At 39.7% G+C, this 72089-nt stretch overlaps 1 protein-coding gene across 3 annotated transcripts; it reads left to right on the forward strand.

Moving 5' to 3' along the window:
• The first annotated feature begins 24063 nt into the window (after positions 1 to 24063).
• On the forward strand, positions 24064 to 36172 carry LOC148018682 (GDSL esterase/lipase At4g01130-like). Of its 3 annotated transcripts, none has more exons than XM_087701374.1 (5): positions 24072 to 24484; positions 32524 to 32742; positions 32946 to 33106; positions 33804 to 33962; positions 35883 to 36172. In XM_087701374.1, exons 1-5 carry the CDS (start codon positions 24157 to 24159, stop codon positions 35937 to 35939), a joined length of 924 nt encoding a protein of 307 aa, XP_087557500.1. In that variant the 5' UTR covers positions 24072 to 24156; the 3' UTR covers positions 35940 to 36172. The 3 variants fall into 3 exon arrangements, with proteins under 3 accessions (XP_087557501.1, XP_087557500.1, XP_087557499.1); XM_087701373.1 differs by having other exon boundaries at positions 24075 to 24484; positions 33689 to 33962; XM_087701375.1 differs by lacking the exon at positions 33804 to 33962 and having other exon boundaries at positions 24064 to 24484.
• The last annotated feature ends 35917 nt before the right edge of the window (positions 36173 to 72089 follow it).

A 72089-nucleotide genomic window follows, 5' to 3' on the forward strand; every position in this document is an offset into this window, starting at 1 on the left:
CAATGGTAATTATGGATCTAAACAATTCAATTCCAATTTTAGAAGATTTACCAGGTCGTTTCTCTTCATCATCTTTCCGCAAGAATTGGGCAAAACCACCTGCATTACCATCCAATCTCAATCAAAATTCCAAGTCTATTCCACAGCCAAATCCAAATGTACCTAGACTTCCCGCCATTGCAAATAATGTAACCAAAGCCAAGCCAATAGTATACTATAAATGTCACCAGCCTGGACATCTAGCAGCAAATTATCATTCAAAGAAGCCACCAGCTCATATCAACTACCTTGGAGCAATGGACGAAGACGAACATGAAGAAATGCCTGATTTCACTGAAGATGAGGACGACACTACTACTACTTCAGATACTTTACCAAGTATGCCTACTCCACATTCATTATTGACTATGAAATGTTTGGTGCATGGAAAGGAAAAGACTATTTTGCATGATGACGGTAGTACTCATGATTTTATTTCAGCAAAATTGATAAAAGAACTGAAATTACACACTGTACCTATGCATTATCGCATCAAAGCTGCATTCTTAGGCACTAGGTATAATGGTACACAAGAAGTGCAAGACTTAGAGATTCAAATTGGTCAATACACTGAAAGAAGAAATTTCTTAGTTGTTCCATTACAGTCGAGTGACATTATTTTAGGTATGCCTTGGCGACACCAGCATAATCCAGATATAGACTATTCCACACACACAATGAATATTAATATTCAAGGAAAATCTATTACATTATATGGTATGCATCCATCTAATGTTTTTCCACTGCTTTCACATACTCAAGCTAAACGTGCATTACGCAAGAGTAGTAAATCCTATATTATTTGGGTGAATGAATTGCAAGTAAAAGAAAGTCATATGCACCCTAGGCATAAAGAATTTCTTGCATATTTTAAGGACTGTTTTGTAGAAGACCTACCACCTGGTTTACCTCCTTCACGTCCAGAAGACCATAAGATAGATTTGATCCTTGGCACACAACCACCTTGCAAAGCACCATATAGGCATAACCAGATAGAGCAAAAAGAAATCCAGAGTCAAGTTGAGGAATTACTAAATAGAGGATTGATTCGACCTAGCAGTTCTCCATTCGGTGCACATGTTCTGTTAGTCAAGAAAAAGAATAATACCTATCGTATGTGCATTGACTATCGAGCTTTAAATAAAATCACTGTAAAGAATAGGTATTCTATTCCTAGAGTTGATGACCTTATGGACAAACTGCAAGGATCTGCTATATTTAGTAAAATCGACCTTAAGTCTGGTTATCATCAGGTGAGACTAGATAAGTCTGACATATTCAAGACTGCATTTAGAACACAGTTTGGTCATTATGAATTTTTAGTCATGCCATTTGGATTGACTAATGCACCTGCTACGTTTAGTAGAATGAGGAACCGTATATTTCTAAAATATCAGTATTGTGATTGGTTTTTCAGTTATTGAAAGAAAATCAACTGTATGCAAATCCTGAAAAGAGTGAATTCTTTAAAACAAAAATTGAGTATTTAGGTCATATTGTATCATCTGATGGAATTAAAGTTGATCCTAAGAAAATTGATGCAATATTGAATTGGCCTGTACCTAAAAACGTGCATGAGTTACGCTCATTCCTTGGTCTTGCTAGTTTCTATAGGAAGTTTGTACGTAATTTTTCATTACTTGCATTACCATTAACCAAACTTCTGAAGAATGGAATTGTTTATCATTGGACCGAAAATCAACAGAAATCCTTTGACTTACTGAAACATGCATTAACCCATGCCCCTGTTCTACAGTTGCCTGACTTTAATAGACCATTCTTTCTAGTAGTGACAGATGCTAGTGGATCAAGAATAGGAGCTGTACTTATGCAAGACAATCATCCTATAGCCTATTCTAGTTGTAAGTTGAAACCTTCTAAGCTGAAATATTCTACATATGACAAAGAACTATTAGCAGTTGTACAAGCATTAAGACAATGGAAACACTACTTAATGGGTTCAGAATTTATGATTAAGACCGATCAGCAAAGTATTAGACATTTACTTAGCCAACCCCAAATCTCTGACCGTCATATCAAATGGGCCTCCTTTATTCAAAGTTTTCATCCTATCATTCAATACCAACCCGGAAAAGAAAATGTAGTGGCTGATGCATTGAGTAGAAGACCTGCCATTCATAATATTTCTGTCATATGTTTTGATTCTTTGATTGCTATGAAAGATACATATCATCACGATATTACTTTTCATAATGATTGGAATAAATTAGTTCAAAATAATTTTATTCCTATTGATTCATTGTCATATAATGATGGATTTATGTTTTATGAAAAGAGATTGTGTGTTACAATTCCATTCCGATCTTTTGTTTTGAATGAAATTCATTGTCCCCCATATCAAGGTCATAGAGGTATCATATCTACCTTACGTATGTTAACTGAAGATTTTTATTGGCCGCATATGGATGCTGACGTATCTAACTTTGTTTCTGAATGTTTGATTTGTCAAAGAGTTAAGAGACATCATGGTAAACAGTATGGATTACTTATGCCTTTGTCTATTCCATCTAAACCTTGGGAACAAATTTCTATGGATTTCATTACTGGTTTACCTAATACTAAATCTAACCATGATATGATTTGGACAGTTGTAGATAGATTTAGTAAACAAGCATATTTCATTCCATGTAAGAAAACTTTAACAGCATCACAAGCAGCATAATTATTTTTGAAAACTGTTTTTACTAACCATGGATTGCCAAAAGTTATTATTTCAGATTGTGATTCTAGATTTTGTAACAACTTTTGGATTACTCTGTTTGCTAACCTAGGCACAAAGATTGATTTCTCATCTGCATTTCATCCAGAAACTAATGGACAAACAGAAGCCACTAACAGCACAATTCTAGATATTTTATGTGCATATACTATCTCTAAACCTCAGACATGGGACACACATTTACATTTATTACAGTTTGCATATAACAATACATCACACACATCTATTTGAAGTCATTTATGGATATAGATTATCTACACCTGTTGCATCTTTGTCTAATAGAATTCAGAGTGTTGATGATATAGCTAGTATGCATAACATTATTTTTGATGGGGTTAAAGATATGATTGCTAAAGCCCAGCAATCATATACCAAACAAGCCAACAAAAAAAGACAAGCAATGAATTTCAAAGTTGATGATTATGTTTGGCTGAGAATAGAAAAACGTAGACTGCAAAGTGTAGATAGACACCTAGCCCCCATATTCTATGGACCATTTAGGATCATTCATAAAATTAATGACAATGCATTCAAGTTAGAATTACCACCTCATTGGAAAATTCGTAACACATTTCACATTAGTTTATTGAGACCATTTAGAGGCCAATTACCTGTACACCGTGTTTATGAAAACCCACCATTATTAGAGGAAGAGACTGAAATACTTGAACCAGAAGCTATTATAGACACTGACTTTATGACCACTAGAACTGGCCGAAGATATTCTAGATATCTAGTTAAATTTAAGAACCATCCTGTAGAGGAAGCACAATGGATGCACGCTAGAGACTTAACTACTTTCCCCACTCTGTTAGCTCCACATTGAGCTAATAGCAATTGAGGTCAATTGCTATCCCACCCCGGGGGTATGATGCCAGGAGGCATATTTCACGGTGGATTCCGTGCCACGGTGGATTCTGTGAGGTTTTACGGTGGATTCCGTAAACTTTGATGACCGGGGCTCATACACAAAGTGGATTCTTTGTGCGAGAAGTTGATGGGGACACCTGTCATTTTCGGGCGTTTCATTAATTTAGTGTGTACATGGGTGATTCCATAGCGGGTGATTCCGCAAAATGCATATTAAATTAATAAACGTTTATGAGTTTAGAATGCGCACTCGTAATAAATTAAGGTTAGGATTTATTTCTAACCAGTTGATTTATTTATGTAGCTGAAGACTGCTAGGTATTCACTTTTGTCGGTTTAATTGTATTATTTTACTAATGATTGTGAATGCTTTAGTTGATGTGTAGAGATAGCAGCAGTGGCGGAGGAAAGCATTGGAGGATAGCGAGTATTCGATCTATGGATTATATTTTGATAGGTGCCACGCCTATATTTTGTCATGTCTATTGAGGCATCGATTATTTATTATTATTTTGTATGCGCCCATACGCACGGTTATGTTATTTCTATTTGGACATTGTATTGGGCGTGCCAGACTCTATGGGCACCGTCCATTAGCTTTATTCCTATTTTTGTAAAAGCAAACTCAAAAGCTAAAAGCTTGATATATTTTTGTAAATTGGGCTATTATTGAGCATGAAGATGAAATATACATAAAATACATGCTTTATGAAGCGCTCACACAAGGCATGGGGGGAGATTGCACCCAATTGGTCTATTGCTCTTGTCATTCATGCTTTTTACCTTGTAACTTGTGCAAAAAGTAGAGTTCATTGTTCTTGGGGACCTTCCGGCATTCACTACGCGAGTATACAACGTCCGATCTACGCACCAGAAAGAAGATAGAGTGAGGGGGAGGGTTAATTTAACATTTGAGACAAGTCTTAAAAGCCTCTTTTTATTAAAAAAAGCTAATCCTTTATAGCTATGCCATTGACTAAGGATAGTGGAACTATGCAAGTATTTGAGTTGCACTCGATGGCATTAATCTTGCAAAGGATGTAATTTTGTCATGTTTTATTAAGTGTTTGAGCTTCAAGCTCTCTCATCATGCCTTGGATTAATCCCTTATTTCTCTTCTCTGTCTATTTGATACAACCCCTCTACCTATCAAACAAGCAAGCCCCGTGCTCAATTCACAAGCTACCCATGTGCTTATGGGCACAAGCAAGCTCGTAGTTCAAGCAAGCCCCGAGCTTAAGCTGCAATCACACTTCCAATATAAACACGTCTCAAATTGACACAAGAAGCAAACCAAACCATTACTGTCATTCATGATTTCAAACCTTTAATGGCTTCTCAAATGTATTCAAAGTGTACAATAGAATCCCAAATCCAAGCTCCAATAGCTCTTGCAATCCATATGCCTATTTTGAGTTGATTAGATAAGGATTTCTATCTAATTTAATAGTAGAAAACAAGATTGAATCCAATATGGACCTTGATTCATCATGCTCCTCAATTCAATTCTTGACTCTTGCATGCTTTTGCTCTAATACCAACTGAAAGGATTTGATTTGATGTGCAGGAAGCGAGATTGCACAAGATATGGAGGCTCAATCCTTCTTCTTATTCTTCTTCTTCTTCTTCTCCTCATCTCTCAGTACACACCCACTGAGTATCTCCCACAATGGATAAATACTTTGACTTTAGGACACTTTACATACAACCTCTTTTTTCTATTTCATATAGTCATAGGATTGACTTAACCCATTTTATATTTCTCAACACCATTGATTAGACCTCATGAGAGAGATTGTACCCTCAAACAATGAATTATAGCATGCATTGATGCCATAGATCTTGGCTACTTGTGTGACTCTCTTGGCATAGAGTTTACTACAAGATCTATGGCTACTTGTGTGACTATCTTGGCATAAAGTTTACTACAATTGAGGGGGGTATTGTTTTGTAACACTATAAGTACATTGGGGAGATCCTTCAACATTTTTAGATGTGATGCTAGGAGGCATATTCCACGGTGGATTCCGTGAGGTTTTATGGTGGATTCCGTAAACTTTGTTGACCGAGGCTCATACACAAAGTGGATTCTTTGTGCGAGAAGTTGATGGGGATGCTTATCCTTTTCGGGCGTTTCATTAATTTAGTGTGTACATGGGTGATTCCATAGCGGGTGATTCCACAAAATACATATTAAATTAGTAAACGTTTATGAGTTTAGAGTGTGCACTTGTGATAAATTAAGGTTAGGATTGATTTCTAACCAGTTGATTTATTTATGTAGCTGAAGACTGCTAGGTATTCACTTTTGTCGGTTTAATTGTATTATTTTACTAACGATTGTGAATGCTTCAGTTGATGTATAGAGATAGCAGCAGTGGTGGAGGAAAGCATTGGAGGATAGCATGTATTCGAGTTATCACTTATATTTTGATGGGCGCATACCTTAGGCATGGAGCCTATATTTTGTCATGCCTATTTATTAAGGCGTTGGATATTTATTTATTATTTTGTATGCACGTGGGCGCATGATTATGATATTTGTATTTGGACATTGTATTGGATATGCCTGACTCTTTGGGCGTTCGCTCATTAGCTTTATTTCTATTTTGTGCTAAAGCAAACTCAAAAGCCAAAAGCGTGCTATTTTGTAATTTGGGCTATTATTTGAGCTTGAAGATGATTAATACATAAAAAATACATGTTTTGTGGAGCGCTCACACAAGGCATGGGGGGAGATTGCACCCAATTGGTCTCTTGTTCATGTCGTGTATGCTTTCTACCTTGAGTTTTGTGCAAAAAGTAGAGTTATTTTGTTCTTGGGGACCTTCCGGCATTCACTACGTGAGCATACAGCATCCGATCTGTGCACCAGTGGTATCAGAGTGAAGCTGAGATCGAGAGCTTCCAATCGCTACCCATCTTGCGCGAAGGCGGAGCTCCTAGAACAATCGAGCTCTACAGTCAGCCTCATCGCGAACAGTCGATACGAGTGGATTCCTGGCGGTCAAGAACCTCTGTCTACAGCCTCTGATCCGCGAAGGACCGGCCTGAGGAAGCGGAGGACCACTCCTACATCTCTTCTATCAAGTTGTTTTTTTTCCACAGTTACAGATAAGCTTCCATAATCATCAAGGTTTAAGCTTAAGATAAAAGCTTAAGTAAGCTTAAAAGGCTTACTTAAGCCCATAAATTCAACGATTTTGAAGGCGACAGCATCCCGAATTTTACGGCGCTGAAAAACGGCCCCTCCTCTCTAAAAATTCGTTGTGCTCAGTACATTAAGCTCCAAGCTTAATCCCATAAGTCTCAAGTCACAATAAATCTTCAAAGTTTGACAAGTTCATTGAGTTTTGCAACTCTTCAAGTTCTGCAAGTCAGCAGAGGTCAAAACTAACTTATGCTAAAAACTCCCATAAGGACTGTTCCTACGCAGAAGCACTGAATTGCAAAGTTGTTCCCTGGAAGACTCTATTCGCATACGCAGACTTGCTGAACCAGTTTCAGCACACGCAGAAGGTCATACACAAATTTTACGAAGATTTCAAATCCCGCAACCACAAAAGTCGAAGACCATGGAAGCCAAACAAAAATCTATAAGCCTTGTACACCTAACTTTGAGCTACGCTCATCCCGCTAATTGGATTTTGAGAGTGTGAGGTCTTTTGAATTTTTACAGGATGACGGAACAAAATATGGATGATTTAATGGCTGAAGGCGATCTTCCTGAACCTACCATGGAACAAAAATTGGATTTAATTATGATGCAGTTGGACGAAGAACGAAGAGCCCAGCAAGCCTTGCAAGTTCAATTGGCCAATTTACAAAGATCGACTACTGACAAAGATGGACCACAACTCGAAGATCTTATCCGACAAACCATTGATGCGACTCTCGAAGCTCAATCCATCCGCAAAGAAACAAAGATAAGTAAAAGAAATTTCAAATTCTGTACTTTCAATGGCACTCGAGATGGAAAGATTGTTCTTGCATTCATCAAGTCAGTTTGATGATTACTTTCATAAAGAGACATACACTGAAAAAGATAAAATCAAGTGTGTCACTATCATTTAGTGGATAGAGCATCTCTTTGGTGGACTGTGGTTCATAAGAGCATAGATTGTCCCACTATCTGGGAGAGTTTCAAAAAGAATTTTATGTAGAATTTCCTTCCTCCACAATTCCATGAAAAAGCATAAAGCAATGGGACCTTCTTCAGCAAAGAGATTGTGAGCCTATTTCTCAGTACACCGAATGCTTTTGGAATGCCTTACTCCAACCACGCATGCTTGAAGACGTACCCGAAGCGACTCACAAGCGCAAGTATATGTCTGGATTACTTGGGCATTACTACGCTGAAGTCAATATGTTCAAGCCTGCAACTCTTGAAGATGCAATTTCTTTAGCTCATGACATTGAAGATAAGCTTCGAGGAAGAGACAAGCTTCCACAACAATTTCAAGCAAATGGTAACTATGGTTCTAAGCAATTCAATTCAAATTTTAGAAGATTCAATCAAAGTTGATTTCCTTCATTATCTTTCCGTAAGTCTTGGACAAAACCATCTGCTTTGCCATCAAATACAATCAAAACCCTAAGCCATATTCATAGCCAAATCCTAATATTCCTAGACTTCCTGCCATTGCAAACAATGTATCTAAAGCCAAACCTATAGTGTGTTACAAATGCCATCAACCTGGACATCTAACAGCCAATTGCCAATTGAAGAAGCCACCTGTCCATATCAACTATCTTGGAGCAATGGAAGATGAAGAACATGAGGAAATGCCTAACTTTACGGAAGATGAGGATGATGTTACTACTCCTTCGGATACTTTACCAGGTATGCCAACTCCACATTCTTTGTTGACAATGAAATGTTTAGTGCATGGAAAAGAAAAGATTATTTTGCATGATGATGGTAGTACACATGATTTTATTTCTACAAAGTTAGTCAAAGAATTGAAATTACAAACTGTTCCTACGCATTATCGCATTAAAGCAGCATTCTTAGGCACAAGGTATAATGCAACACAAGAGGTGCATGATTTAGAAATTCAAATTGGTGATGAATACACTGAAAGAAGGAATTTTCTAGTTGTACGATTACAGTCTAGTGATATTATCCTAGGTATGCCTTGGTGTCATTAGCATAATCCTGACATAGATTATTCCACGCATTCAATGCACACATCCAATAATTTTCCACTGCTTACTCATACTCAAGCTAAACGTGCATTACACAAAAGTAGTAAATCTTATCTAATTTGGGTGAATGAACTTTAAGCTGAAGAAAAACATATGCACCCTAGGCATAAAGAATTCCTTGCACAATTTAAAGATTGTTTTGCTGAGGACTTACCACCTAGACTACCTCCTTCACGTCCTGAAGACCACAAAATAGACTTAATTCCTGGTACACAACCACCCTGTAAAGCACCATGTAGGCATAACCAGATTGAACAGAAAGAAATTCAAAATCAAGTTGAGGAATTATTAAACAAAGGATTAATTAGACCTAGTAGTTCTCCATTTGGCACACCTATTTTGTTGGTAAAGAAGAAGAATAATACCTATCGCATGTGCATTGATTATCGTGCCCTAAATAAGATTACTGTAAAGAACAGATATCCAATTCCTAGGTAGATGATCTTATGGATAAACTACAAAGTTCTGCCATATTTAGTAAAATAGATCTTAAATCTGGTTATCATCAGGTGAGATTAGATAAATCTGATATATTTAAGACTGCATTTAGAACACAATTTGGTCATAATGAATTTCTAGTGATGCCTTTTGGATTGACTAACGCACCTGCTATATTTAGTAGAATGATGAATCGCATATTTTTGAAATATCAGCATTGTGTTATAGTATTCTTTAATGATATCTTGGTATTCGGTCAAAATGAGAAAGAGCATTATGAACATCTGTCTTTGGTTTTCAAGTTGTTGAAAGATAATCAATTGTATGCTAATCCAGAAAAGAGTGAGTTCTTTCAAACAGAAATTGAATATCTAGGTCATATTGTGTCATCAGAAGGTATTAAGGTTGCTCCTAAGAAGAAAAAGCAACATTGAATTGGACTATACCCAAAAATGTGCATGAGTTACGTTCTCTTCTAAGTCTTGCTAGTTTTTACAGGAAGTTTGTGCAAAATTTTTCATTACTTGCTTTGCCATTAACTAAAATTTTAAAGAAAGGTATTGTTTATCATTGGTCTGATAATCAACAGAAATCTTTTGATTTATTGAAACATGCATTAACCCATGCTCCTGTATTACAACTACCTGATTTTAATAGACCATTCTTTTTGGTAGTTACTGATGCTAGCGGATCTGGAATAGGAGCCGTACTTATGCAAGATAATCATCCCATAGCCTATTCTAGCTGTAAACTGAAACCATCCGAACTTAAATATTCCACATATGATAAAGAATTGTTAGCTATGGTACAAGCTTTAAGACAATGGAAACATTACTTAATGGATTCTGAGTTTATGATTAAGACTGACCAACAAAGTATTAGACATCTCCTTAGTCAACCCCAAATATTTAACCAATATATCAAATGGGCAGCTTTTATTCATAGTTTTCATCCCCTTATTCAATTCAATATCAACCAGGTAAAGAAAATGTAGTAGCTGATGCTTTAAGTAGAAGACCTACCATTCATAATATCTCTATCATATCATTTGATTCTCTAACCCCTATGAAAGATACTTATCATCTGGACATTACTTTTCATGCTGACTAGAATAAATTAGTTGGAAATAACTGGATTCCTATTGATTCACTGTCTTATAATGATGGATTCATGTTTTATGAAAAGAGATTATGTGTTACGGTTCCATTTAGATTTTTTGTTTTGAATGAGATTCATTGTCCTCCATATCAAGGTCATAGAGGTATTATATCTACTTTACGTATATTGACTGAAGATTTTTATTGGCCACATATGGAAACTGATGTATCTAACTTTGTTTCTGAATGTTTGGTTTGTCAAAGAGTTAAGAGACATCATGGTAAACAGTATGGTTTACTTATGCCTTTATCTATTCCATCAAGACCATGGGAACAGATTTCTATGGATTTTATTACTGGTTTACCTAATACTAAAGCTAACCATGATATGATTTGGACTATTGTAGACAGGTTTAGTAAACAAGCATATTTCATTCTATGTAAGAAAACTTTAACAGCATCGCAGGTAGCAACAATTGTTTTTGAAAACTGTTTTCACTAATCATGGATTACCAAAAGTTATTATTTTTGGCCGTGATTCTAGATTTTGTAATAACTTTTGGATTACTTCGTTTGCTAACCTAGGAACAAACATTGATTTCTCATCTGCATTTCATCCTGAAACTAATGGACAAACAAAAGCCATTAACAGTACTATTTTAGATCTTTTACGTGCTTACACTATCTCTAAACCACAAATATGGGACACACATTTGCATTTACTGCAATTTGCATATAACAATACACCACACACAACTACAAAGAAAGCACCGTTTGAAGTGATTTATGGTTATAGATTGTCTACACTTGTTGCATCTTTATCAAATAGAATTCATAGTGCTGATGATATTGCTAACATGCACGCTACTATTTTTGATGAGGTTAAAGACATGATTGCCAAAGCCCAGCAATCATATACAAAACAAGCCAATAAGAAAAGACATGCCATGAATTTCAAAGTTGATGACTATGTTTGGTTAAGAATAGAAAAACGTAGATTACAAAGTGTAGATAAACACCCAGTTGTGAAATTAGCACCTAGATTCTATGGACCATTTAAGATCATTCACAAAATCAATGTGATGCCAGGAGGCATATTTCACGGTGGATTCTGTGCCACGATGGATTCCGTGAGGTTTTACGGTGGATTCCATAAACTTTGTTGACCGGGGCTCATACACAAAGTGGATTCTTTGTGCGAGAAGTTGATGGGGATGCCTATCCTTTTCGGGCGTTTCATTAATTTAGTGTGTACGTGGGTGATTCCACAGCGGGTGATTCCGCAAAATACATATTAAATTAATAAACATTTATGAGTTTAGAGTGCGCACTCGTAATAAATTAAGGTTAGGATTGATTTCTAACCAGTTGATTTATTTATGTAGCTGAAGACTGCTAGGTATTCACTTTTGTCGGTTTAATTGTATTATTTTACTAACGATTGTGAATGCTTCAGTTGATGTGTAGAGATAGCAGCAGTGGCGGGGAAAGCATTGGAGGTTAGCGAGTATTCGAGTTATCACTTATATTTTGATGGGCGCATACCTTAGGCATGGCGCCTATATTTTGTCGCACATATTTATTGAGGCGTTGGATATTTGTTTATTATTTTGTATGCGCATGGGCGCACGATTATGATATTTATATTTGGACATTGTATTGGGTACGCCTGACTCTTTGGGCGCCGCCCATTAGCTTTATTTCTATTTTGTGCTAAAGCAAACTCAAAAGCCAAAAGCGTGCTATTTTGTAATTTGGGCTATTATTTGAGCTTGAAGATGATTAATACAAAAAAATACATGCTTTGTGGAGCACTCACACAAGGCATAGGGGGAGATTGCACCCAATTGGTCTCTTGTTCATGTCGTGCATGCTTTTTACCTTGAGTTTTGTGCAAAAAGTAGAGTTATTTTGTTCTTGGGGACCTTCCGGCATTCACTACGCGAGCACATAGCATCCGATCTGCACACCAGTGGTATCAGAGCGAAGCTGAGATCGAGAGCTTCCAATCGCTACCCACCTTGTGCGAAGGCGGAGCTTCTAGAACGATCGAGCTCTACGGTCAGTCTCATTGCGAATGGTCGATACAGGTGGATTCATGGTGGTCAAGAACCTCTGTTTCCAATCTTTGATCGCGAAGGACCAGCCTGCAACGGTGGAGGACCACTCCTACATCCTCTTCTCCAAGTTGTCAACACACAGAGAAAAGAGTAACTTCCATATCTTTCCTTAATCTTCAAAGCTTAAGTTTTAAAGTTATAAAGCTTGGCTAGAAGCTTTAAAAAGCTTCAAGCAACAAATCGTTAATCGACGGCAAGAGGACGTGCTGGGCGGCGAAAATTCCGTCGAGGACATGAATATGTCCTAAAAATCGACGACTAGCTGAGAAGCTTAAAGCTTCTTAGTAATCTAAGTTTACTATGGTTCTCCAACTCCTCAAGTTCAAATTTACCTATCCTGCAAGTTCTGTAAGTCATCAGTCACGTAAATCTACCAAGTTGATCAAGTTTCGTAAGTCTGCAACTCTGCAAGTCTAGCAAGTAACTTGAAGTCAAAACTGACTTGTGTTCAAAACTCCTATAAGGACTGTTCCTGCACAGAAGTACCGAACTGCAAAGTTGTTCCCTGGAAGGTTCTGTTCGCATACGCAGACTTGCTGAACCAGTTTTAGCACACGCAGAAGGATAAAACACAGATTTTTCAAAGATTACAAATCCCGCAATAGCCAAAGACGAAGATTGTGAAAGCCACCCACAAAAATATATAAGCCTTGTATACCCAATCTTGAGCTACGCTCATCCCGCTAATTGGATTTTGAGAGTGTGAGGTCTTTTGAAGTTTTGGAGGATGACGGAACAAAATATGGATGATTTGATGGTTGAAGGCGAACTTCCTGAACCTACGATGGAGCAAAAGTTGGATTTCATTATGATGCAGTTGGACGAAGAACGAAGAGCCCGGCAAGCATTGCACGTTCAATTGGCCAATTTACAAAGATTGACTACCGACAAAAAGGAACCACAATCTGAAGATCTTATCCAACGTACCATCGACACGACTCTCGAAGCTCAATCCATCCGCAAAGACACAAAGATAAGTAAAAGAAATTTCAAATTCCGTGCTTTCAATGGCACCCGAGATGGAAAAACTGTTCTTGCATTCATCAGTCAGTTTGATGATTATTTTCATGAGGAAACATACGCTGAAAAAGATAAAATCAAGTGTGTCACTAATCATTTAGTGGATAGAGCATCTCTTTGGCAGACCGTGGTTCGTAAGAGCATAGATTGTCCCACTACCTAGGAGAGTTTCAAGAAGAAGTTTATGTAGAATTTCCTTCCTCCACAATTCCATGAAAAAGCCATAAAGCAATGGGACCTTCTTCAGCAAAGCGATCGTGAGCCTATTCCTCAGTACACCGAACGCTTTTGGAATGCATTACTCCAGTTACGCATGCTTGAAGACGTATCTGAAGCGACTCATAAGCGCAAGTATATGTCTGGATTACTTGGGCATTAATACGCTGAAGTCAATATGTTCAAGCCTGCAACTCTTGAAGACGCAATTTCTTTAGCTCATGACACTGAAGACAAGCTTCCACAACAATTTCAAGCCAATGGTAACTATGGATCTAAGCAATTCATTTCAAATTTTAGAAGATTTAATCAAGGTCGTTTTCCTTCATCATCTTTCCGTAAAACTTGGGCAAAACCACCTGCTTTACCATCCAATATCAATCAAAACCCCAAGCCAACTTCGCAGCCAAATCCTAATATTCCTAGACTTCCTGCCATTGCAAACAATGTATCTCAAGCCAAACCTATAGTGTGTTACAAATGCCACCAACATGGACATCTAGTAGCCAATTGCCAATCGAAGAAGCCACCTGTCCATATCAACTATCTTGGAGCAATGGAAGATGAAGAACATGAAGAAATGCCTAATTTCACGGAAGATGAAGACGACATTACTACTCCTTCAGATACTTTACCAGGTATGCCAACTCCACATTCTTTGTTGACAATGAAATGTTTAGTGCATGGAAAAGAAAAGATTATTTTGCATGATAATGGTAGTACTCATGATTTTATTTCTGCAAAGTTAGTGAAAGAATTGAAATTACAAACTGTTCCTATGCATTATCGCATTAAAGCAGCATTCTTAGGCACAAGGTATAATGGAATACAAGAAGTGCATGATTTAGAAATTCAAATTGGTGAATACACTGAAAGAAGGAATTTTCTAGTTGTACCATTACAGTCAAGTGATATTATTTTAGGTATGCCTTGGCATCATCAGCATAACCCTGATATAGATTATTCCACACATTCAATTAATATTCATTTTCAAGGAAAACATATTACATTGTATGGTATGCCTGCATCTAATGTTTTTCCACTGCTTTCGCATACTCAAGCTAAACGTGCATTATGCAAAAGTAGTAAATCTTATCTAATTTGGGTGAATGAACTGCAAGTTAAAGAAAAATATATGCACCCTAGGCATAAAGAATTTATTGCACAATTTAAAGATTGTTTTGCAGAAGATCTACCACCTGGTTTACCTCCTTCACGTCCAGAAGACCACAAAATAGATTTAATTCCTGGTACACAACCACCTTGCAAAGCACCATATAGGCATAACTAGATAGAGCAAAAAGAAATTCAAAATCAAGTTGAGGAATTATTAAACAGAGGATTAATTAGACCTAGTAGTTCTCCATTTGGTGCACCTGTTTTGTTAGTAAAGAAGAATAATAATACTTATCGTATGTGCATTGACTATCGAGCTTTAAATAAGATCATAGTAAAGAATAGATATCCAATTCCTAGAGTCGATGACCTTATGGATAAACTACAAGGTTTTGCCATATTTAGTAAAATAGACCTTAAATCTGGTTATCATCAGGTGAGATTAGATAAATCTGATATATTCAAGACTGCATTTAGAACACAATTTGGTCATTATGAATTTTTAATGATGCCTTTTGGATTGACTAATGCACCTGCTACATTTAGTAGAATGATGAATCGTATATTTTTGAAATATCAGCATTGTGTTATTGTATTCTTTGATGATATCTTGGTGTTTTGTCAAAATGAGAAAGAACATTATGAACATCTATCCTTGGTTTTCAAGTTGTTGAAAGATAATCAACTGTATACTAATCCGGAAAAGAGTGAGTTCTTTAAAACAGAAATTGAATATTTAGGTCATATTGTATCATCAGATGGTATTAAAGTTGACCCTAAGAAAATAGAAGCAATATTGAACTGGCCTATACCTAAAAATGTGCATGAGTTACGATCTTTTCTAGGTCTTGCTAGTTTTGACAGGAAATTCGTGTGAAATTTTTCATTACTTGCTTTGCCTTTGACTAAAATTTTAAAGAAATGTATTGTTTATCATTGGTCTGATAATCAATAGAAATCTTTTGACTTATTGAAACATGTATTAACCCATGCTCCTGTATTACAATAGACCATTCTTTTTGGTAGTTACTGATGCTAGTGGATCTGGAATAGGAGCCGTACTTATGCAAGATAATCATCCCATAGCCTATTCTAGCTGTAAACTAAAACCATCCGAACTTAAATATTCCACATATGATAAAGAATTGTTAGCTGTGGTATAAGCTTTAAGACAATGGAAACATCACTTAATGGGTTCTGAGTTTATGATTAAGACTGACCAACAAAGTATTAGACATATCCTTAGTCAACCCCAAATATTTAACCGACATATCAAATGGGCAGCTTTTATTCATAGTTTTCATCCCCTTATTCAATATCAACCAGGTAAAGAAAATGTAGTAGTTGATGCTTTAAGTAGAAGACCTACCATTCATAATATCTCTGTCATATCATTTGATTCTCTAACCCCTATGAAAGATACTTATCATCAGGACATTACTTTTCTAGGTCTTGCTAGTTTCTATAGGAAATTTGTGCGAAATTTTTCATTACTTGCTTTGCCTTTGACTAAACTTTTAAAGAAAGGTATTGTTTATCATTGGTCTGATAATCAACAGAAATCTTTTGACTTATTGAAACATGCATTAACCCATGCTCCTGTATTACAACTGCCTAATTTTAATAGACCATTCTTTTTTGTAGTTATTGATGCTAGCGGATCTGGAATAGGAGCCGTACTTATGCAAGATAATCATCCTATAGCCTATTCTAGTTGTAAACTGAAACCCTCCGAACTTAAATATTCCACATATGATAAAGAATTATTAGCTGTAGTACAAGCTTTAAGACAATGGAAACACTACTTAATGGGTTCTGAGTTTATGATTAAGACTGATCAACAAAGTATTAGACATTTACTTAGCCAACCCCAAATATCTGACCGACATATCAAATGGGCAGCCTTCATTCAGAGTTTTCATCAGATTATCCAATATCAACCAGGTAAAGAAAATGTAGTGGCCGATGCATTAAGTAGAAGACCCACCATTCATAATATTTCTGTTATATCATTTGATTCTCTAACTCCTATGAAAGATACTTATCATCAGGACATTACTTTTCATGCTGATTGGAATAAATTAGTTGAAAATAACTGGATTCCTATTGATTCACTGTCTTATAATGATGGATTCATGTTTTATGAAAATAGATTATGTGTTACAATTCCATTTAGATCTTTTGTTTTGAATGAGATTCATTGTCCTCCATATCAAGGTCATAGAGGTATCATATCTACTTTACGTACATTAAACTGAAGATTTTTATTGGCCACATATGGACACTGATGTATCTAACTTTGTTTCGGAATGTTTGATTTGTCAAAGAGTTAAGAGACATCATGGTAAACAGTATGGATTACTTATGCCTTTATCTATTTTATCAAGACCATGGGAACAAATTTCTATGGATTTTATTACTGGTTTACCTAATACTAAAGCTAACCATGATATGATTTGGACTGTAGTAGATAGGTTTAGTAAACAAGCATATTTCATTCCATGTAAGAAAACTTTAACAGCATCTCACGCAGCACAATTGTTTTTGAAAACTGTTTTCACTAATTATGGATTACCAAAAGTTATTATTTCTGATCATGATTCTAGATTTTGTAACAACTTTTGGATTACTTTGTTTGCTAACCTAGGCACAAAAATTGATTTCTCATCTGCATTTCATCTTGAAACTAATGGACAAACAGAAGCCACTAGCAGTACTATTCTAGATCTTTTACGTGCTTACACTATTTCTAAACCACAGACATGGGACACACATTTGCATTTATTATAGTTTGCATATAACAATACACCACACACATCTACAAAGAAAGCACCGTTTGAAGTGATTTATGGTTATAGATTGTCTACACCTGTTGCATCTTTATCAAATAGAATTTAGAGTGGTACTGATGATATTGCTACTATGCACGCTATTATTTTTGATCAGGTTAAAGACATGATTACCAAAGCCCAGCAATTATATACCAAACAAGCCAATAAGAAAAGGCAAGCAATGAATTTCAAAGTTGATGACTATGTTTGGTTGAGAATAGAAAAACATAGATTACAAAGTGTAGATAAACACCCAGTTGTGAAATTAGCCCCTAGATTCTATGGACCATTTAAGATTATTCACAAAATTAATGACAATGCATTCAAGTTAGAATTACCACCTCACTGGAAAATTCACAACACATTTCACATTAGTTTATTATAACCCTTTAGAGACCAATTACCTGTATACCCTGTTTATGAAAAACCCACCTTTGTTAGAGGAAGAGACTGAAATACTTGAATCTGAAGCTATTATAGATACTGACTTTATGACCACTAGAATTGGCCGAAGATATTCTAGATATCTAGTAAAATTTAAGAACCATCCTATAGAGGAAGCCCGATGGATGCACGCTAGAGACTTAAATGCTTTCCCCACTCTGTTAGCTCCACATTGAGCTAATAGCAATTGAGGTCAATTGCTATCCCACCCCGGGGGTATGATGCCAGGAGGCATATTTCACGGTGGATTCCGTGCCACGATGGATTCCGTAAACTTTGTTGACCGGGACTCATACACAAAGTGGATTCTTTGTGCGAGAAGTTGATGGGGACGCCTATCCTTTTCGGGCGTTCCATTAATTTATTGTGTACATGGGTGATTCCATAGCGGGTGATTCCGCAAAATACATATTAAATTAATAAACATTTATGAGTTTAGAGTGCACACTCGTAATAAATTAAGGTTAGGATTGATTTCTAACCAGTTGATTCATTTATGTAGCTGAAGATTGCTAGGTATTCACTTTTGTCGGTTTAATTGTATTATTTTACTAACGATTGTGAATGCTTCAGTTGATGTGTAAAGATAGCAGCAGTGGCGAAGGAAAGCATTGGAGGATAGCGAGTATTCGAGTTATCACTTATATTTTGATGGGCGCATACCTTAGGCATGGCACCTATATTTTGTCGCGCCTATTTATTGAGGCGTTGGATATTTGTTTATTATTTTGTATGCGCATGGGCACACGATTATGATATTTGTATTTGAACATTGTATTGGGTATGCCTGACTCTTTGGGCGCCGCCCATTAGCTTTATTTCTATTTTGTGCTAAAGCAAACTCAAAAGTCAAAAGCGTGCTATTTTGTAATTTGGGCTATTATTTGAGCTTGAAGATTATTAATACAAAAAAATACATGCTTTGTGGAGCGCTCACACAAGGCATGGGGGGAGATTGCACCCAATTGGTCTCTTATTCATGTCGTGCATGCTTTTTACCTTGAGTTTTGTGCAAAAAGTAGAGTTATTCTGTTCTTGGGGACTTTCCGGCATTCACTACGCGAGCATACAGCATCTGATCTGCGCACCACAATGACAATGCATTCAAGTTAGAACTACCACCTCACTGGAAAATTCACAACACCTTTCACATTAGTTTATTACGACCCTTTAGAGGCCAATTACCTGTACACCCTGTTTATGAAAACCCACCTTTGTTAGATAAAGATACTGAAATACTTGAACCTGAAGCTATCATAGATACTGACTTTATGACCACTAGAACTGGCCGTAGATATTCTAGATACTTGGTCAAGTTTAAAAACCATCCTATTGAAGAGGCCCAATGGATGCACGCTAGAGACTTAAATGCTTTCTCCACTCTGTTAGCTCCACATTGAGCTAATAGCAATTGAGGACAATTGCTATCCCACTCCAGGGATATGATGCCAGGAGGCATATTCCACAATGGATTCCGTGAGGTTTTACGGTGGATTTCGTAAACTTTGTTGACCGGGGCTCATACACAAAGTGGATTCTTTGTGCGAGAAGTTGATGGGGATGCCTATCCTTTTTGGGTGTTTCATTAATTTAGTGTGTATATGGGTGATTCCATAGCGGGTGATTCTGCAAAATACATATTAAATTAATAAATGTTTATGAGTTTAAAGTGCACACTCGTGATAAAGTAAGGTTAGGATTGATTTCTAACCAGTTGATTTATTTATGTAGCTGAAGACTGCTAGGTATTCACTTTTGTCGGTTTAATTGTATTATTTTACTAACGATTGTGAATGCTTCAGTTGATGTGTAGAGATAGCAGCAGTGGCGGAGGAAAGCATTGGAGGATAGCGAGTATTCGAGTTATCACTTATATTTTGATGGGCGCATACCTTAGGCATGGCGCCTATATTTTGTCACGCCTATTTATTAAGGCGTTGGATATTTATTTATTATTTTGTATGCGCATGGGCGCACGATTATGATATTTGTATTTGGACATTGTATTGGGTATGCCTGACTCTTTGGGCGTCCGCCCATTAGCTTTATTTCTATTTTGTGCTAAAGCAAACTCAAAAGCCAAAAGCGTGCTATTTTGTAATTTGGGCTATTATTTGAGCTTGAAGATGATTAATACATAAAAAATACATGCTTTGTGGAGCGCTCACACAAGGCATGGGGGAGATTGCACCCAATTGGTCTCTTGTTCATGTCGTGCATGCTTTCTACCTTGAGTTTTGTGCAAAATGTAGAGTTTTTTTGTTCTTGGGGACCTTCCGGCATTCACTACACGAGTATACATCATCCGATCTGTGCACCAAGATGCTAGTCTAGAAGCACATTTGTACTCAAGTTGAGATAGGGTAGAGGTTTACAATTAAACATGTAGGAGATCCATTTGATGCTTTTCTTTATTAGCAGGTTATTGGATCTCCATTGTATTTGTATAAGATATGGACATGTATTCGATTTGGTGTCTCAAGGCAATTGACTCATAAATAGCCTAAGAAGAAAGTCCTTACCTGATTAAATTGAAGCCATGTTCTTTTTAAAAGAGATAGTCTTACCTCCTTAGCTCACAGGAAATGGCATAAATTTCAAGGAAGGGGAGTACTACTCTCTTTGATAGGAACCCGCTTGCAAGAATATGAAAACTCCTAGGAAATTTGAAGGAAGAGAAGTCTTAATCAATAGACTAATGGACAAGAGCTTGGACCAATAGTCAAAAACACACTTTTTAATACCAATGATGATGATGCTCTTCATGCATGGGATGAAGACTTGGTTGAAAACATCTGCTACTCTAGTCAAACCAATGCTCTAATACCAATATTTAGATCTCTTACCATAGCTTAGAACATGAATATATAAAATTTAGTAGAAATTAGAAGAAAGAATGAAGCATACAAAATGCAAAATGCAAGAGAGAGTGCATACATAAGATTAGGTACAATCTCCCCTTTGATTGAGAGAGCTCTCCTCAATGAATGTATGAAGTAATTTGATCGATCTTTTGCCCAAAAGTAGCCCTCTTTACAAATCTACAACAAGCTATTTGCTTGTTTAATCACAATGAGGTTGTTGATCGTTTCTGGGGGAGGGGGGGTATCAAATAGATAATCTAACGTTAAGCCTAAATACTGGTCTAATCCTAATAGTGTTACAGCTCATAAATAATAGACATGAATAAAATAGACAACACAGCAAAAATAAATGCATCAATCTATATGCATCTAATAAATAGAGCTCATAAAACCAATAAACAAATATAAAATACTTCAAATTTGATATAATACTCAGCCTAGCTTTGCAAATGTATCCTCGTCTGTCTCTACACATGAATGGAGTCTTAGATTAAATAAATAAAGTCAATGTGTGAATTAGTATGAATAAATCATTTTTCAAAGTACAAAAAATATAAATGATTAAGCATTGGTTATTGCTAGAAAAAAGAGGTTAGAGGATAAAGCACGCTTCACTAATAAAAAGAGTGATGTGATGATGACTCTTTACACATACAAATGCTAACATTGGACAATGTGTATATTATATAATCACCAATGGAAATCGCTCGTGTACACATGAGTAATCTCATGCTTAAAAATGATAGACATATTAGTCAAATTTTCACTTAGCAGAGAGCCTTTTTTCCCTTTAGAACATACCTTGGTGCATAGACGAGAACCCTCTAGCTAATAAATATCTCATATGGGCTACCTCACATTAGCTAGTAAATACCTCTTAGCAACATAGGTTCACACAAAAGTCTTACTATGGGCTTCAATGACACATATATTTCTATTACAAGGCAAGACATGTATTTGCTTTGAGCAATTATTAAGATTTCATCCAATTGCATAAGCTATCTCTACCACTTGCATAGCCATAACAATACTTCTTCATAAATAATGCTTATATATTCTCTTAAATGTGCATGCATGTGCACACATACATGTGTATACATGTGCACATATATACATGCCTCTATCAAACATATAAAGAATCTTTTATACGCACACATTCTTTTATTCTAAGTAGCAAGGTTTCTTTGAGACTATGATTTTAGAGGCCTTGGTCATCTATGTATGCTCAAGTCACCCTTAACATCATATGATTGGTAATATCACACTGTATAACCTAATATAGTATGGAAATGTGAATTATTAGAATAGGATGGCAATAAAGCTAGATCTATTCCTTTTCTATTCTAACATCTAGGGTGAGCTATATGTAATTAATATGGGTTCAAATGGTCAAGGTATGGAACCTCTCAATCATCAATAATGACAATTCATTTTTTTATATTTTTTGTCATCAATCAATGTGGTTGTTTCTATGTTGAAATAAAACACGTAATAAATTATTTTCTTCAAATGTTGTATGGGTTAGGGGATATTTTCTTCATACGAGAGAGAGAGAGAGAGAGAGAGAGAGAGAGAGAGAGAGAGAGAGAGAGAGAGAGAGAGAGAGAGAGAGAGAGAGAGAGAGAGAGAGAGAGAGAGAGAGAGAGAGAGGAATGTTTAATAAGGGGTTTCTTACCACTTACACTTCTTGATTAGAAAATTATGAAACACGAACTAATGAAAAATTGGTCTTAGAATTGTCACTTTTCATATAAGAAAGCAAAGCAATGAAATATTCTTTTGTGACGTAACTAATGCCTTGCAAGGATAAGCAAATAGGTTGGCATGTGCATAGGATCATCTCATTATTGTACATTCAGTATTTTATACATTCAATGAATACAATTTTGGAAATATATTCATATGATTAATTGTTATAGCAATAGAAAAATAGTTTGATAGAAGGAAAAAGCCACCTCCTACATTAAATAGTAAGAGCCTCATCTTCTTGGGTGCAAATGGATTTAGCCACGTGGTAATTTCAGCATGGAGGGTAATGGTTATGGATTGGCAAATTAATAAGTATTCATGGCAAACCCAAATGTGCAATTAATTGGTCATCTTTGATGGAGATATCATGGACTTTGTTTTGGCAAGCCCCTTTCTTTCCATTACCAACTACCTATATGAGTGCACACATTTTCAATGGTTGTAATAAAAAATTTCCATGTAAGGGCTATGGAAATCCTATAAGAGCCTATATGTACTTACTAGTGTGGCGATGTGCTAATGCAGTTTGACCCAATGTCCAAACCCCACTAGGAGCTAGTAATGAAACATGGCTCTATCTAGCATCCTACACAAACATGTTTCATGAGAAATTTCCACACTTGCTACAACATTGACATCTTCACATGTTTTAATGTGTGTGAAGGGAAACGGGTCAAGCTAGTTAAGTCATTAGTAAATGTATTAGAAATTGCATACCATGAGACATTGAAAAAACACATAGCATTATTTTTTCTTTATTATACTAAAGTTGACATTTCATGGTTGGAGACTCTTAGCCTTATTCACTAGAAATGTAGTAGAGTACATGTATCTAAAGTTGCTAAGAACAAGTTGAAAATCATGGAGAATTTACACATGAGTTTGAGGATTGAAATTCAATCTCCACCATTGAGGACAAATTTCTTGTTATTGCATCTTGTTCTTGATTTCCAATAGCGTTGCGACAACATGGGATATACTACCAGACAAGGGTTAGGCTTTTTAGAACGAAAGCCTCCTTTGTCTAGCTATAAGCTTTCTCTTTTACCACCTAATACATACTTTAATGTTTCCCAAAAAAGATAGAAAGTATTGCAAACTTTTTCTTTCTTTTACACTATGATACATGCTTAAACATTTTCAATCTAATATGTACTTAAACTTTCCCGAAAAAGAGTCATTGGTTTGTTAATGCAGAGAAGAAACAATAGCGAATGAGATCGCAAAAAGCAAATGTTATATGAGGGATCTCATGTGAAGATGCTCTTAATAGGTGAGAGAGAACCAAGTTCCAACGTAGCAAGTAGGTTGGATTATGGACATGCATGTGACTAAAGGATTTGCTAAGTGCTTGCATATAAACCTGCTGGGCATAGGCAAGATGCGGGAAAGGCCACCTAGAGGATGATGGCTAACTACCCAAGTTGCCCCCTCCTCCTCCTTCTTCTTCATCTCTCTCTCGTGCATCTCCTTTGTGGTCGTACTGTTGCCTCTTCTTCTTCCTCGGCCTCGCCCTCTTCTTCTTCTTCCGCTGCTGCATCCGCATCGTCGTCCCATTCCTCATCATGCAGGCCCCCCCTCGTGGTGTTTGGAGCGTCCATGGTGGACGTCGGAGAGAACGCCGAGGCCATGCCCTTGCGCTCCATCGCCGAGTTCCCGCCCTACGGCCTCGATTACTTCCGCAAACCTGCAGCTCGTTACAGTAATGGCCGCCTCATCATCGACTTCATCTGTGAGTCATCGCCTCCTCCCAGCTACTGCTGCGCCTGCCGTAAGATTCTGAAAATCGATCAGTAATTTCTGCAGTCCTTCTTCAACCGCTACGCGAGTCCTTCTCACAGGGAATGTCATGATCGTTGGAACGGACATTGTCTTCACGAATTGTGCAGCCTGTTGAATACTTGCACAGTCCTTATCCGCCATTTTCTTCATGAAGTTTCATGTCTGCTGCATTCTCGCACAGTCCTTATTATATAGGTTGACCTAGCATGCATGGTGAGGCATTTTTGCACCCCTTCTGCAGTTTTACCATGGGACATTCTGGCTCCTGTCAATCACTTTAATACATACAATTAATAATCACGATCTGCCACAAGGATCGCATGTTAAGAAGCCTTGTTCCTGCCTCGCACCGGTACCATCCGTGCTCAACAGTTGTCAAATCTGGCATTGTTAGTGACCCTGGAGGGATTGTGAAACCGATCATAAGGGCTAATTAGTTGTGAACAACAGCACTTTACAGAGCAGCCGATAAAGCATTTGCGTCTGTTAAGGAAAAGGCAGGTTAAATTCCCAGGGATGAAGTTGTGGATTTGTGGCATTCAGAGCAGCATCTGACATGGTATTTGTGTGAGAAGCTGGTTCAATTTCCAGGGATGAACTGGTGGATCTGTGGCATTTACAGCACAGCTGATACGGCGTATGTGTGTGTTACATGAGAAGCCAGGTCCGATTTCCAGGGGTGAACTGGTAAATTTGTGGCTCTACCCATATCGGGCGATATGACTTCCAAATAAACTGTCAGAAACTGTCTTACAATTATCCTTTCTGAAAGAGAGAGAAGCAAACCATGCTTGCCCAAACAAGTCTTTAACTTTCTGGATTTTTTTTTTGCAAGTAAAATGTGGCTGATTATATTACTCAAAAAAACTGATTACAATGGAGTGCTCATGCTCAACAGACTAGCTGGAGCTGATGCAAAGTTACAAGTACATCATGTATACAAGACTCTCAAGGCAGTCGGGGGGCAAGAAGCCATGGAGGGGAGGGGGGTATATCGCCATCTGGGGCTACTTGCCTGCATCCCGAAAAATAGGTCCTGGCCGTCCCAAGTGCGCATTAAATGACAACAGAGCTCTTGACGAGCCCTGGACTCGCCCTACATCTGTTAGCCACGGAGGGAGTGGATGATGGAGGTCCATAGCTTTGCTAAGGTCGCTTGTCCTGAAAGTCTCTCTCTGTCGAAAGCCTCCTGACACCGCGCCTTCCAGATATGCCATCTAGTAAGACTCTCTATGATCTCCCATACCTTAGAGCGCTCTGCTGTGGGCTCTAGTACTTGGCGGATGGGTAGAGCCTTCAAACTGACCACTGCGCATGACCCTGCCTCAATAATGAATATCGTGTCTTGCATCTCGGCCTCATACAGAAGGTGACGGCCTTGGCTGATTGCCTGCCAACAGAAAGCTCCCCATGAGATACATCCAAGGCTGGGTGCTATATGGCGAAGGATGCGGTATGCTCCTTTCCATACGAACTGTGTCTCCTTACATAACCAAAGGCAATGCTTCAGGGTTTCCAGAGGTTGATGTGTGCAGCATTTACGATCTTCCTCCTTTTGCATGTGGGCAAGCCAACTTTCCACCGCCAAGCCTCCATGTGCCACCAGCCATAAGAAATACGTTACCCTCCTCGGCCTCCAGCTATCCCATATTCGGTGCCAGAAGGTCCGTCGGAAAGGCTCCGTAATGTTGTGCTCCGCCCAGTCTTTGCTATGTGATGGCGCCCAATCCATATCCTTCTGCATCAGTACATGTCTGCCAATCCTGGCAGTGTACTCTAGGAACCTCGTTGGCTTCTTAGCGATTGCAGTGGTGGCTGGCCATAGCCACTCTTTTGGATCTCACTTTATCTCATCAAGTGGCCTGTCCTCCCAGGTCCAGAGGTGCCACTTCCTAAGCTTCACCTAGAAGACAAAAGAGTCGAGCCGCCATGTCTTCCCCTGAAGGCCAATCACTCGGATCCTTCTCCATGAAAGGACAGCTATCCCCTCATCTTGCTGCCTCTGCCAAGGGCCAGACACCCCCTATCTTGTATGGTGAAGAAGGTCCCAAGTGGAGCGCCGCCCACTTTACCTGCTGCCACCTGTAGTTAGGGGGATGCCTGCTGGTGAAAACCTAGCGGCCCATAACTCCTCGAGTTCTATCGGCTCTCGTATCGGGGGAACAAGCCACTCCCGAGGTATTGCTGCATCTATCTCCCTTCTCCTTAACTCCACTCCTTTCTGGCAACCTGAAACTTGCTGGAGTACCTCCTTGTCTGCCATCCTATACATCTCCCGCCATGTCCCGGTGGTACGAGCCGGGCCGGCCTCCCAACCAGCCCACTGGATGTGGGGGCACTTGCCAATCTGTGCTTCTTTGCGGTCTTTAACTTGGGGGTTCCAAATCATCGGTTGACGGTCTATCTCCTCTTAGCAACTTGGGGGGTTATGGATTAGGGCCTTGCAGGCCCTGCCACGCACGGAGCAAGTTGCGCAGGAAAGGAGATTTGGGGGGGGTGGGGGGGTGATCTGGGTTGACGTGAAGATCCATCTCAGGGACGGCCTCCACTCACTGCCAAGCCTCGGTCTACACTCCTGGAGACCCTCCTGCAATAAGACCTTCTAGGTTTGCCCGCCTGGTGTGAGGCCTCAGACAACTAGCTTGCCTAAGAGGGCCATACTCTGATACTCTGGGTGTATGTTCCCAAGCCCTTCCTCTGACCGATGCCGTATGATGGTCACCCACACCACCTTGCCCTTGGAATCCTTGGAGCTGTCAGACCTAGACCAAAGGAAGTTCCGCACTAGGTGGCGAAGCTGCACTACACAGGATGAGGAGAAGCACTAACACGAGGCAATGTACTAGGCCGTCACTAGGAGGACTTGGTTAACCACCGGGGCTCAGCCAGCTAGTGAGAGGCGAGCCGTGCTCTAGTAGGTCAGCTTCCTCCTAATGGAATCAAGGACAGGAAGAAAGTGTTGGGCAGGAGTGATGTTGAGTTTCACCTGGAACCCTAGGTAGCGGATGGTCTACCCTTTGCTCACCCATCTAAATCCCAGGTGGACGCCCCACTTCGTGCTAGAGTCCAAGTCCGTGAGGAAACCAACCAACTGTCGCCAGTTGATTTTCGCTCCTACTGCAGGAGCAGAACATCTCAAGAGCCAGCCTCACTCTCCCCAACATTAATTTATCGTTCTCTATGTAGAGCACTGTATCATTTGCATACTCTTGAGTCTAATAACTCAGTCTCCTCTCTCACTGGAAGTCGAAGGCCGCGTAATCCACTCGCATGTGACCTGCGGAAGTGAGACATCGCCTCTGCAAAGAGTAGGAATAAGTATGCCCCTAGGGGGCAGCTCTGTCGGATTGATCTCTCTAGCTGCCTACCACCTACGAGAACCTTGTTGGTGGTTGATCTGTAAAGTGCGGAGACCCCGCGAATCCAAACCTGGGGGAAACCCAACCTCACCATGGTGCCCTCTAGGAAATCCCAATCCACCCTGTCATAAGCTTTCTCGAAATCCAAGAGTAGTACGACCAGTCTCTGCCCACTGTGCTAAGCCCACTCTGTCGCCTCAAAGAAGGTAAATACATTGTCTAGGATGCTCCTATCCTGGACAAAGCCTATCTGTGTGTCGTGGATGATGTCTGGAAGCACGGGGCGTAGTCACCTACCAATCATCTTTGCCAGTGCCTTATAGGCCAGTGACAATAAGGTGACCGGTCTCCATTGGGAAAGCTCCAACCGGTCTCCCCCTTTGGGAAGAAGACTGATAAGGCTTGCCGAAAGACTCCCTGGCATTTGTCTTGAAGTGAAAATCTCTTGAAAGGCCATTAGTAGAGGGTCCTTCACTACTTCCCATTAGGTTGTGAAGAAGGCTTTAGAGAGGCCATCCCCTCTCGGGCATTTCTACCCATTCTGTGTATGGAAAGTCTCCTCTAGTTCCTTCTGTGTGAAGGGGGCTAAGAGGGAGCGTCCCATCTCCTCTGTGACGAGGGATGGGATGTGATCCCAGACCTGCTGTCTACAATGCTGTCCCCTAGTTGAGGTTGTCTCCTGCTAGAAGAGGCGCCTGTAGTAGTCAGTGGCAATCTCAATCACCTCGTCTGGGCTAGAACGAGTTCTCCCATACTGATCCCGAAGGTTGCGTATCTGCTCTCCTGCGGTGTGAGGCTGGTGCTTCTAGAAGAACTCCTTGCACATTGTGTCCCCCTTCCGTGCCCAGAAGGCTGTTGAGGTGTGGAAAGAGAACTCCGAGCGCCTATCCTCAAGGCCAGCAATGGCTGCTCGTGCTTGCACCTCCTGTGCGTGGAGGGTGGGATCTCTTGGTGCCTCTTGTAATAATCTTTGCGTGGCTGCAAGGTCCCGCTAGAGTGCTCTCTCCTCCTCCCAGCTCTGCTACCTAGCGTGTATGGCTGTCTCTTGGAAGATTCTGCTTGACTCGGCTAGGACCTCTGCAACCTCCTATGCGATCCGGTCCCTCCTACCCCACTCCTTGGTCCAAATCTGCTCTATGTCTTGTCACCTTCTCCCTCCTATAGATTGAGTCGGGGATCCGGTAGGATTGTGTATCTAGGGTAGTGGGGGATCAAGAGTCAGGATAAGCAGGCAATGATCGGACAACGTGGTGCCCGCCAATTGCTCAATCTGGCCTCCACGAGAGCCTCCCCACTCTCCCACATAAAACCTGTCCAACCGCTTTAGTAGGACTCCATCTAGCCGCTTGTATCCCCAAGAGAAGTCCAACAACCTTTCCCTCCTGTGGAAGGCAGGGTCTCTCCAGGCATCACTTGCTCCTACTACCAGTAGAAAGACCTTCCATGCTTCCTACTCCTCCCTAGCCATGCCCTAGTAGTTTCTGCCTCTCCCCTGTTGGTCCTCCAAAGCCTCCAGGTTGTTGAAGTCTCCTCCAGCGATCCAAGAGTCCACCTTTGGGAGTCCATCCACAATCTCCACCCAGAACCTGCTGCGTGCCCTAACCTCCGTAGGGGCATAGACATTGAGAACTCCAAGGCACGAGTCCCCAATATCCAATTTGATCCATAGAACTCTCCCTGGCACCATCATCCCGTGGTCTTGTACATAGGCGGTGAGACTTGGGCCAATGGAGGTGTATACGCCTCCATTCCTGCCGTGGGCACCTATGGTGTGCTCCCAGTAAGTGTGCGAGCTGCCTGGGAGTACCTTCCCTACTTGCTAGGCCTGGGTGGGAGTGAGCTTGTGCTCCTGTAGAAGTAAGATGTCGATCTGTTTGGCAAGGGCAGGCTGTAGCTCTTGCCGAACAATCAACTTCTTGGAACCACGTGCCCCACTATAGTGGAGACTATTCACATTCCATGATGCAAGGTGTAAGCTCATGGGAAAACCTGTGACTGACCGAATAGGCATTTGTTCGGTGTGGAGGTTGCTGATGAGGAGGAAAAACTATGGGGCATACAGGTATGCTTTGTCGCCGGTCTAGACGGTGAACTCCAATCCCCCATGGTGGCCCTTGGCCGGACCATAGGGGTGATAGATGCTCCAGATGGAACTATCAATGCATTTATCAGCCATGCAGAGAGTTGTGACTTTGTACACTGGTAGAAACGGGCCGCTTGTGCTAGGGGCCACTCGATCACATCCCACGGATCTCTCCACCGTGGGGGGCTTGAAAGATAATGCTCAAGCGTGGGACCTTGGCACCAACCCACCAATTAATGTCCATCATGTAACCAGGCCATTGCTGTGCAAACAGTGCTAGTTCTTCTTCTCCCATCCACTGGGAGGTGTGGTCCGCCACTTGACTCTTCAGCTCCTCCTCTATCTGTGTCGTCATCTAATCCTCTGAGTGAGAGGATTGAAAGAAAAAAGCGTAGTTTGGTCCATCCGGTGGTGCTAGGAGATGGACCTTGCTCCTTCTTGACTTTTGAACCACGAATATCCCCACCTCAAGAGGTAGTGGGAACTCTTCGCGCTCCGCAACTCTCAGGTAGGACCATGGGCCATTGCAGAAGAACTCCTGTGGCAATAGCTGTGCCTGTCTTGGGAAAGTGTGACGGGCGGCAAGGGCAGATGAGGTGGTGGCTGTGTGGGAGGGGGAGCACTGTTGGTGCGAGGAGGATGTAGGTGTGTGTGGCTCATCACCACTTGTGGGAGGAGGGAGGGTGGGTCTGGGGGGGATCACCTGAACTGGGTGCGGATCAGGGGGGTGCTCGGCAGGGGAGGTGCCAGGGAGGGGAAGAGGGGGGTTGGGGGATGGAGGGATGGTTGGAGGTATGTGGCGGGTGTGGAGGGGTGGGTGGCCCTCGAGGGGGGGGGGGGGCTGTGAGCCAGGGTCAATGGGGGGGCCATGGGAAACAGGGAGGGAGGGGTGTGGGGGCTGTGGGAACTTAGGTGAGGTGGTTTGTGGTGTAGGTGATGGATGTGGGGGACTGCGGTCCTACCGGGTGGGGCGGGTAAGGGGGGTTTTGCGGAGTGCTTTGCCGAGGGCGTGCCACTCGCCCTCTTGCTCCCTGCTGTCGAGGCTAGGTCTGAGGAGTTGGCTGTGGCCCCCCCTGCCGTCTCCCTCTCTCTGTCGTCTCTGGACCCATGTGAAGCCGTTAGTGTCCACCTGTGGGCCTGTTGCTCGGAGCCACCTTGGCCCCGAAACTCGTACAATCTGTTGCTTGATGTCCACTTGATGTCCAAAGTCGTGGCAGCGCAGGCACTGCCCTGGTTGCCCAGTCACAATGACCTGTTGCCTATAGGAGTGACCTCCAGTCTCAATCTCCAAGAACTTTGGTATGCTTTTTGTGTCTTTCACGGCCACTCGTACCTTTGGGACTCCTGCAGCTGTCACTGCATTCACGAAGGAAGCAGGGAGAACTGTGCCAAAAAGCCGTCCAAAGTCCTCCACTAAGTGGCGGTACTCTACCGCCAATCTGGGGAAAAGTAGGGTGACTGGGTGTCTGAGAAAACTGTTGTGGAGTGCAAATGACTCCACTGTGAAGCCGTTATACCAGGGAACCATGTAGATGACCCCCTTCGTGGAGGCATAGGGCGAGCTCTCCACTAACTCATGGGCTGTGTCTGCAGAGGGGAGTCGAACCATGAAGATCCCTCGGCCCATGAGAACTGCCTCCAAGATCTGCTTGTACCAATGCGCAGCGTGGAGTGGAGCCAATCCCGCAGCTGGGCCCTCGATGGGGAGTGTCCAAGGACTTGACCAAAGATCGCTGTTTCTTTTAGCTCCAACTCTGTGACCCGGACGGCCAAGAGCTGTTCCTCAGAGAGGATGATGCGCAAGGTGTTTGACTGGGGGGCACTCGTAGAATGCATCGACGTCTGACCAGAGGTTTCCATTGCGTGTCCCTGCTGAGGACCTACCACTCGCGTTGCTGCACTGTCGGAGGAGGGGGGGGATGTTGCTGCAGAGGAAGGGAGCAACTGGAGAGGAGGAGGGCCGATGGCGGGGGGGGGGATACTTGGTTTACACGTGGGGGTGGTGTTGGACACCGCTGTAGACTAGCTTGCAGCGAGGCGAGCGAGTGTGTTAGGCCTATTGTACAGAGCCGTGGGCCACAGTACGGGTGGAGGCGGGGGGGAAGGCGGTGGAGGCCGGGGGGGGGGGGGGTTTTCAGGGCGGAGGGGCGGGGAACCAGATCCTCAAGCAGGAGGACACGGTGCGGGTTCAAGCGGGGGGGGGGGGGAGGTTTCCAGGTGGGGGCAATGCGTGCAGGGGGGGAGAAAGCGTGGTGTCGAGCGGGAGTGGCCCGGGGGGGGGGGGGGGGGGTTCGCACTGGGGGGAGATGGGGGAGAGGCAGCACAGAAGGCAGGGGGGTTGGCGGGGAACTAGCGGCGCACACCATGGGACAGCGGGGGGCACACCGGTGATGTCGGGGGCAAGAGTGCAACGGTGCATTGGTAGGAGCTCTCGTTACTTTCTGGATTGTATAAGTACTTGAGAATTAATTGAATGGCTTCTTCTTCTTCTTATGTGTGCAAATTCGAGAGCCTCAGCTTGTTGCTTATCTTCTAGTATAACTGCAGCACAGGGATTGGGCTATGGCTTGCTGGACCCTTTTCTCAAGACAGTGGGGGGGAATTTCGCCCATGGGGTCAGTTTCGCATCCTCTGGATCCACCGCGCGAAACACGACAGTCTCAGGCAATGGCACAGACAGCAGTGGGCTGTTCTCCCTCTCCGTGCAGGTGGATCAGTACAAAAGGTTCAAGGCTGCAGCCCTCCGGGCACAAGCCAAGAGTAAAGGTGAGGATCCTGATTGTTTTAGCTCCTTTTCCCTGCATTGCCTGTGTTGACAATGGCTGACCTAGTTAGAGAACTTCCAATACAAGACATCCTGCAGGCCTTCATAACATATCAGGACCTAAATGCTGGATAAGTCCTGTTAAAGCTTGACACATTAGGTGGAAAGCCTCCCTTTTCCTCATATCTTCTCTGGTTGGTTGCAGGATCTTTAAAGCACTTGCCCACTGCCAAGGGGCTCTCAGAGGCCATCCACTTCATTGAGACAGCTCACAATGATTACATCAGCACTGCATTCAGAACAGCGAATTTCGACCCCCTCTTGGAAGTGCTCACAACCATTTCTGCCATGGAGGCAGCCTTGCTGGTACGTTTGCGTGCTCCCTCTCGACTTAAAAGGCTCTCACTTTGCTTCAATTTCCAAGTCCAAGAGGGTTCTAATGTTCTACACAAAAAATAGCCATTCGGCAAAAAAACTTCTAACGTTCCAACAAATCAACCATCCATTCAAGCATCAAATGATCATCTATGAACGGACTGACTGTTGTGGCAAATTCTATCATGGATCAATGATAGATTATGTCTCTATCTAAGATTATACATATCAACGAGCCATAGCTTAGTTGGTTGATGTTGATACGCGAATTCTAAGTGGTATTCTGATCGATTCCTCCCTGCTGCTGCGATCTGCCTTGCATTAATTTAAAAAAAAAAAACTAGGATGACACATAAGAACATGAATAAAAGTTTCGAATGTTGTAGCAAATCATGTAGAAGCTTCCATTTAGCTTGAATTCAAAGTCTACGTGGGTTTTAATCTTCTTACAAAAAGATCGTTCTAATGTTATGGCAATATCATATTGTGCCTCAAGGGAAAAATGTTGTTGAAACTCAGATGATGCATAAGGGCATGAATAAAAGTGACCAAATGTTGTGGCAAATCATGTAGGAGCTCCATGAAGTTGGTGCCCACAACATAATTGTGATGAATGTGCTTCCACTGGGATGTGTTCCTGGCTTTCTAGGGTCAGTGACATCTCCCCAATTACTTCAATATGATGCAGATGGATGCCTTGCCCCCTACAATAACCTCATCAACCTTCACAACTCTCACCTTCAACAACTCGTTACCAAGTTGCGGCTGCAACTCTCATGGAAAAGTCTTGTACTCTTTGATGCAAATGCCATTTACTTGGATGCAATTCGAAACCCATCCAAATATGGTAAAATACACCACTCCTTTTCAAGCCCAAAGAATTACAACTTATCACTATAATCCACATTAGCTGCATTGGTTCTTTTAAGTCATTTATGTTGCACTAATGGTTTTCTAAATCATTTCACCTAGTCGTATTTCAAACATTAGCTCCTTTGTTTTATTTGTTTCACACACACACACATGCACGTATGCACGCACGCACATACACACATTTTCTCATTTTTCTCTTCTTGTTTTCTCTATGCTAATGTGCATGTGTGTGTGTGGGTGTATGCATGCACACATATATATGTGCGCATGTATGTGTATATGTATACGTAAGTATATGCTTGTTGAATCTGTGTGTCTACTTGTGTGGTCTTGTAAATTTGTACATATATATTTAATACATGTGTGTTTATTTGTGTGGTCTCATAAATATATGTCCTCTTTCTCCCTCTTATCGTTTTTATTGTTTCTCGTTTCTTTTTTCTTCTCATCTCTCTCATCTTTCTTCACCTCATGTGTGTATATGTATGTATGTATATATATGTGTATGTATGTATGTATACATTACACGTGTATATACATTATGTGTGTGTCTATATGTACACGTGTATATATATGTATATACATTGTGTGTGTGTGTGTGTTTGGGTGTGGATGTGCGTGTCTATGTATGTGTGTGTGTACATGTATGTAAGTGCATATTTTATAAGTTGGTACCCATTTACTCTCCTCTCTCTCTCTCTCTCTCCATTTTTTCTCTATCTCATATATACTTATGTGTATGTAAGCATGTATACATATATGCATACATGTGTGTATGTATTTGCACATATGTAGACACATATACATGTATATGTATGCATATATTATTTTTGTGTTTTTAGAGTCTATGCATATGTGTGGTTTTAAAGCATGTGTACATTGGATATACATGTTCAATCATTACAATTATTATCTCATTCCATATGTTCAATTTTTCAAAATTCAACTTTTTGAATAGTGTATATGCATTTGTGAATTGTTTTAGAATAGGACGCATTTCGTGTGTGTGTGTGTGTGTGTGTGTGTGTGTGTGTGTGTGTGTGTGACATATACAAATTTTCACATTTATGCATGGTTTTAGAGTATACTTGCATTGCATGAATATGTTATCCATTAAAAGTATTGTCTCATCTAACATGTTCAATTAAAAAAAACTATTTATATTGTAGGTGCATTTGTGAATCTTTTTACATTATGTAAGCATTTCATGAGAGAGAGAGAGAGAGAGAGAGAGAGAGAGAGAGAGAGAGAGCCACATACAATTTTCACATTTGTGTATGCTTTTAGAGTATGCATACATTGTATGAACATATTCAAACATTGGAATTATTATCTCATTCAAAATGTTCAATTTAAAAAAATCAACTCTTTTTTAGTATTGCATCTATTTTTTAGTATATATACATTTTATATGAGAGAGAGAGAGAGAGAGAGAGAGAGAGAGAGAGAGAGAGAGAGAGAGAGAGAGAGAGAGAGAGAGAGAGAGAGAGAGAGATTTTTAAAGACTCACATTTCCCCTTTATATGATTATATCTTATGTTCAATTTAAAAAGAGAGAGAGAGAGAATGTGTGAATATATTTGTGTTCAATTAAAAAAGAGCATATGCATATGTATGTGTGTGAGAGAGAGAGAGAGAGAGAGAGAGAGAGAGAGAGAGAGAGAGAGAGAGAGAGAATAAAGAAATAATCCTCACCCTTCAAGAAGAAGCTCTCTTTATTTCTTGACTGTCAAACTTCTCCTCCTTATGCCACATAGGGTTGGGAACCTTCTAGTTGCTTGGAGATCCCCAAGGCAAACCTCTAAATAATATAGAGTAAATGAATTGAATGCATTCTTATTTAATTTATTTTTGGTGATCACTATTTATAGATCTAATAAATTTACTCTTTCAGGTGTCAAATTTCCATTCAAAGCATGTTGTGGTGTTGGAGGAGGAAAATATAATGTAAGCCCTATCCCTTGTGGTAAAAGTGGAACAATAAATGGGACCAAGATGGAAGCTAAGAGGTGTGATGATCCTTCTAAGTATATTAGTTGGGATGGACTACATCCTGTGGAAACATTTTCTAAATTCATCGCTAATGGTGTTTTAAGTAGCCAATATCTTCAGCCCAATTTTGTATTTGCTGATTTTTGTATGCATAAATAGGTCTTGCTATTGACCAACCAATTTTCTTTATTAGGACTTGCTATCGACTTTTGTACTTAAAAGTGGGTCATTCAAGGCTTCAAGGTTAATTTTTTAATTGACTTTTTTCGTTTTTTGTTTGCTTTTCCAAGGCTTCAAGTAGAGAAAAAGTTTTATGTACTTTTCAATCTTGCAACTCAAAATGCAATTACTTAGCACATAGAGAAAACCTATCTTTAGGTTATATAGCCATTGGGGAGAAGGCTTATTAGACCATATTAGTAGAAAGTAATACCGGTTAGATTTTGAGAGCTTACACCAAGGACTTTTTAAAAAGGGATGATTAATACCCTTGATGATCAACTTGACTTTTCATCATTTCTCGAGGCATCCATCTCAATGGCCAAGTAGAGGAGAGCTACAATATAGGATCTTTTCATATCACTTTTTAAAAAAGGTGCATAATTATTATCTACATAAGGAAATGCTTGACCTAGGGTTTAGCACACACTCTTCCATTTAAGCTAGTTGGTTGCTAAACCACATTTGATCTAGAAAAATTTAGTAAAAAGTACATATGTTTTGCTACAAATGTAAATAAGTCTTTTCAAAAGGTTATGTTATCGTGATAAATTTTTGAGCTAAAGGCCCAATATCCATTAGTCAATAATTCATTCTCTATAGCTTAATCTATTATTTAAATCTTAAATAATATATTCAAAGGAAACATTTTTGACTTCAAAATACATTAGAAAGTTTTGAATTTGGACTTGTCTAGCTTGAGTTATAGAAATTGTAGTGATAGGGCATCAAATAGATCTTTACTATGATGGACAAAAGTGAAAAAAAAGGCCTAAGAGGATGTTATGTCAGGCTCTATATGGGCTCGCATCCACTACATATCTTGGTGATGTATCAAGATTATATTCACTAGTATCTTAGGTGATTGACATGAGGATACACCAGTGATTCTTTAGTTATATTATATCCACATAGTCCATCCTTGGTTATGACACATTCATTGTGCCATCTCTTCTTTCCTTAGCAAGTTCACACTTAGTGATTGCATATATATATGTTGTGATTTTTATATTTTTCTTTTATCATGTTATGGACTTAGTTCTTTTGTGTGAGAGAAGAATAAGATTTCAGCCCTATCTCTCTGTGTTTTCAAGTCTTTAGTTCTTTTGTGTGTGCACTTGGATTCTTCACCTCTCTTCCCTCTTATTTGTTTTCATGGTATCAAAGTCGTCCCATAGCTATACAAAGCTCAATTGAAGGCTAAGGTGAAGGCCTTGGAGCATGAAATCTAGTAAGCAAGCAATGGGTAAGAATCTTTTCTGTCTTAATCGATTTACCTTGGATTATAGCCATGGGAGGATCTTGAGGCTAATAGGGATGCAGTCTTTGATTGTAGTGAAACTTGACGAGCAAGAAGAAATGTGCATTCTTTGTAAACAACCCCTTTTAGGGCTTATTCATAGTGATTTTTGGTATCTAAGATCATTTCATTCTCCATTTTTGGACTTGCAAGTAGTCTTAATAGTAGTTTTGGATATAGTGTAGTTTTGACAGTGTTGACTACTTATAGGTACACAGGTCAAAGGTTTCAAATCTATAAGACTTTATACGTTTATTGGATTACAGATGTTGAGATGGCAAGCTTAATATGTGCATGTATTATTGATGGATTGTCTCACTAGATGGGTTTGCACGTCTATACTTAGCACATCGATGGTCATTATGATTCTCATATGGTCAGATTTATCACTTATTATAATTAGTTTGTTATATCTACTTACAACTAACATAGTTATAGTGCCAATTGATTAGTATAGTTAGTTATGTATTGCTTAACTTAATACATGACTTTTCTTATATTGTATCTTATCTATACTTTGTGTACATTGTATTGTGTGTGGAAGAAAAAGAAAAAACCAGTAAGAAAATGTTTTGGTATGCATATCTTATCTTGTGTTCTTGAGCGAGCTTTCTCTTGTGTGTATGGTGTGCGTTTGGCATAGCAAGCAAGCAAGTCTCTCCACCATAAAATTTATGATAAGAGACACACAAGGCATTTACATACAAATTGTAGATTATGATTATTGTTGTATAATTAGTGAAAAAGGATGCATGCTTAGTTGTGGTGCACCTAGTATTAGCTTGCTTGCAGATTGAAGTTTTTTGGGTTGGTAAAATATTTAACAACTTCAACTACATTGTCATAGGGAAGCTTGATAAGAATAATTATCTTATCGAATGCAAGTTCATGATGACAAATTTCTTGAAAGACAAGGGTGTTTGAAATTACATTGAAGAAGACATGGTAGTAGTACTCAAAGTTCATATGCAAAATGCAACTTTAAAATAAGTAAAGGTTAGGAAAGATTGGAAGCAGACAGAATGTAAAGTCATGTATTGGTTGTTTGTCAATGTCATAGATATCATGGTGGTCTATTTTCAAGAATCTTATATTCTTGCTATTACATGGAAGAATCTAGCAAGGCTGTTTGAAGTAAATACAAAGGCCAAAAAGCTATAGCTCAACTTAGCAACAAGTGAAAAGAGAGAGCCTGTCCATTAATGATAATACCTTGAAGATCAAGAGTACTATGGAAGCTCCTGGATCGATCAGTGTTGGAGTTGATGGTAATGATATTACATATGCATGCATGCTTAGATGGACTTGGAGATGAATACAAGAACTTCAAGTCATCTATGAATACAAGGGATGATATCCTTGATTTTGTGGACTTGATTTCTATGTTGATAAGGAGAAGAACCTTATCTTGGATTCCTCTTATTCTCAAAGTAAGAACAATTATGAATAGGTGTATTACTCTACTAGTAGAGGTAGAGGTCGTGGTGGCAGAGGCTAAGGTGATAGTCATGGTCAAAGTTATGATGCACAACAAAATAGAGGAGGACAGTCCTGAGGAAGGGGGATCAAGTCTCCATTGCTTTTGTTTGTGTGTCCTTCGATTCTTCAGTTTCCTCCTCTCTTGTTTGTTTTTAGAGGAGTTATCCAATCAAAGAAGGAATTATTATTGGAAACAATCCACAAAAATCACAAAAAGATGCTAATATCTTGGAGGATATTAACACACTAAATGTAACCCTATGTGATTATGAAACAAGACATGCTTCTAGATGTAATGAGTTAGTCAACAAGATGGAATATTTTTTGCTAATTGGAGCTCAAAATAAGGAGGAATTTAACAAGTTGGAGGAGTAAAATGCTCAAATCACCTTTCAAATTACATAATAGATGGTACATCAAATAGAAGAGAAGCAAAAGATAGACAAAGTATGAGATAGGAATGTTCATCTTTAGTCCATTAATTCCAATTCACAAGATATCATTAGGAAAATAAAAATTTCAAAATGCTTTGTAAGGTTATATTGGTAATGCTCATATTCTAGGCTCAAAGGATTCTACAACCTACTCCCAACTTTAAATTACTAAAGAAAGACTATTTACATAATGGAGGTTGATATGGTAACTCTTATGATCATACCAATAAGTGATTTGTGATGAGTGGGAGTTGAGATACAAATTCATGTTTTTCAAATACGATGGTCAATCATCATCTTGAACATATTTAGAAGAATGAACTTTTAAGTTGGAATCATACTTTGATTTTTTTTCACAAGGTAATAACCAAAAGATATATTTTTCTTCCTTATATTTGGAGGGCCTTTTCCACACTTGCTGGAGGTAGATGAAAAGAGAGGACAACAATGGTTTCCAATAAAATAGCTAAAACTTAGGAGTTCTTTCAAAGGATATACTTCTCAAATAACTAATAGAGGATTCATGTATACCCTCTTTATCATGCAACAAGGCAAGGAATAAAATTTAGACCCGCAAATGCTGCCAAAATAGAGAATATGCATGCTAAATCTAGGCCAAAGCCCCCTTATAATCAAGGTAATGCCAAGTTCATTCCCATAGCACTTTTCAAAGAAATGAAGGAGAAAGACTTATGTTTTAAATGTGGAAAAAAGTATACACTAGAAAATGCAAGAGTAAATGTATTCACAAGGAGGCAAAGTTTAATAATATGTTGGAATTGAAGGATAAGGAGGATGATTAATCTTCATATGACCATGTGGATAAAGAATTTGTGAATGGCACATATCTTTTTATGACTGACTTGATGGTTTCCTTCTGATCCTCTTGATGGCCATTTTTCATTTACTAGGTGGACACGATTATGGTGCACTATTCGATAACTCTACTTCTACCTCTTCCATCTCTGTGGATACATAGATCGGTTGTAAATGTCTAACTACTTTTAATATTCAAAGCAACATCAATAAAATGATTGCCTTCATTCTAGTGGATAGTGGGATTGCCCATAGTTTCATCAACAAGTAAGCCCTAGGGATTGGCATAAATACTTTCATATTGATTTACCTCACCCAATAAAGATTCAAGCAATCAATGGGAATGAAGAAATTAGTGCTCCAATTTGTGAAAATATGCCTCTTCAATTGTATCAAGCTTATACTATAGTAATTAACCTCATAGCTTTAGATATGGGTCTTATTGACATATATTATTGGGATATGATTAAGGTATTTACAAAACATTGCCATGGACTTTTCTCAAATGACATAGAATTTTATTAGAATAGGACTATACACATGTTGATGGAATACAAAAGAGAGCAAATTTTTAGCTTATCACCTACAATTTCCAATCAATTGAAGAAATAGTTCACAAAGCTGTCTCAATTTCTTGTATTCCAACTCAAGAAGAAATTCCATACCAACATACTAATTCAATAAAATATTTATCCCACAAAGCTCGACTTGAAGAGCATAAGGATATCTTTCAGGTATCTATAGCTCTACCTCCCACATGAAGGTGATTGATCACCCTATAGAGTTCAAACCTCAATCAAGACCAATCAACAAGACTCCCTATTATCTTTCACAATGTGAGAGGAAAAAAATTACCAAGGAAATTAGAGAATTGTTGGATATGAGATCATTGAATCTAGCTCTTCATCATATGCTTCACGAGTCTCACTAGTTAAGAAGAAAGATGGAACTTTTTGCATGCACATAGATTACTGTGATATCAAGAAGATCACCATAAAAAATCTCTATCCCATACTAGGAGTTGATGATTACTTGATGAGCTTAAGGCAAAAAAGTAGTTTATAAAGATTTATTTGAGGATGGGCTAACATCAAATAAGAAAGAGAGTATGATGAAGTTAAAAATAGCATTTAAGACTAATGATCGATTTATTCTTTCTTGGTAATGACTTTTTGATTAACTAATATCCCCACCACATTTCAAGCTTAGGTCTCATGAATAAGATATTACTAGCTTTCCTTTCTAAGTTTGTCTTGGTTTCTTCAATGACATTATTATTTAGAATAACTTTGAAAGACAATCTCACACATATAAGGAAGGTATTTGATATCCTTAAAACTCATAAAATCTTTGTTAAAGAAAGCAAGTACACTATTATGCAAATGGAAGTGGAATACTTGGGATATATAGTAAATAAAGAAGGGATCAAAGCTGATCCAAAGAAGGCCAAGTGCATCAAGGAATGGGCTACACTAAGAAAAACTACTTCACTTAAAGGTTCTCTTGGGCTATTATCATTCTATACATAATTCATTCAATATTATACCACAATTTTAAGTGAACTTCTCTTTAGCTATCCTAATACTATACATTATTTACTCAACACTATACCACAATTGTCATAACTCTTAAAAATAGGTTGAAGAAAGAAGCATTGCATGAAGGAGACTAGGGAGGAGAGAGAAGAGTGCATATGAGAGAGAAAGAGAAGAGAGAAAGACTAAGGAGAAGAGAGATATACTAGAATGAGAGAAAAGTGGTGAGAGAAGACATGACAACTTGGAGAAATTGGAGAGATTGCTTTGTATATTAATGAATAACGAAAAATTACATGTCTCTTAAATAGCTATATTAGTATGACATAGCATTATTTCCTAAATACACTAAAAATACAAGCCTCTTTCAAGTTTCTCACATTCCATCCTTGCCTTAGGTTTTTTGTCCACAAAAAACAAAAATGGAAAGATTATAATGACTAAAAGTATGGCATGACAAGTACTACATTGTTTTAATCTTTGGTTGAGATGAAGAGTAGGATAGAAGCTACACAATGTACAACATTTAGATGTCTTTAAGAAGAATTTTTAGCTATAAAGTGTTCATGGAAAGATGTCTGCAATCAATAGTAGGATGTTGTAATAACTGACCTTCCTGGACAAAATTTATCATAACGTTTCAAGGTATGGTCCAAAACGGGGGTGTATCACAAATTAAGACAAAGCTCTCAAAGAGTACTTTTAGTCTATGTAAGTGGCACTTTGGTAAAAGATAGATAGAATAAAGTTTATTCTATACATTGACCTATGATCTTCATAGGGATATACTATATACGACCTTCTTCATCAATTGGAGATATTCATCTACTTTGTCAACTTGGGTGGTGCCAAAGCAAGATTTGAGATAGGTTGATATAAAATACATTATGAATCTTAGTAGAAGATGAAAGTTTTGATATGTAGGTCAAGTCTTCTATGTGGTTAAGAATCCTATATGGTCCATAAAACTTGTGAGAAAGCTTATTGCTCGAGCCATCCTTTAAAGTGGAGTAGCGAGACTTGGATACTTTCAAAAACACCAACTCTTCTTCTTGAAACTTCATAGGTCACATATTCTCATCTATAAATATAGTTATTTGCTCTTGATCTTTCCTAAGATGATTCACTTTTCATTACTAGAGAAGGGTTTGGATATCTTCTCTAACTCTTATTTCCCATGAGGGTTAATCTTCTTGCTGGAAGAGAACTAGGGAAATGGCACCTTATAGCCATACAAGGATTTAAAGGGAGAAACTCTGATATTGGCATGGAAAAAATTATCGTACGAAAACTCAGCCAAGTATACAAAAGAATCCCATGCATGTTACACATCACAATCGAAGTGTCAAGCTGGTCTCGAACCACTTGTTGGTGAAGTGAACTGATCGATGGAGTGTGGAGCTTCAATGGATGAAATGATGCAAGGAGAGAGGGAGAGTGATAGAAACACAATTTCTGGATATGAAAAAGATAGTGCCATACTATTAGGTTTTTCCAGATAGGTATATCAATAAAGTTACAAACCTGAAGGTGCCAGGAACATTGGTCCTTTATTCCCAACAACCTCCCCCCTAAAGGCAATGTGCCCAAAGGTAGAGGAAAATAATAAACTAAGCCTAAGTATGTACAAAATTGAAAGCCTATACCTATCCTATCCCCATCATCTATTGGAAATGGGCAAACCACTTTGCTGGAAGACCCTTGTCAGAAGGTCTGTAGGGTTATCATTAGTAAGTACCTTGACTAGCTCAATGCTGTTGCTGTCAAGTACTTCCCTGAATGATACTTGACTTGTATGTGCTTTGTCTTTGCATGAAAGAAAGACTCTGTGCGCCAACATGATAGCACTCTGACTATCACAGTGGAGGACAAGAACCTTTGTAAAATGTGTTAGAAATGCGGGATCTAGAGCATGACATAACCGGAAGCTATGGAGGATGGAAGGAGAAGTGTAGACTCATGATGGAATGGACACTGTTTGTTACACAAGTGAATTAGGTTCCAAGATTGAGACTTGGACTCATAAACACAATCTTGTGTATGTGGACAATGACATTGACACTTTACTGAAATGAAAAGAGTACTATCATTGCATTAAGAAAGGAAGCAAGTACAATGCTTTATAGGAAAGTAGGAAACTGCAGTAGGCACCATTGTGCATATGGGATAAGTTAGCCTGCATGTCCTTGACCCTGAGACTCCATACAAAGAGGCTGTTTGAGTGTGATTGCTGATTCTCAACACCCCTCCTCAATCATAACTAGGAAAGGCACAAAGTGTGTAGAGGCTGTAATGAGAACCACCTGCAAAGTGTGGGTATACCACAGACATGGCAAAACACCAGAGGCTGTCGCAGAAAAAGCTAAGTGTGGGTACCATAAACATGGTGGACATCCAGAGGCTGTAACAGGGGCCTCACAAAGTGTACAGGGACTGTAATGCCAAGTTACATAAGGAGTTTACATAGCTTATGGCAGGAAGCATTAGGGCAAGGAAAAATACAAGGCTATTAAAACAGTCTATCAGAATTATGAGAGTACAAGGACTGATGAGTCTTGTCCTTCCGATCCTGGTGATCTTCATCTTCTTCTTTCTTTGCTTCATTTTCTTCTTCTTCTTTGACTGCGACTAGATAGGCCTTTTGGGATCTCTTTCTTGCGTGGCAGAACTTCTCGGTGTGTCCGGTCCTTTTGCAGAAGTCACAAAAGAGCTGATCTTTCTTGCCTTTGTACCTGTTGCCAACATATAATGCATGCTCATCTCTAGAGGTACTTGGTTCTTCTTTAGTTTTTAGCTTCTTTTCTTCTTCTAACAGTGATGCCTGGATATCAACAAGTTCAGGATTTGGCATGTTGATTAAAGTTGTTGATACGTTATTATATTCAGGAGGCAAGCTCTTAAGTAGAACACCAATGCAAACATCTTCATCCATTTTAATGTTGATTCCTGCAAGTTGGGTTAGGAGTCCTTCCATGTAATTAAGATGTGTGGCAAGTGATGTGCTGGACTTCATTTCAAGCCTGAAGAATTCAATTAGGAGACCATACTTTGATGATTTAGATTGTGCACCGAACAGGGTGTCAAGTCTTTTCCATGTATCCTGTGAGGTCTCACAGTTATTCACGTGATGGATATAACTGTCATCTAGCTCCAATTTGATAATGGCCTGGGCTCTGTCATCATTCTTTTGCCAAGTAGTTGCAAGGTCCACGTCCCGCGGTTTCTTCTCTTTGCCATTTGTGATGGCCCAGAGACCCTTCTTCATCAGGATGAGCTTGATGCGGGTTTGCCAAGTGTGGAATCCGACTCCTTTGAATCGAGCATTTGGCGAGTCTTTGCCCATGTTAGATTTACGGGAACAGTAGCAAATCAACTTCGGACTTTATTAGATTTGAGCAACAGAAGAATTGATTGAGAGACACAAGTGCTAAAAAGCACTAACTGAGTGTCAATGAATACCAAATCTGCAAAAGTCTTTTACTCCAAGTGATCTTCCCCTTCTTGATTTGATGCTGATGCCTTCAGATCTGAGTGACAGTACTTTAACGAACTTCAGAGAGTATTGCTCAGTGATTAAAATCACTGTTGATAACTTCAGTGAGAGAAACAGTGAAAAATGTCAAGATTTTGAAGCTTTTGGCTATGGTGGAATTAGGGTTTCTAAGACAGGGGCCTGGTTTTTTGCTGATTGCAGGAGCTACAGTGCATCATTTTCAAAACTTTTTACATATCTAGGAAGCTTATGTCATGGGCTACCAAAGCCCCATGGAGATTGTCAACATCGTGGTTAGTATACAGCGCGCAGGTGCCGCGAACAGAATCGGCGCAGATCTGGACAGCGAGGTCGAATTTGAGCAATGCTGGAGCTGTAGATCATCAATGTTGGCGTTTAAAGTGACAAGAAGCTGCGCCGTGAGCCAAGGAACATTTCTCCAGAAGAAATCGTGTTGAAATTCTGCCTGGTTGAAGAGTTATGGAAGCTCCAAGCAAGGTAGGTCCTATCTGGCTATGGCAGACACAGAACAGAGATTGGGGATTTTCACAATGCTGAGCTCCAGATGGTCCAATGTCCTAGATTGATGTGATACAGGGAAGCTTTATGAGTTGGGGAATACTTTTCCAGAAGGAAGCTCCAAGAGATTTGACTTGTGGAGTGAGATATAAGCAGTTCAATCTGACAGGGTGCTGCTGGCTATGGCTGCCATGGAAGCTTCAGTGAGAGTAGAGTTGAGAAAAGAAGTCATACACTGACACTGAGCTGGATGGAGGTTCAGAAGAATCAAGAGAGGCTGGAGAAGCAATGCCATGCCCAACTGGGTTCTGATACCATGTTAGAAATGCGGGATCTAGAGCATGACATAACCGGAAGCTATGGAGGATGGAAGGAGAAGTGTAGACTCATGATGGAATGGACACTGTTTGTTACACAAGTGAATTAGGTTCCAAGATTGAGACTTGGACTCATAAACACAATATTGTGTATGTGGACAATGACATTGACACTTTACTGAAATGAAAAGAGTACTATCATTGCATTAAGAAAGGAAGCAAGTACAATGCTTTATAGGAAAGTAGGAAACTGCAGTAGGCACCATTGTGCATATGGGATAAGTTAGCCTGCATGTCCTTGACCCTGAGACTCCATACAAAGAGGCTGTTTGAGTGTGATTGCCGATTCTCAACAAAATGAAGCTCTCCAACTAGATGTGAAAGCCATAAGGCCTCTTTGCATGTCTTAGTGGCAACCACATACTTTGCCTGGATATCCAAGAGATTGATCCCCCCATGAAGGTAAATACATACCCTAAAGTAGACTTCCTGCAATCCGAATGTCCATCATAGTTTGCATCCATAAAACCAACGATAGTTGCCTTCTGCTTTCCAAAGTAGATGCACAAATCCTTTGTGCCCTTGAGGTATCTCATGATACTTTTCACTACTTCCCAATGCTTCTTGCCAGGATTTGCCATATACCAGCTAACTAGTCCCACTACAAAGGCAATGTCAGGTCGTGTAGCAACCAACCATAGCATATATCAAGCTATCAACAGTTGAAGCATACATAATCTTGTCCATTTTAGCCTTGTCATCATCAGACGTAGGGTTGTCCTTTGCATTGAATTTCACATATGGAAGCAATGGAACCCCAATCACTTTTCCCCCTTCATATTGAAATGCTGCAAAACCTTGGATACATACTCCTACTGGGATAGATAGAGAAGCCCTTTTGGTCTATCCCTGAGTATCCACATCCCAAGGATATGATTTGCATCACCAAGATTCTTCATGTCAACATTGCCAATGTAGATTTTGCTTCAAAGAGTCCAAGGCATGAACATCCTTGCCTACAATTAGCATGCCATTGACATAAAAGACCAAGATAATCAAGCTACAATCTACTGCCTTCTTGGTGTATACGCACTAATCCATTTGACTCTTGTGAAAGCCCTGAGACTTCATGAATTTATCAAACTTGTGATACCAATCTCGAGATGCTTGTTTTAGCCCATAGAAAGTCCTCTTGAGTTTGCATACCATTTTCTCTTTGCCCTTTGCCGCAAAACCCTCAGGCTGCTTTATGTCGTCATGTAGATCACCATGTAAGAAGTAGTCTTTACATCCATCTGTATGAGTTCCAATTCTTCAGCTGCAACCAAGCCCAAGATGGTTCTCAAAGTAGTCATCTCGACTACAAGAGAGAATATTTAATCAAAATCAATTCCCAAGATTGTATTTTGGCGAGCAACTAGAAGTGACTTTCATCTTATAAACCCACTTGCATGGAAAAATCTTTTGCCCTTTAGGAAAATGCACCAAATACCAAGTACCATTCGTTTCAAGAGATTCCAGTTTTGAGAGCATAGCTTTAAACCACTTCTTAATGTCATGTCTAGTCATTGCTTCCTTGAAGCATGACAACCCACCACAATAAGTCACCATGACATAATCAATAGTATACTAAGCACTTGGAACAAACCTATCAGGTGGCCTTGAAGGTAGGGTCAACCTACGAAGCACAGGTTCATTAACACTTGCAGGATGTGGGACTTGCAAATTTGCATTTACAACTTGCTATCTCCTGAAATTTTAGCATGTTGTCCTACCACATCTAGCTATCCAAACTACATATTTTCATGTTGAGACTATGGGGCACCATGGGCAATACCTTGTTAACCATTTTCAACATCATTCCTTGCATTTTCAAGGTCATTTACAACAAGTATTTGCTGCTATCTACTAATGGCCACACTTTGCTATCCAACCAGTATATCTTTCTTGAATTCTGACCTCGTTTATCTTTTACTAGCTGCTTATGCATGCGATCTTCACAAAAGATTACATCATTATTGCATACTATTTTCCTTTTCTTGGGATCCCATAATTGTACCCCATTTCATCCTCATCACCATATCCTAGGAAAATACATTTACAATACTTTGGCTCAAGTTGGCTCAATTTTGTTACATTTCTCCTTATGGACATGTACAAAAGCCTTGTAGCCAAACACTCTCAGATGAGCATATGAAGGTGGCTTTCCCGACCACTCTTCCTGAGGGACTCTCCCCCCTCAAGAAAGTAGCTTTGAACTCTATCATCAATATTAGGCAGCCAGTTGGCTAAAAATGAAATTAAACTCATTAAGGTGTACAAACATGGCAATACCCTCTATCATGTAGAGATCCATTAGCTTCTTCAACCAATAAACTTTACTTGTAGCACTCTTTTGAGAATACAACTATTCAAGTCTCGTCCACATAGCATAGGCAGAGTCCAAAACCTCTATGTTAAACAACAAAGCATCACAAACTGAAAATTCAATGGTTAAGTAAGCAAGCTCATCAAGATCATCCTAGTTGACTTGTGCTATGTTGACAGGTCGTATTCTCTTCATCTTGATAGGCTTTGCCTGTTTCTTTTGCACAAAGACATTGTAGCACTACTTTTGCTTAATCACAAAGTTATGTGCTCCTTCAAGCCTCTTGATGTGTAGCAGGTTGCTACTATAATTGTTGCTAGCCATGATTGCAACTTAAAATGGCAAGAGAACAACCCTAATCTATCAAACAAGTGACCAAGAAGGGATGCAAAAAACCAACTTGCAGTGTACTTTTAGACCTTCAATTTTGGTTAGTGATCACATTTCAGCATGACAGTGGCATTTCAGATCAGTAGCATGCATACATAAATCCCCAAATAGCATCAAACAAGTGTAGGTACAAATCTGCCTTGCAGAGAAGGTCTATGTATAGCAGAAAATGTCTATAGAAAATAATTTATTTTCAGCTCATAAATGAAGCATGACATGTATTCAATCACTACACAAGTGTATCACTTTATATCAATACCAAAAGATTACCTAGAAGCTTCACTGAAAGCATACAACTGTGTCAAAAGCCACTTGTAGATATGACCCTGCTGTCTACAAATTTCTCACAGTCCAAGAGCAAGATTTTCAAGCTCGAGATCAAGACCAAGACATCTCCAAAACAATTTCCAAGTATGTGGCATCCAATATAGACATCAAGATGTCATCTAGAACACCCAAAATCAAGTATGGTACCATGGACATAACATCCCTGCTAAAACTAGCCCAAAATGATCTCTAATCATGAACATAACATCCCACAATGTTTTGGTATCAAGTAGGCATGTGTTTGCATCAAACAGACATGAGCAATGACCATTGTCAAGTCAAGCCATGAGATGCCTTCAAATTTCAGGCTGTCAATTACAACCACTAATTTCTTTACAAAAACTGAGCCAAAGATGGACTCAAGACAATCCCAAAAGCATGTTCAGACAAGAGGCATACATCCCCAACCATTTAGCATCAATAGGCATCAAGTAGCCACTACATGAGCATAATCCATAAGTATTTAAACACTGAAGAGTATGTTTGCCCTATTTTCTAGCTTTCTATCTAAAATTTCCAGCCACCAAACTAATGGCAATCACCTCCAATGATCAAGTTCAATGCTTAGCATGAGAACTAAGCATCCAAATAGTAATGATCACTTATGAGCTACCAAGAAGCATGGAGAGCCAAAGGACAAAGAGGTGCATTTTCGTAGCATCACGTTGGATGCCTAGAGTCAAAACAGGCCACAACCTGCTGTGCTATGGGTATGGGGAATGTAGGGGCACAAATGGGGTGCCTCTAATCAAGCTTAGAAGGGTAGAGAGCAAGCAAATCTTATAAAAATGAGTGAGAACAGCCATGTTTTGCCTTGCTTGTGTGTCCAAAGATCTCCAAAATGAGCTCACGAAGAATAGCTCAAGCAATGTCTTGATGGATCTCAAATGCTTCCCTAATGAATACCAAGAGAGAGGAGATCAAGACAAACGATTTCACAAGCTTGATTGCTTTGTTGAATGCCCAAATCTCTCTTTCCCAGTAACTACTCCAGCTTCTCAAGCTTTAGAAATGCCAAGCTTTGGTACTAGTTTGAAGTGAACTGATTGATGGAGTGTGGGGCTTCAATGGATTCAATGATGTAGGGAGAGGGAGAGAGAGATAGAGACTCATTTTGTGGGTACAAAAAAGATAGTACCACTCATGTTTTTCCAAATAGGTATATCAATAAAGGTACGAAAAAGATAGTACCACTCATGTTTTTCCAAATAGGTATATCAATAAAGGTATAAACCTGAAGGCTGCCTGGGCGGGCACAATGGCCCTTTATTCCCAACAGTTGACGCTTTCTGATAGACTATAGATGGAGTCAACTTAATTCCCATAGAGCTAAATACCACTTGCCAAAAGCTACTTATGAACTTAGAGTCATTGTCATATACAATAACCTGAGGTAATCCATATAACTTAAAGATGTGCTTCATGAATTGACTAGCCACTTGTGATGTAGTAAATTGCATCTTTGTGGAAATGAAATGGACTATCTTGGCAAGTATATCCACCATTATATAGATAATATTCTATCCCTTCTTAGTTGTAGGTAAGCTTGTGATAAAATTCATCGTTATGTATGTCCACTTTCATTTAGAAATGGATAAGTGTTGCAACATATCACCTAGCTTATGAGTGGTGTTCTTATTTACTTAGCATGGGATGCACTTAGAGACAAAGTCTTTCACATAATTCTTTCCGATAAAAACTCTTGAAAATCTTAACATAGGTTTTGAAGGTATCTAACTATCTAGCTAAGGGCAAATAATGCATGTCTTCTATAATTTTCAGCTTGAAGTGAGAAGAATAGAGGATGACATTCCAAGCATTGAACCAAATGAGGTCATTCTTAATTTGAAAATGAGAGTTTTCCTCCATAATCCCTTATTGTAATTTTTGAAATACATGGTAGAGCTATGTATCCAAAAGATAAGCTTCATGTAGCTCTTTCTTCTAATCACTATGAAACTCAATAATGGATGAAACTTTGCATGCCCACATTCTAGAAAGAGAATTAGCTACTATATTATCCTTACCCCTTGTGTGTGTGATGCCAAGATCATAATTTTGTAGTGTAGCTACCCACCTATGCTACTTAGAAGTTGAATTTCACTGAGTGAGGAAATAATTGAGGATCCTATGATCCCTCTTGGTTGTAAATTGACATGCATACAAATAATGGTGCCACTTCTTGATTGTATGGACTATAGACAACATCTCTTAGTCATATACATTCATAGGCATCTCTTTCTTTATAAGCTTATGACTCTCAAAAGCTATGAGACCATACTCCTGTAATAATACAATACCTATACCTTTGCCCCACTGGCATCACATTGTATAGTAAACTCCTTAGAGAAGCATGGGTATACTAGAATATTAGTAGAAGTAACTAGTTCCTTCAAGTGATTGATGCTTTTATCTGCAATGATATCCAAAAGAAAGCTTTTTTCTTTAATCTATTAGTCAAAGGGGCTACTATGGTTGCATAATGCTTAATGAACCTGTAATAGAGTGAGGATAGACCAAGAAATCCTCTAAGGGAGGTAGTGTTTGCATATATTGATACACTACACCTTTTTAGGATAAACAAGAATACCTTTTCCACTCACAATATGTTCCAAGTATTTCAATATTATCTGTATAAAAGAACACTTGGTCTCCTTAGCAAAGAGTTTGTGGCATCTCAACACATCAAATACCTTCCTCATATGCAAGAGATTGTTATGCAATGACTTCTAATAAAGAAGCATATGATCAAAGAACACTAAGACAAATTTGAAGAGCAATGGCTATAGTATCTTGTTCACTAGACTCTAAAAAGTGGTTGGGGCATTAGTTAGGCCAAACAACACAACCAATAAATGGTATATCCAACAATTAGTCCTAAATATTGTTTTCACCTCATCACACTCTCTCATGCAAATCTAACCTCAAGTCTATATTTGTGAAGTACTTAGCTCCCTTGAGCTCATCTAGCAAATCATTCACTCTAGGAATATGGTGCATGTTCTTAGTTGTGATCTTGTTAAGATTGCTATAATCTATGCATATCCTAAAAGATCTATCCTTCTCCTTTACTAACAAGATTGGTGAAGCATATGGTGAATAAATAGGTTCAATGAATCCTATCTCTAATACCTCCTCGGTTTTCTCGGTAACCTCTTCATGCTCACATTTTGATAGCTTTGTAGGGTGGCTTATTAATGGACTTGGAGTAAGGATCCAAATCACTACGGTGATTCAATTGCTCTCTTGGGAGTTAGTGTTATAGGCACATGAAACACAACCCTATACTTCTCCAAGAAGAGCCTTCAATGCAAAACTATTCACTAAATCTTTGGATTGATCTAATACCTCATTATTCATGTGTAATACAATCATTTGAGAGCACTACTTGAACTCCTTCTTGAACTACTTTTTGCAGTAATAAAGTGAAAATTACATTTGCTATGGATTCCATGTATATGGATAGATTGTCCATCAATGACAAACTCCATGTACAATTGCAAAAAATCCATAGTAATATTTCCCAATATCATTAGTCAATCACACCCTAGTACCAAATCTATAAGCCCCATTTCTAAAGAAATCAAGTTTACTTTTGCCCCATGATGTTCAACCCATTGTATGCGAACTTGTGAATGCGTTTGGGTGCTAATTTCTTCTTCACCATCGGCTACTTGCACCTTAATGTGCTATTGTAAATCTATGCGAAGACATTTCAACCTATAAACTATTGACTTATTTATAAAACTATGAGTACTATCACTCTTTATCAAAATGAAAACATCTTTCATGGATGGTACCATGCATATGAAGTGTATTGGGACTCCTAGAGCTTTTCCAAGCATCCATAGAGATAGATGAAAGTGTAGTGGCAACAATGTGTAGATCAATCCCACCCATATCAAATGGTAGATTCCCATCTGGGTCAAAAGGAAAACCATCTAATGGGTCATATAATTGATCTTGCTCAATGTCCTCATCATGATCTTCAATTTTAGCATGTCTAGTTTTATCCTCAAGTTATTCTTCATCAACATATTCAATGACAATTATGTTATAATTCTATATCCAAATCAACCATTAGCTTGAGCAGCCATGCAAACTCATATGTTGCCAATGCAACACCCCTGTACTCTGCCTCGATGCTAGACAATGCAATTGTTTTTTTTTTTGCTGCTCTAGCTGATCATTCCACTTCCAAATCCAAAGGCATAACCACTTGTAGATCTACGATCATATGCGCATCTTGCCCAATCCGCATCTGTGTAAACAATGAGTTTTAGGACCTTATCCTTCTCATAGAACAACCCATGATCTACAGTGAACTTTACATATTGCATAATCCGTATAACAACATCCAGATGTGGCTTCTTGAGCTTCTGCATGAATTGACTTATGAGCCCAACTACATAACTCAAATCAGTCATTGTGATGGTTAAGTAGATCAAGCTTCCAACCATCTACCTGTACATAGTCACATCATCAATTTTAGCTCCAATGCTAATGTCCAACTTGACATTTTGAGATCAAGAGGTGTATCCAGTGGTTTACATTCAGCCATGCCATATTTCTTCATAATTTCCATGGCATAGTGTTTTTGCACAAGCCATAAACCATTTTCAGCCTTCTTGATCACCTCAATACCCAAGAAATACTTCAATTCACCTAAGTCTTTCATGTCAAATTCAGATTTCAACATTTGCATAATATGTTGTATCCCAAAGTCATCATCACATGTGATTATCAAATCATCAACATAGATGACCAACACTACCAAGCTGTCCTTTTCATAAACAAACTGTGATCAACCTTGCCAACAGTGAATCCTAAACTTTGCAAGTAACTACTGATCCTTGCATGCCAGGCTCTTGGATCCTACTTCAGCCCATACAATGCTTTTTTCAGCTTGTATACATAGTGATGAAAATCAAGGTGTATATATCCTTTAGGCTGATCCATATAAACGTTTTCTTCCAAGTCACCATTGAGGAAAGCATTTTTCATGTCCACATCTGCTACAATTTCTAGCCTTTAGCAACAGCCAATGCGATCACTGTTCTTATGGTTGCCATCTTGGCAACAAAGTTGAATGTTTCCTCATAGTCTAACCCATACTGCTGAGCATATCTTTTAGTAACCAGCTTGGATTTGTACCTCTCTACACTACCATTCAACTTGAATTTAATCTTGTAGACCCATTTGCAGCCAGTGGTCTTCTTTTCTTCTGGCAGCGGCACAAGATCCCAAGTACTATTTTCAGCCAAAGCATCTATATCCTCGTCCATAGTTGTGTATCAATTTTTATCCATCATTGCTTCAGCAAATGTAGCAGGTTCTTTGATCTCTGTCACCTTTGTCATATAAGAAAAATGCTTTGCAAAAAAACCACTATAAGTCAACCTATCCATAGGGTACCTGACTCTCTGCAAGTGTCTAAGATATGGTGCACTACTCGATTCCCCTTTCTCATGAGATAGAATGTACTTGTTCTGCCTAGTGCCAGGCTTATACACTGTCGGAATACCAAGCTCACTATCTAGATTGTCAGTCGAGTCATAACCTGAAGCCATCCTACCAAGTGTCATCACACTAGATGTATCATCAATGACTTTTTCTTCTGTCCACCACATCATATCTCCCCCTCACTGGCATAGTGGTGCTACTGGATGGTGAACCAGAGCTCCACAATCTCCCTATCCATGGAGATACCATCGCACCACTAGGGCCTGCCACTGCAGTACTCTGCTGCTACGAATCAATTGTAGAAACATGTGAAGGCATATCCGATGGCACTATAGCTGATGATGCATACCAAGAGGCCATCTCATCAAAGATGACATCTCTGCTCACTAATATATCCCAAGTAGAGGGATCATAACATTTGTATGCCTTCTCCTACAAATATCCAATAAAAACACACTTATGTGCTTTCGAATCCAACTTTTTCATTTTCTCATCATGTATATGCACATAAGTAAGACAACCAAATACTTTCATGTGACTGACATCAGACTTGTAGCCATACAGCTTCTCAAATGGTGTCATCTCATGAATACTTGTAGTAGGAGTCCTATTCAAGATATACATGGCTGTCATAATAGCCTCAGCTCAATAATAGAGCGGCATACTCTTCTCATTCATCATTTCCTGAGTAGCTTCCATTAATACCTTGTTCTTCCATTCAGCTATCCCATTCTGCTGTGGAGTGTAGCTACATGTAAGCTGCCTACGTATGCCATTTTTCCTACTGCTGTCAAATCTCAAGCAAGAGATGTAACAATCAAATTCCTTTTCAACCAGTGTTTTAAACTGCTGAAAAATAGCAAATCCTTTGTTTTCAGTATATAAACCCAAGTATAGCGAGACTGAAGTCATCAATGAATGTCACATAGTACCTGGAGCCTCCAATAGATGCATTATGGGCTGGCCCCCACACATCAAAGTGAACTAATTGCAACAGTCGTGTACTATTTCTTACATGCCTGAGAAATGGCAACCTTGGCTATTTACCAAACTAACAAGCATCACACAGACATGACCAATATCTATATACTGAAACTTGGGTAAACATGTCACAATTGTTTCTTTTGCATCATTTCCAGCCACTGAAGATTAACACGTCCCACTCTCTTATGCCATATTTCCAACTCTTTAACTGTGCCAGAGCCATGAGCAAACATTGCTGATTTCAGCCGTGGCAAAGTGGCATCAAGAGTAAACATCCTGCCATTCCTATGACCGCAAGCAATCGATTTGCAGCCATTACCAAACTCCTCAATAAAACATCCATGTTTGTTAAATATACTGACAAACATGGATCTTGAACATAGCTTAGATATGGAGGTTTGAACTCATGAGCAAGAGACATAAATACTAATGACTAGACACAGACTTTCACTCAAGTGATTTAGGTTCCAAGATAGAGTAGCTTGGACTCATAAACACAATCTTGAGTGGATAGAGTTACAGAATCTAAGTATAAAGTACAACAGCATTACATTGAAAAGTGAACCAAGTACATGTCTTTATAGCTTTCCAACTTATCCACTCTCCTCATTGTGCATATGGGATTCATGACATCTCTTCTTGGAGCATACATAATTTGTTATTTCTCAACATCCTCCCTCAAATGATGAGTCCCTACACTTGTTGGCTTTTGCCCCCCCTACATGATAATATGGCCTGGGAGACTAGCTCACACGCAGCCTAAACAAGTTAAAGCTTGAGACTTTACATATTTGGCAAGGGTTTTTACAAAGCAAATCCACCAAGGGAAACATAGAGATCCACTATGGGAACAAATTCCTTAGAATAATCTGTGTGAGTTGTTGGTGGTAGTGGAAGCATCTTCTTATTCTTCTTCATTCATGTATTGGTTTTGGTGGTGGTCATTTTGCATCTGCTGTGCTCTTTTCTTGTGAAATCTTTCACTAGCTATATGGCTAGTCTTACCACAATAATGGCATGTCATCCGACTTTTGTTGTCGATGTTGAATCCTCGACCTGTTCCATTGGGTTCAAAAGCTCCTTTGGTGTATAAGAGATTTTCCCTAGATGAAGGAATACTATTTTTTGCATTCTTGTTCTTCTATTTGTTCTCTTGATCAAGAAGAGAGTGCTCAATATCTTTAAGTGAGATACTAGGAACATTGCTTAGTGTTGAAACAAGGTTCTCATATGGTTTATGATTAACACTGGAAAGTAGCACTGCTATTGCCTCATCCTCATCAGTGTCTCTTGGCACTTGATGTGTATGGTCATAGATGAGTTGTCTTTTACATCCAACTTATTAAACTGCATAAGTAATTTTACCTTTGATATCTTTGCTTGTGTTGCTTGTGTACCAAATACTTTTTCAAGTTCTTTCCATGCCTTCTTTGCATCCCTGATACCAAAGATGTGGTGTAATACATCATCTGATAGACCCCAGGCAATAATACCTAGAGCTTTGTTGTTCATCTTCTTCCATGCCTTTGTTTTAGGCTTGTCTTCTGTAGCATCTTCCTCTTTAGCATCTTCTGCACATCATCTTTTTAAAAGAGATCCTAGAGGCCTTTTCTCATAAGATGATACATGGTTTTCTCCTTCCATGTGTAAAAGCCTTCACCATTAAACTTTGCTATTTGCTCCAGTTGAGTCATCTTAGAATGAGGCCTTACAACGAGAACACTCGAGTAGTGTCTATCCTTTTACATAGAAGTTGAGACTTATAGATGGATTTGATCCATAGGGCTTTAAATCATTACAAGTCCTGAGAATAGGATTTTGAGTAGGTGAGGTAAAATCAGTGAATGGCTTATCCATGAGTGAGCTAAATACACAAGTGCCAAGAGACACTGATTGAGTATCAAGAGATACTATTGTTGTTGAATCTCCTTGTTGAGCTAGATGTTGCTCAATGATCTCCTCCCCTTACTGATTTGGAGTGCTATGTACTAAGCTAGAACTCAGATTATAATGGCAGCAACTTGAATTAGTTGAAGAAAGTGAGAGATTGAAGTGTAAGATGAGCTTGAACTTCACAAGCTATGGCTACCTTGTATAAGGGTTTCTATACCCGATTGTTGTTTTATCTGTAGTAGCCCTATGGTCCTAAGTCGGATTGCATCATGTGCAGGTCGAGCAGTTGTACGATAGCCTGTCAGGTGTAGTCTGGACATATTCAAAAAATTTCCATTATGTTGGAGGTATAGTGCACCAATGTCAGCAAACTGAGGTGCCAGAGAGAAGCTCCAGGATTACATGAAGAAGTTTGTAGAAGAGATCTCAGTGAGATATTGCCTATATTGGGAGATCCAGGGGCTCAAAGGTGAGTGGGTGTAGGTTGGCTATGGTGGCCAAGAAGAGATGTGTGAGAATGAAGTAGGATATGAACTCATACACTTGTCCTGAGCTGGAGTGAGCTGTGAGAAGTTGAGGGAGCAGGGAGAAGAGCTAAACTAAGCTCACCATGGCTTTGATACCATGTTGATAGACATGGATCTTGAACACAGTTTAGCTATGGAGGCTTGAACTCGTAAGCAAGAGACATGAATACTGATGACTAGATATAGACTTTCACTCAAGTGAATTAGGCTCCAAGATAGATTAGCTTGGACTCATAAACACAATCTTGAGTGGATAAGGTTACAGACTCTACGTACAAAGTACAATAGCACTACATTGAAAAGTGAACCAAGTGCATGTCTTTATAGCTTTCCAGCTTCTCCACTCTCCTCAATGTGCATATGGGATTCAGGACATCTCTTCCTGGAGCATACATCATTTGTTATTTCTCAACAAAATCTGACCTGCAAATTGTGCTCAGTCATCTGACCCACAGATAATAGATTTTTAGTAATTGATGGGACATGCAATACATCAGGTAAGTTCTTCTTCCTGCCATCATGGATTACCAAAGGTACTTTTCCTTTATATTCTATGCTATGCTGCATGTCATCCCTGTGCATACATAGCCATTCTTCTCAGGCACCATATTTGTAAACCAGTCACCATGAGGTGTCATATGATTCGATGCCCCCGAATCAATGTACCAAATTGCATTCTCATGAGACTTCTTAACAACCCTGTCTTTCACATATGTCATGGCAAACAATCTTTCCCCCAGATGCATGTTTTGCTTGACTGGACATTGCATAATGTCCATGTTGTTTGCCTCTTTGATTGCCCTGCTTCTTCCAGTAGTCCTTGGAAATATGACCATACTTTCCATAGTAGTGACAAATCTTATCCTTATTAGGATTTTCAGATGGATGCTACTGTTGCCAGAAGCCTCTGCCTCTAGGGCTAGATCTCCCCCTACTTCTGAAATTTCCACCTCCTCGTGCATTTGAACCCTACTAGTTATTATGACCATATGATACATTTTGTTGGCAGAGGAGGCCAACTGATCTTCAATAGTCTTAATCTTTGTGCCAATGGATGCCAACTGATCTTCAATAGTCTTAATCTTTGTGACATAATCATGTATAGATTTGCATTTTCTCTCCATGTTGTTGAATTTCTGCTTCAACTGTATCTTCATGGCACTGATAGTTGTGCCATAGTACCTGATCAATATGTTCCATGCATTTGCTAGTGACTTGCAATTCATGATCTGCATTACCATAGCATCTGAGATACACAAAGATAACTAGTGTAGCACCCTGCGAGCTCTTTCCATGCGCTCATCTTTGATCAACTATAGGATTCCTCTCTGGAATTTCAAGTTCAGCTTCAACACTTGTCACCAAGTCCCAATATCCTTTTCCTACAAGGAAATTCTCCATGCATAACTTCCATATGGCATAATTATTGCTATCAAGCTTTTCCCCCACTATATGGGTTATATTGTAGGTTCTGTCTGCATTTGCCATGTTGCAAACAATGCTTGACTACATGCAAGCCAACAAGTCTAATTGACTAACTACAATCTTTGATTGTTTATGAAAATTTTTGCAACAAATTCACTGTTGAAACCAGAGTATTCCAGCCCATTAACATCTCAAAACATCCACAACATGTGGTATAGCCAATAGGTATATCAGTCTCAATACATAAACAATGTAGGTATTTTAACTCTGTCTTATGAAACCTTACTGTTAGAGTACATACATGCAGTCTAAAATCTGTAAACTATTAGTGACTAGCAAATGATTCACAACTAAAAATGATATTTATACATGTCATACATGCTCCAAAACTTCACAGACATCTGCTACTACATATAGCAGTCCAAATACGACCATATGGGCACAAATCAGTGCATAACCAGTAAGTACAAGTGTCAAAACTCCTGTTCATAGATTGCAGTCAATCAGTTCATATATTTGCTTCAGTGTGTCGGGATCAATACATGACTATACATACAAGCATAGACACTCTTTCTTCAAGAAGTAATGTCATGGACTACATTCCCTGCTTGTAATCAGTAAAGACACTTTAAATGCATTTTTTTCCAGCTCCAAAATTTAGTTTTTAGTAGCATTCAATGCTTGTCCTAATGCTTCAAACATTCCCAAAACCATACATTTGATAGGGACTAATCAATGTCATGTAGTGCTTCAGGCAAAGACCATGTTTGCTGTCCACAGTTTTATGAAAATTTTGAGTCTATAATTTTTAGATATGTAAATGCATTCCAAAACTGAAATTTTAATCCTTTTAATCATGCCCAAGTGTACAAGGGTATGGCCCAGACATTCACCCAACATTCTAGCTAGTCATAACCATAATTCCAAGGCATGTATGGATCAAACGGTGCCCTGTATTAGTGCTGAAAATTCCATGGCAGATTTCTACCTATCACATAGTTCTAGATCTGAGTATTTTTTTCAAAAAATTTAGCCCATAAGCATGACAACCAATGCACATGTCTCCCTTAGCATACCTATGCTCTAATGAAGTCTTCTCTAGACATGTCCAAGAGCTCCAAAATCTTTCCAATGTAAAGCATATGCTATATATACCCTATATACATCAATTCAAGACTCCTTCTAGGTATGCAATTCAGTATTACAACTCATAGATGAGCTCCGACAAAGGCAATAGCATAGTACAGCCTTCAAGTACCTTCCAAAATGTGTATGCAAGCTATAGATCACTTGATTAGTGATCATTTTATTGATTTGCAGCCATGGGGAACAGTTTGGACAGCAGGTGCAAACACATGATGTAGCCTAGGGGTGTATTCAACAACTCTTCAACACACTAATGATCAATGCTCTCTTGAATGTGATCAATGAAGGCTCCAAATGCTCTAGACAGGACCTAGACAACCTCTAATAGCAATGGCAAACCAAATGAAGCAATGCATACCTTCGATAGGTACAATGGCAGTTAGCCCCTCTTGTCAAGAACCTTGAATCTTCAAGTTCCAAGTCTGCTTCACAAATGCTATCCACCATAGAGCCCATTCATGGCTTTGATACCATGTTAGAAGAGAGAGACAGAGAGAAGGGTTGGAGCAACTGAGAGAAATCGTATGCTCTCACTCTCCATTATCTTCATATTCCATAATCCATATAACTAAGATGAATATAATACTCTAAGGTCTAAGGTCTATAAGACCATTCATACCAAGTACAAACTGACTTATTTAATGTCTACATGTGATACAACTGGACAAGCTAAGTGTTGGGTAAACACAACCTAAAGATAGTAAAGATGAGCTTGAAGTCTTAACATGTTTTCCTTCATTTTCTTAGGTGTGGATTGAGGATTTTAAGGTATGTTTTTCCTTTTCTTGTTTCCTTATGTGTTTGATTTGATTTTGATTAACCTTACCCTCTTACCCCCGCCTCCTCAGAATTGAGAAGAATGCTTCCTAGGATTGAAGGATAGAGAGTAGAGGGCATTCAACGCATAGGTCTAGTGTTTTACTTTCGCATGAGCCAAGCATAGAAGTTTGGATTATATTCCATATGAGCATATTGATCCATGTTGAAGGGTTAGATGTCTACCTGGGTGATGTAAGTAAGGACATCAAGCAAGAAGTCACTAGAGTCTACGCGACTAGCAATGTGCAGTTCCTCCTTGGTGAGGATGTGATCTAAGTAGGGGTGTCCCTGAATGTGTTCCAATCACAAATGGTTGTCAATACACTATGAGAGATTGGAGTGACATAAGTTGGAGACATAAGTTGGGTCATACTCCAATGTTTTGATTGTGCATCATTGCTTTGCATTTGTCATGATTTGACATCCTTCGAGCTCCCGTTGAAGGTGAGGAGTGTACCATTTCCTCAAGAAAGGGGAGTTGCTGGTAGCAAGATCTTTCAAATCTTCTATCTCTTGATCGTTGGCATAAGATGTGCGCTTGTCATATGAGGTGATGAGGCATTGTTTCTGCACTTGTTCGCGGGAAACATCAGTGGGAATCAGCTCCTCAACTGCCTTGGAAGTCTTGACAAACACAAATTCTGATTATTCCTAAGAACAAGGGAGTGTTCATACTTCTGTTGCTATAGGCTCTCGTCCAAGAGTTCCAAGTGTAAGCGGTCATAGCTTTTAGCAAGTGACATGAAGGTGGCATCTAAGCGTCTAAGATAGACAACCAAGTCATCCCCTGTGTTCTCTGCGAAGTCGTTTAGGGCCACAGTCAAAATGGATTGTCGCTCAAAAGAGGGTCTAAGGCCAGTGGGGGATTGGGGTTGATGGTGGCCACTTTGGTTGTTCATGAGCTTGCAATTGGGCCTTTTTTACAATAGGCTCGGATGTGGCTCCGCTGATGGTGTGGTACAACATTCAGGTGACATTCCATGAGTTGTAGGACTAGTCATGGTATGCATGCGAGTAGTAGGCTATGGTTTGGGTCGATAGACTCACTCAGTCTTCACTGGTTTGTGTGATTGTTCTTGTGAAGGCTTTGAATCCAAAGGATTTTGTGGCCTTGGCCTTGGATGTGTCATGTAGGTTTGAGTGATTAAGCTTGAGGGCAGTGTTCGATTAGTGCCTTTGGCTATTTTGACTTTAGGAATCCATATCTAGGCATTACGCTCGTAATAGCCTTGTGCTTGCAATAGGGTCTTAGGGACCCATCGTGGCTCGATCATATATCGATGTTTATAGTTGTGTCTTGGAGTCCTAGGGCGCAAGGTGGGGTTTTTAGCCTTGTGGGGTTGTGGGTGTTTGCTCCTAGGTGGTGGTCCTTGTAGTTTAGGCATCCATTGAAGCTTTGGCTCTCATGGGCCTTAGCTTTGACTTCAATGATTTGCTAGTCTTAAGGCTTGGTGGGTGGTGACGAAGCACTATCCCCCTCCTTAGACTTAGCTGCAGGTTTCTCTACGCATGGCTTTGTGGACTTGGAATGAGTCACACAACCCTTGCTGAAAGCTATAAGTATGCGGATGTTGCCCATGGCTAGGTGGATACACTGTAACTCCTAGTTGACATTACAATGAGCTTGCTTCTTAAAGGTTCATTCTAGCAGCAACTATGTGCCTGTATCTTCAGTATTGGGCAACACATAGAAGATCATCGGCATGCTTTCAAACTCGATAGAAACTGCAGCCTTGCACTTTCCCAAGAGTGCGTATGACCGGCCTCCATATAGGCCCCCATGTAGGCCCCCATACAGGCTGAGTTTAGTGTTAGTGGGCTGTAACTGTGGTTTTTCAATTTGGGTCCAATGATCATGAATTAAGGCATTAAAGTCATCTCCCTCATCAATCAATGCATTGAAGGTGCATGTGTGCTTGGCAGTGACCATTATACTTAGGTAAGTTGGTTCGAAAGCTTCCTCATCCTCATCATCCATCTCAGTAATAGTGGCTATTTGTACATTGACAGGGGACTCTAGCATTGGAGGCTCATGTAGTGGGTGTGTTGGAGGGTAGTACTTCTTTATGCGGCTTTCATTGAAGAACCCTATGCCATCATCTTCCAGGGTTTCTAGTTCTATGTTGCGAGTTTGGCTAATGGCCCAAACTCTGAAAGGTCATAACCCCCTAAACTTCATTTTTGTTTATGTCCCTTCATTGAATACAGTAGTACTAAGTCATCCTGTCCAAAGTCTCCTTGCTTGATATGCTTGTCAAACTAGCTTTTGTGTCTTTCCTTCTCGCATATTACCGCATGGGTGGCTAGAAGCTGAGTTTTACATAAGCGTTCGAGCTCAATAAGGCATTCTGTCCATGCCTCCTTCCCATCCCATCTCCCTTGAAGGGCTATCCTTAGGTTAGGGAGGACAAAGAACTCTAAGGGCAAATTTGCCTCAGTTCCATAGGTCAACCTAAAGGGAGTTTGACCCACAACCTTTTTATAAGCCGTGCGGTAGATCCACAAGGCTGCCAACATCAACTTGTTATCTTAGTTATTGCATGAAGCAGAGACTACCTTGGTCAAGATGTTCACTAAGATTTTATTTGTGGATTTAGTTTCCTGAGGATAATAAGGCAAAGATTTTGGATGGATAATTAGGAAGGTGGATAGAAGATGAGCTATCACTTTGTTCTTGATGAAGTGTGTGCCTTGGTCACTAACAAGTCTAATGGGGTAGCCGAATCATGAGGTCACTTACTCCCATAAGAACTTGGTAGTGGTCCTAGCATCATTTTTTTCTCGTAGCTTGTGCTTCTGCCCATTTCGTTAGATAAATCAATTTGGCAACAATGATGCACTTAGCTTGTGAATACTATTTTGCAAGACTAATGGGTCCGATGAGGTTAATCCCCCATTTCTCAAAGGGTTGTCATGCAATGATTGGGGTTCGCTCCATGTGATCCTTACGAATAGGGACTTTAGTTAGTTGGCACTCATCACAATGCTTTACGAAGTATACTATAACTTGAAAAAGAGTGGGCCACCATAACTAGGACTGAAATACCTTGCAAGTTGTTGTGTCTCCACTGAAGTGTCCTCTTGCAATTCCACCATGTGTCTTTGAGTACGTCATGCATTTCATGCTCACACACACATTTGTGCAGCAACCCGTCTTGCCCCACCTTATAAAGTTGGCATGCTATCAACAAGTGATAGGGTTGGATCTTCAGGATGAGTCCCCTAAGTTAGGCCTTTTCTAATAGTCATTTAGGTAGTCCGTACTCAAGCACTTGGACTATGTCATCTGACCAATATGACGTCATGTCGGCTCTGAACTAAATCTCTTTTGATGGATAAGCTGAATACCAGTCTGGCCGTTTGTCTACACTGCCTTGTTCAACAGCTTCTCTTGTGAAGATGCGAGACATATGGTCAGTCATGTAGTGCTACTTTCCTTTACGTATCACCACGGAGAAGTCAAATTCTAGGAGTAGAAGGAGCCATTGAGTGATGCGTCCTGTAGCAGAAGGTTTATGTTGGGGGTAAAGGCGCCTCTACCTAGCCACCCATGTATTACTACACTGACAGTACCCGCCACTGCACATTGTAGGTGGCGAGCGCCCATCACCGTCACTTTATTCTTTATTCTTTGAGTGACAATTTGAATAAAAGAAGGCCTGGTCACACATTGTGACTGTTGGAGTTCCCATTTGGTCTCTCTCTCTTTCTTGCTCTTTCTCTCCTGCCATAGCTCTTCCAAGCAAGCTTTGATCCTTCTCACCTTTCAATTGGTATCAGAGCATGGTTGCTCGAGCATTCCAACTTGGTTCATGACTCCTTTATTGATTACCTACACTCATTAGGTCTCCTTCTCGACAGCCATAGCCCACTCTCTCGAGTTCCTGTCACTCCCACCTTCCCAAGCACCTATCCAACCCATTTAGAAACCCTCAGGGAATTCCTTCAGAGATATTGGAGCTCTCTTGTTATTTTACTTCAATCCATAGATTTTGAGAAGTAGGGTAGCTAGGTCCTCTTCCTTCTTGTGATGCCTAGTCTCTATCGGTCACTTTGCCCTTCGAGAGGGAGCTCTTGGGAGTCCTTGACTACTTCCCCAACCTTGTCTTGACCTTGCCTAGCCCTTCCACAAGCCTAAATCAGATTAAGCTAGCTTGAAGACCTACAAAATTTTTGTTTTTTACTTCAACCATCCCTTGGCACTCATTGGCAGCTTGAAAACACTTCATTTGGCACTTGGAAACACCCCCTTGATGCTCGACATTGGCGGTTATCATTGGCATTGATTTGTGGACTGATTTATCTTAGTCTGGGACTATTTTTCATAGTCCTTAGATAGCCACAAACATTGTTACATCAGCACTTTATGTTAATGCTTGGTTGGCATTGACATTGGTTGCTCGATGCGCCCTGAATGCTAGGGGAATGTATGCCTATGATATGACATGCTTTTGGGGCTGAATTTTCTTAGTCATTGATTGTTTTACATAGTCCATAGGAAGCCTAAAATAGGGCAGCCCCCTGTCATTACACTTTATGCTTACGCTACATAGTCATTTGATGCCCGATTATGCCCAGTTGGTGCCTATACATATGGGAAAGTATGCTTATGGTTTGCCTATGGTTTTGAGCTTGGATTGAGCCACTATTTGATCAATTTTTGATGTTTATTTATTTCTGGAATATTCAAGGCTGAAGCTTATTTTCTTATGTTTGGATATGCCTATAGCATTCGGGCTATGTCTTGGATGTATACATTGATGTAGTGACTCTCACGGATCAACATATAGGTTGGATTTGCTCTCGAATCATTGGTTGAGCTTGAGCTTGCTTTGCATAGAATTTGGATCTTCATCTCTAATGTACTTATGGCATGTACTTTGCTTATGTCTGACTGGTTTTGACATGCTTGGCCTATGCCACTACTACATGCCCATTACATTGTTTGGATTTGGATGCTACTGAGCCTTGCTTTGGCTTGACATTTGATTGCCTAGACCTTACTTTGGCTATTTCTTGACTTGCTAGAGTTAAAATTTGGATGCACTTGATGTCTATGGATGCTATGTACGGATGCTACATGGCCTATATGCTCATGAGGTCTTATTGATGCTTGATCTTGGATCTTCTGGCACTGAAGCTATCATATGCCCTTGTTGAGATTCTTTGCTTAATATTTATGACTTTTGTGCTAGTGGGAGTATCTTAATATGCTTGACAGACATTGGTTTATGCTACTTGAGCATTCGGATACTTGAGACTAGGTCCTTCACTTGGATGTTGCATGGTTGATATGCGATGGTCCTCACAGATATACTTGGGCTGATTTGGGCTTTGCACTCCCTGAGCATACACCTCTTTGTGTCAGATCTTGCCAGTGTTGTGTACACTTTGCTTCATATCTATGCTCTATTCATGCTCTATGTATGTAGTGGATACCTAGTGGGCTGAATTGACATTCGTCTTTCGGTCAATACATACCTCTATTAAATCATTGTCAATAATGCATACCATAACATATGAATCCTCATCTTCTTCATGCATATATTCCAAGACATATATACAATTGAACTTAGCCCTCTAATGAGCACATTTTGATGTATGATCCATGATTTATTTTTCCACATATAAAAAATGTAAGCTCTTTTCTTTATGATCTCGAAAGAGATCCACCAAGATGAGTTTTTGGTCTGCTTGCTTACCTTGGGCTTAAGTATTCTTTGGTCTATCTTTAGTTTGTTCTGTATTGCTTGCTTTCCTAAAACTTGGTTGCTATTTTCAAGCATTAAATGGAGGATAACTAGGTATTTTAAGGTGGTTATACAACATGTTACTTCCCCATAAACACCTCCTCGAAGGTTTTGTCTAGGTACCGCTCTTCGTTATCCAATGTTGGGTTGAAATCCAATCTCTTTCTTGTATTTTTGGGTATACGTTTTAGCCAACTCTATTGCTTGGAAAAGTGTAATAGGCTTTTCTACATCACACTAGCATGGATAAATTGGGTTCCAATCCATATATATACTTATGCAATTTGATTCATGATTAGCACTTTCCACATACATTATCAAGTTGAGAAATTGGTGTGTGCAGTCTCTCATGGTTGGATAAGGTACATTACTTTAGTTGGTATCACCTCCTAGCCAACTACTTTGCCTCAAACAAAGAGACAAACACTTGCACAATGTGTGCCTTGTAAGTCCTCCCATCCATGGATAGGTTGATTTTCATGCTTCACATAGCACCACCAAGTATATGCAAAATTTCAGAGGGTTTATTATATGTATATCCTCCATATCATGTGCTCCTGGAAGTAGCAGCATCCATCTGACAATCCGAATAAGGATAAGGATTGTCATTACTGCGGGAAGTATGGACATATTGCCAAGGACTGCTAGAAGAAGCAAGGCAATTAGAAGGGAAAACAACATGGACATTTTGCTATGTCCAGTCAAGCAGATGATGCTTTAGGAGATAGATTGTTTGCCATGCAGTATGTGAAAGATAGGGCTGCTGAAAAATCCACTGGTGATGCAGTATGGTACATTGATTCAGGGGCATCAAACCACGTGACCCCTCATGGTGATTGGTTCACTGATATGGTAGCTGAAAGACATGGCTTTGTATCCACAGGTGATGACACGCATAAAGGCAAAGTGCTTCTTGTGGTTCATGATGGAAAAAAGAAAAATTTGCATGATGTACTACATGTCGCATTGATAACGAAGAACTTACTATTTGTCGATAGTCAGATGACGGAGCATAACTTGCACGTTAGGTTTAATAAGCATGGTTGCTTTATTGAAGAGTTTGGAAATGGATGCAAGTTGATTGCTCACGGTCACAGGAATGGCAGAATGTTTACTCTTGATGCCACTTTGCCAGAGTTGAATTCACCTATGTTTGCCCATGGTTCTGGCACTGTCAGAGATTTGGAAATTTGGCATAAGAGAGTGGGACATGTGAATTTGTAGATGCTGCAAATTATGCAGAAAAAATAGCTTGTTACAAGTTTACCCAAGTTCTAATACATAGACATTGGTCATGTATGCGATGCTTGCCAGTTTGGTAAGCAGTCAAGGTTGCCATTTGTTAGGCATGTAAAGCAGAGTACACATCCATTGTAGTTAGTGCACTCTGATGTCTGTGGGCCAGCCCATAATGCATCTATGGGAGGCTCGAAGTACTATGTGACACTCATTGATGATTACAATCGCTATACTTGGGTGTATATTCTACAGGAAAAGGATGAGGTGTTTGCTATTTTTCAGTAGTTTAAAAAGCAGGTTGAAAAGGAATTTGACTACTATATCTCTTGCTTGAGATCAGACAGCGGTGGGGAGTATGTGTCAAATGAGTTTGACAATTTTGTAGCTGAAAATGGCATATGTAGGTAGCTTACCTGTAGCTATACTACACAGCACAATGGAGTGGCTGAACGTAAGAACATGGTATTGATGGAAGCTATCGTGCCATGATGAACGAGAAGAATATGCCGCTCTATTATTGGGCTGAGACTATTATGATAGCCATGTATATCTTGAATCGGATTCCCACTACAGGTATTCATGAGATGACACCTTTGAGAAGTTGTATGGCTATAATCCAAATGTAAGTCACATGGCTGTCTTGCTTATGTGCACATCCTAGATGAGAAAAGGAAGAAGCTGGATCCAAAAGTGCATGTGTGTTTTCATTGGATATTCGCAGGAGAAGAAGGCATACAAATGCTATGATCCCTCTACCAGGGAGACTTTGGTGAGCAGGGATGTTATCTTTGATGAGATGGCCTCTTGGAATGTATCATCGGCTACAATGCCGTCAGATATGCCTTCTACTCATGTATCTACAACTGATTTGCAGCAAAGTACTACTATGATAGGTCCTAGTGGTCAGACAGTATCTCCTTGGACAGGTAGATTGAGGAGCTCTGGCTCACCATCCACTGACACCGGTATGTTAGTGAGGGGGTGATATGATATCTTGGACAGCAAAGGAAAATAAAAGGCTATTGAGGATGCATATGGTATGATGACACCTAGTAGAATGACTTCTCGATATGAGTCTATTGACACTTTAGACAATGAGCTTGGTATTCCGACTATCTATACGCCTAGCACGAGGTAGAGCAGGTACATTTTGCCTCATGAGAGAGGGGAATCGAGAAATGCACCACAACCTAGATGCTCGCAGAGGGTCAGATATCCTATTGACAAGTTGACGTATAGTGGCTACTCTACAAAGCACTATGCTTACATGAAAAAAGTGATGGAGATCAAAGAACCAGGTAAACATGCTAAAGCAGTAAAAGATGAGAACTGGTGTGCAGTTATGGATGAAGAAATGAATGCCTTGGCTAAAAATAAAACATAGGATCTTGTGCCATTTTCTGAAGGAAAAAAGACCATTGGCTATAAATGGGTCTACAAAATCAAATGCAAGTCGGATGGCAGTGTGGAAAGGTACAAAGCTAGGCTGGTTGCTAAGGGGTATGCCCAACAGTATGGACTTGATTATGAAGAAACATTCAGCCCTGTTGCCAAGATGGCAACCATATGCACTATGATTGCTTTGGCTGCTATTAGAGGCTAGAAAGTAGAGGGACATAAAGAATGCATTCCTCAATGGTGACTTGGCAGAGGATGTCTATATGGATCAGCCAAAAGGGTATGTACACCCTGATTTTCAACACTATGTATGTAGGCTGAAAAAAGCATTGTATGGGCTGAAGTAGGCTTCAAGAGCCTGGCATGCAAGGATCACTAACTACTTGCAGAGCTTGGGATTTGCTGTTGATAGGGTTGATCACAGCCTATTTACGAAAAAGATTGACAATGGCTTGGTAGCACTGGTCATATATGTTAATGATTTGATAATCATTGGTAATGATGACTTGGGTATACATCATGTAATGAAGATGCTGAAAATAGAATTTGACATGAAAGACTTAGGTGATTTGAAGTATTTCTTGGGCATTGAGGTGGTTGCAGTTGAAAATAGTTTATGGCTGATGCAGAAGCACTATGCCATGGAAATGCTGAAGAAGTATGGGATGACTGAATGCAAACCATTGGATACACCTCTTGATCAGAATGTAAAGCTAGACATGAGCATTGGGGCTGAAGTTGAGGATGTAACTATGTAAATGCAGATGGTTGGCAGTTTGATTTACTTGACCATCACTAGGCCTGACTCGAGCTATGCTGTAGGACTCACAAGCCAATTTACGCAAAAGCCCAGAAAGCCACACTTGGATGCAGTTAGACGCATTATGAGATATGTTAAGTCCATTGTAGATTATGGCTATTCTATGTGAGAGATAAGCCCTTGAAAATGATTGAATACACAGATGCATATTGGGCAAGATGCTCATATGACCGTAGATCTACGAGTGGCTATACTTTCGGCTTTGGAAGCGAAATGATCAACTGGAGTAGCAAGAAGCAGCCTATGGTTGCTTTATCAAGTATTGAGGCAGAGTACAGGGGTGCTACATTGGCAGCATGTGAGATTGCATGACTGCTCAAGCTTATGGCTGATTTGGACATACAGGTGGATGCTCCAGTGTTTCCGCTATGTGACAATCTTAGTAGTGTACTCTTGGCCATGAATCCAATATACCATGCCAAGAAAAAAAACATTGAGGTACACTACCACTTCATTAGAGAGATGGTTCTTGCAGGGAGAATTGATCTCATGCATGTGAAGACTGATGAATAGGTTGTGGATATCTTTACAAAGTCTATGGGTAAAGATAAGTTCAATGTTTTCAGACAGCTGTTTGGTGTACACATGCTGTCTTGAGCTTGAGGGGGAGTGTTAGACTTCAAGCTCTACTTCTATGTCTTTGGTGTGAATGGTCCTATTGAGACCTTAGGTTCAGTAACTCTAGCTCCTATGTCTACAATTGTCTTCCTTGTAGCATCTCCTAATGCATTGACAGGCAAGACTACATGCATCCTTGTGTCTTGCCAAAAGGCATTTTGTACAAAGACTTAGGCACTAAGTTCAAGGTTAAGCTTGATATGTGTGTTACTGCATCATGGTCAGGCAAGTCAATTACTCCAAGCTCATCATATCATTTTACCCAGTGTTTCAATCCTATCCATAGCATCGGGGTTTGCCTAAGCAATTCTCCCAAAGGTAGGGTCACACGGGCTGATATCAACATTGTGAGCAAGTTACCAACTACCTACTTTTTGTTAGGCTCTATACTCTTTTGCTAATGATCTTGGGTAGTCTACCTACATGTGCCATCTAAACTTTGTCTATGCAATGTTACATGGGGTGTGGATATGTCTCTTGATCTAAAATGAGTAGGCGAGACCGGTGTGCTCACATTAGAGAGCTCATTGATCTCATCTTTGATAATAGGTTCCACATCTTTTAGGTGTGCTTGGGCTTCTCTCACCCACTCCTTTACCTTATCAACCACTTGTAATTGATGCCTTGGATTGGGATATTCTCCAATCTTGGCACTTCCCTTTTCTATTATCTTAGGAGCAGATGTCTCCGGTTTTGTGTCTGTGATGTGGTTCCCCTTTGGTAACATGGTGGCACTATTTGTCTTAAGCCTATCTAACCTCATCTCAGCCTATTTTTTCTTTCTTTCTCTTTCCTATTGAAGCTACATCGAGGTTGCTAGGTCTTGGCAA

The sequence above is a fragment of the Lygodium microphyllum genome, chromosome 20 (assembly GCF_053477565.2).
Source record: "Lygodium microphyllum isolate KBCC chromosome 20, Lygodium_microphyllum_v1.1.10, whole genome shotgun sequence".
Classification (NCBI taxonomy): domain Eukaryota; kingdom Viridiplantae; phylum Streptophyta; class Polypodiopsida; order Schizaeales; family Lygodiaceae; genus Lygodium; species Lygodium microphyllum.

What these genes read in the sequence shown, in the direction of transcription:
- LOC148018682 (XM_087701373.1), top strand. Translation starts at nt 24,157, where the DNA reads ATGATGGCTAACTACCCAAGTTGCCCCCTCCTCCTCCTTCTTCTTCAT. An exon ending in CCTCATCATCGACTTCATCT is followed by an intron (nt 24,485 to 32,523) that starts GTGAGTCATCGC and finishes GTATAACTGCAG; the next exon opens with CACAGGGATTGGGCTATGGC. An exon ending in TCGAAACCCATCCAAATATG is followed by an intron (nt 33,963 to 35,882) that starts GTAAAATACACC and finishes TTACTCTTTCAG; the next exon opens with GTGTCAAATTTCCATTCAAA.